Raw genomic sequence first — 72,089 nt, 5'->3', positions numbered from 1 at the left:
CTGGTTGGCAGTTCTTCAGCTGAGTGGCATAGATTCTGATAACTCCAATTTCGTGCTGCAGTGGGTGGTGAGAATCAAAATGAAAATAATGATCTGTGTGTGGGAGTTTTTTTGTAAACCTCAATATTAAGTCTCTGGTCTTCCTTAATGTGTCCCACACAGCCCAGGAAAGCTAGACTATTTTCCTTAATATCTTCCCAGATGAATTTGATGTATCTGTCAACAGAGTTGATATATTTGGTGAATGCTTCCAATTCCTGTGTTTTGATCTTGACCCAAGTATCATTCACATACCTATATGGATGGACTTTCTGTAAAGGAGCTTAGGGCTTTGGTTTCTATCTCTTCCATGAAGAGATTGGTCACAATGGGGGACACAGGTGAACCAATAGTGCAGCCGTGTTTTTGTCTTTAGAAACCTTCATTGTATTTAAAATAGTGGTCAGAGATCCAGCATGGGATTATGTGGTCTGGGCTGGCGTTGGTTCTGTCATCTAAGGTACTGTCTTGTAGCAGTCACTACCATGGCAGTCCCAGTTGTTAGAATGTATATGAAGAGGCAAGTCACATCATATAGGACAGGGATTGCCAATCTTTTGGACCTCAGGGAGCACCAAACTCATAATTTTAAATCCCGTGGACCACTAATATGAATTTTGACTGATGGTGGCTTGCTGACGTTGGTGGGAAAGTCGGTCCCATATTCCAGAGCTGTAGTAGTCATAGGACTGGCCCTTTGGTCATCCCGGAGCAGCTGCTCCTCCACAGGGTGCACCAGCCTGCCATGGACTGGAAGAGCTGATCCAGGATGACCAAAGGGCCAGTCCTGTGATTACTGCAGCTCTGGAATATGGGACCGACTTTCCCACCAATGTCAGCCAGCCACCCCGGGGCAGATTTCCCTCCCTTGCCATTGTTCTTACCTTCTAGTTCCAGCTCATGTGGCTCTACTCAAGGTAAGGTATGCACTTGGCTGAAGGGTGGGGGCAAACAGGTGGGCAGGCCATGTGGGTGGCGCAGCCTTGTGTTCCCATGCAGCCTGGATTAATTGCTTTGGGGGGAGTGTTTGGGGGAAAATGTATCTACGGACCACCAAAATTTTCTCAGGGACCACCAGTGGTCCCCGGCCCACTGGTTGGCGACCACTGATATAGGAAACCATGGTGTCATCCAAGTCCACTTTTAGTTTCCAAACCTTGTGAAATTCTGTGAATATTTTATATGATGGGTGGTGCTGCCAACTAGAAGAGCTAATAAGGCGGTTAGAGGTTTTGTAGGTGACAGAATTGATGCTGCTGACAATTGGTCTGAGTGGAGTTCCCTCACTCTGGATTTTAGGGATTCCATGCATGGCGTGGCTCCCCCAGAGTAAAGACTATTAAAGTAATATTGTGGCTTGTTGTTGGCATTGTCTTTCAGTAGTTGCTGTGAGTAATCAATGATCTTTTTCCTGTAACTGCTAATGGGATCTTTCTTCAGAGTCTCATATGTGGCAGTGCCTTCAGAAGACTGTTCACCTTGGCCTTGTAGTCATCTGTGTTCAAGGTGGCTGTATATCTTCCTTTATAAGCTGGCAGGATGTTGATGTTTGGGTCTCTTCCTAAGGATGTCACTGCTCTCATTTCTTGAATTGTGAGGTTGGAAAGTGGCAAGGGCTGCAAATACCTTCATCCTTATGTTCTGCCTCTGGTTCTACCAGTTTATTATCCCTGATGACTGATTCTGTGGCTGTGAGGAGAGCTACAATTGGTAGCTGTTTTGTATTATGCAAAATTTAGTCCTTTGGTTAAAATACTATTTTCTGTTTGGATAATTTCTCTGATTTCTCACCAGTGGTGGGATTCAAATAATTTAACAACTAGTTCTCTGCCCTAATGACCAGCTGGATAGGTGTGGCTGAGTAGTCATGTGACCGGGTGGGTGTGGCACAGTAGTGGGATTCAAATTATTTTTCTACTGGTTCTGTGGGCATGGTGTGGCTTGGTAGGCATGACGATGGGCATGGCAGAGGAAGGATACTGTAAAATCTCCATTCCACCCCACTCCAGGGGAAGGATACTTTTTTCATTCCCTCCCCACTCCTGGGGAAAGGTTTCTAAAAAATCCCATTCCTGCTTTCCAACTGTTCTATGTTCTCCTGTGCAGGGCAACAAAAGAAAAAGACCCAGCCAATCAGCTGAGAATAGATGGGGGCAGAGAATAGATGGGGGCCGGCCCAGTCAGAGGTGGTATTTGAACTACTACTATTCTCTGAACTACTCAAAATTTCTGCTACTTGTTCTCTAGAACTGGTCAGAACCTGCTGAATACCATGTCTGGCGTGGCCACTTCAACATCAGTCACATTGAAGGGCACTTTGCCTCATCCAGTCTCTTGTGACTATGGGGATGCTGCAATGGTCGTAACTGTGAAAAATGGTCATAAGTTACTTTTTTCAGTGCCATTATAACTGTGAATGGTCACTAAATGAACTGTTGTAAGTCAAGGATTACCTGTACAAAAATACAAAAAGTTTCTTTGCCTGCAAAAAGCTGCCCTAAATCCCAATTATTAGATTAGAAATGGGGAATACACACTGAAGATCAATGACAGTCACAGCCATCATGGAAATCTAAACCATTCTGTCTGAATATCTTCCTTTTTATCAGCAACTCAGAGTTACAAATCAGACAGGGTGCAAGAGCACTTTGAGGAATTAAAATAGTTAAAATGCAATGATAACTATCAGCAGCCACCTCTTCTCATAAAGTGAGACCCTTTAGCAAAGAGGTCATGTAAGCTCTCAAGAAAGTGGGTGGGCATACTTGAAAATACCAAGCTAAAGAGACAAATTAACAAAGTATATAGGGGTCCCAAGTTCAGCCCTCCCAAGCTTGTCAAAATCACAATAAAATTAGTATGTCACAAGTATCTAAATAAACTTCAAATCTGTGTTGGAAGAAATATCCATCTGGTTCAGTTCCAAGCTGGGAGAAAAACATTGGAAATATGGAGGCTGATTGGAAAGATGGTTTAATGATGAAGCAGAACCACATGGGCGGTTCTGCTGAAGCTGGCCACATAGAGTTGAGAGTGAGGGGTTTTTACATCTTCTCTTGGGCTTCTCTTGAGCTTCCTGTTCCTGTGTTTGAACATATATTCTATTGACTATCGTCAGACTCCCATGGGACCATGTAGCTGACTCTGTAGGTTGTCTGAGAAGTATCCTGAAAGGATGTTAGGCAATTCGTATTGTATTTTAATGTCATTCCTCCTGTTTTGGATCTTGAGTGAGGGCTAATCCTACTCTGCCTTTGTTTGGACCTTGCTGCAGGGAATTTTTGTCTATGAATAGCGCTATCTATTTCTTTGTCTCTTAAGTGCTGACATCTGCTGTGGGCTATTAGGGAAGGTGGAGGTTGCTTCCTCCATCTAATAAAACATGTTTCTCCATTTCTCATCCCGGGAAATATATTCTTCCTTTTAAATATTTTTCAAAATATTTCATTCTTCTAGGAGAGGGGTGGGTGCTAACTTTCTACAATTGGTGCCATGTTACTAAGCTTTATTATCATGAGAGAAAACTAAAACAAATTGGAAGGAGGATCCACTTACTATCAGTGATCAATCATGTGCCTTGCCCACTCTGAAACAATGCAAGAGATTCCTGTCCCAAAGGTCCTTTTTCAAGAGGCAACTGGACTTTCTGGAAACCAAGAAAGTTCAGTTGCCTCTTGAAAAAAGCACCTTTAGGACAACCATGACCTGGATGACTGAAGAATTTCCATAGAGAAGAGACTCTTGTGCCCAGGGAACTGACAAAGCTCCCTTTCCCACCCAGGACAAGCAATAGTTAGATCCACCTACACCACTTAAAGATACCAGCTGGTCTCACTCACCTTACAAGATATCCTAAGAAAATCATCCAGATTTAAGGAAAATAGAAAGGCAGTAAAAAAAAAAAAAATCAAGTGCCAAGCTTGCATCCTGCTTCTCAACCCTTATGTAAATAGATCTTAATCCAACCAGTCCCTCCTCCTAAGCCCCAAAATAAAAGTACCAGTAAAGGAAGGAAAAAAACCTCCAGAGAATTCAGGCAATAGAAAGTCTGGGCGTACTGCCAAGAATTAATGGCTGTTACAATGTAACAAGGCTTAACCACAGAGACAGTTTTGGAAAACACTTAAGCAGGGCTATAATAAAGATAAGGACTAGGCTAGAAACAACACACACAGGCATACCAGAATGCCTCCTTTCTGCCTTCCTGACAGGATTCCTATAAGGTAGGAAAAAGAAAAGGCTGTTGGAAGGAGATTTCTACCAACATCTGGTTCGTTGAACTGCTCAGAAAGTTAGCTACTGGTTCTCCTGAACCACCAAGAACTGTCTGAATCCCACCACTGTTTCTCACCCACCGGTCAGTTTTCTGAGATATATCAATGTCCATCTGGGTTAGTTGGTTAGAACCAACCAACTAAGCTAGCAAAAAACAATACCCTACTCAAAAAATTACCAAGGAAGAAGCCACACCCCCATCAACACTGGCCAGGCCAAGCTATTATGTAAAAACAGAAAACAAACACTACACTTGCTTGCACTGATATTATTTAGTTGGAAAATTAAACATCTGCAAGTAAATAACTAAACTCAAAGAGTAACAAGGAGTCCATACTATGGTATCTGTAAGTAGTGATTTTTCCCAGTCCATAGAAGTTGAATTGTAAATTCTTGTAGGTATAACTGTTTTGCTTTCAGTATATATGAAATAAAATTAGATTTTCCATGTTGCTTCAGATGATTTTACAGTATTATTCTTCTGTATAACAATCTCTACTAATGTAGTACTTCTCTTAAATCTTATATTTCATTTCCCATCAGCCCTGATCATTGTCTTTTAATTTCACAGCCCATCAAGGCAATTAAATTTGTATTACTGCAATTGAAACTCCAGTTTTCTTTCCCTAAAAACAATTATGGGTTAGCAGAATAACTAAACTGACTGACAAAACCTAAGCCTGCAAAGCCTTCTCAATATCAGCTTCATGCAGATATAACTCTCTTACAACTGAATTATATCCTATCCCATGTACATGCATTTCAGCAAGCCACAAAAGCTTCTTTTTTCATTGTCTACACTTGGTTCAGATTACAAATAGGCAGCTACACAAATGTTTGAAGTGGAATTCTCCTTTGTTAGAGTTGAGAGATACTTCCCTTAAAATATTTCTACAACAAAAAGCAGCATTCTTCACATAACCCACAGCCTTTTGCTTCACTCAGGCACAAAGGTTTTTACAAGCAGCAATTACTCAGAAGCCATTGTTTCCAAAGTGATTGGAGCAAACTAACCTTAACTTATTATATGTGTCTCTTAAGACTATACAGAAATTTGAAATATTTGATACAAATAAATAGCTTTCTATACTATGAGAAAGAAAGAACATATATAATTGCATATATATGCACTTTATTTTACCAAGCAGTAAATCTGAATGGAGAAATAAATAAGGAAACAACATTTCCAAGACTTATTTAAATTTCATCAAGCATCTTACTCTGTAGCAATTTACATGTTTTATTCACCTCAATCTGTAATTTTATTTATCTAATTCCATATCTGCACATGGTTTTTACCAGATCTTCTTTTAAAATGGGAAAAGCTGGGAACTGCTGCTTTTGTGACCTGAAATGCTATTTAACATTTGAATATTTGAGAACTGAATTACAAATCTGAATTGCTGATTGCCTAAGTAGAACTCACTGACATATAAATGAAGTGATAATTGCAACACCCTGAAAAGAAACTAAATATAATTTAACTCCTTTCCAGAATTTAACCTGTCTTTCCAATTGCCAGGATTTAGGCCTCCATCAAGGTCTAAGTCATCAGATCATGATTATGTTCTTCCTATTTCAAAGTGGGAAGTTATAGTATCACAGTTAAATGTCAACCAGTTGTGATAGCATTGCAAATCAAGTGAATCCTTAGCAAAAAAATCATTTTGAACATTCAGACAAGTAAATATCTAAATTAAGCCAGAGACTGCAAATTAAAGAAATTCATGGGTAGCTGCCAAAATACAACCCTAACCGCCCTACTAGCTGGGCTGCCAAGCCAAAAAGGTTGGGGGCCACTGTTTTAGAGAGTTATTCTGCTGACAGACAGAATCTTGCACTTCTTTATATAATTTCTTTCCAACTTTCTGTTAGGTTGGAAAGAAGCAAAACTCAATTAAGTTGGGATGTTGGTGGCCATTTGGAAAGTTGTTTAGAGATGTATTGTTATTTCTGTTCAGAGTAATTTGTTAATATTTATCTTGATTCCAGTCTCCCTCTCTCTCTTAAAGAAATAATGATTTGCCACTCAGGATTCAAATTTCCTACTTCTCCTTTACTGTAGTTTGCCATCTGTGATAGTCTGGTAATCAATTGAGGGTTTGTGGCTGTTCTTTTTATTATTAATAGGCAACAATATCAGAATTCTTAGGATCATTGTATGCAAGTTCTGATACTAGATAATGATGGTGAATTTTTTGGTTTCAGTATGTCAAAATATTTAGAAAATGTATTCCTTGATTCTGATACCATATCACATACCCACTGACCCCCTTGGACAAAAGAGAAACAATTAATAATAAATAATATTAATTTAAATATTAACTAACTAACTACTTACATAATTATAACTATTTTTCAAAACACGTTTCCAAGACAGTTTCAGATCACCCAAGGCCTGGAAACTTTGAAAAATGCTTTTGCATGGCCTTGCAGTCTCCCATGGAAAGAACATTTCTGTCAGATGGTCAGATATTTAGTACGAAATGCCTTGACAAGCTTAGGAGCTCTAACATCCTTCTCATTCACCCATTTGGATTGGGAAGGAGGAAAATGTTTCCAAACAACCAAATATTGGAGTCGACCCCTTTGTTTTTGAGAATCCAAAATTTCTTTAACTTCAAAATATTATTAGCAATGGCACAGGGGGATCAACCTGAGTCGGTCTCAAGTCGGAGGTATGTTCAGGTTTTAATAAACTAACATGGAATACAGGGTGGATCCATCTGAGGGTTTTAGGTACTTTCAGTTGGACTGCCACGGGGTTCACACTTCGTTAAATTGGGAAAGGTCCAACATACTTAGGTCCAAGCTTTTTTTACTTTTGTGTGGTCTGCAAATATCTGGTAGGTAAAAAGACCTTGTCACCAACTTGATCTGGTTTTTGTGGAGTCCTCTTTTTGTCTGCAAATTTTTTATGGGCTTGATGAGCATCATCTAATGCTTTATGGGTAACCGGCCAGGTAAGCTGGAGCTGTGTTATCCATTCATCTAATGACTGAATGTTAGGTTTCTCCTGTGGAAGCTCGGGTATGGGTACAAAGTCTTCGCCGGAAGCCACTTTAAATGGAGTAAACCCAGTACTACTATGTACCGAATTGTTATATGCCACTTCAGCAAATGGCAGTAGGTCAGCCCAATCATCTTGCTGATAATTTGTATAACATCTAAGATACTGTTCCAATACCGAGTTAGTCCTCTCACAAGCCCCATTGGTTTGTGGGTGGTGGGCGGAGCTTAAGCCCTGGGCAGAGCCCAATAACTTCAGGAACTCCTTCCAAATGTTTGAGGTAAACTGGACACCCCTGTCTGAGATTATGTGTTCAGGAACCCCATGTAACCTGTAGATATGTAAAATAAACAGTTTAGCCAACATTTTCGCAGATGGGATTTTCGCACAAGGTATGAAATGTACCTGTTTGGAAAACAAATCTGTTACTACCCAAATAACTGTGTTTCCCCCACTTTCAGGTAATTCCACTTTAAAATCCATAGAGATTTTTTTCCATGGAGCAGTTGGTCTAGCCACATTTTGTAGTAAATCTTGGATAAATCTAGTACATCTAGTGGATCTTCAAATCTGGGCCGCAGTACAGTCATGAACAGGTCATAATTCATCAGCTGGGAGGCACTATCATTATGCAAAGTCACCATCCACTTTGCAGTAGTTCCCTCCAGAGCCCTGGTTACACATCTAACTTTGGATGCTTCCGAGGAAAAATCCTCTCCATATTCCTCCATATGGCTTCAGACTTATGCCAGGAAGAATCCTAACTCCTTGGGATCCCCCCTGATATTTTACTTCCAATAGAGGTACCTTTGGAGTTCTATGCTTTCTGGCAATTACTCCCCCTGTCGGGGGGCCCTGGGCTGCTGCTGCCTGTTGCGCCAGCCCAGGTTGATTTATTTTTATTTTTTAAATTTTTATTGGTTTTTAAGACAAACATAGACAAACAAAACATAAAAACATCAAGCCATCTTCCATATATATACATACAGTGTGTCGGTTGGTTTACAAATTATTTTGTGCTTCCATTTCATAGTCTTCAATTACAATTACATTGTATATATTCTCATATTTTCAATCAAATATTAAATACATTAATATCATTGTTAATCAATCATTTGACTATACTTTTATTCATTCATGTTTTACGAAATAATCCATATTTTACTTAATTTGTTTTATGACAGTTCATATTATCATCTCAAAATCTATCCTACAATCATTTTGTAGATATAATAAGAAAAGAATACATCTTTATATATTTATTATTTTCTAAGAATCTACATATTTCATTACCATGTTTTATTGTCTAACCATTGATAGAATAGATCCCAAATTTTATAAAATTGTTTATCATCTTGTTCTCTGATTTCAAATGTCAATCTACCCATTTCAGCACATTCCAATATTTTCTCAATGATTTCCTCCTGTAATGGTATTTTCTCATTTTTCCAGTTTTTGGCAAATACAATCCTAGCCACTGTTAATACATTTACAATCAGGTATTTCAATTCCTTACTATATATTTCAGGTAAAATTCCCAATAAAAATATCTCTGTCTATATGCTTTTTTGTCATTTTTTCCAACCATGTGTGGATTTTAGTCCAATATTTTTTGGCATCTGCACAAGTCCACCACATATGGTAATATGAGCCAGGTATCTGATGACATTTCCAACATTTTTCAGATTTGTTCTTGAACATTCTTGCTATTCTTGTCAGGGGAAAATGCCACCTGTAAAACATCTTATACAAATTGTCTTTATATGCTGTTGACATTGTCATTTTATAATTTTGAGACCACAATTTTTGCCATTTCTCTAAATCAATCCCATATCCAAAATTCTTCCCCCAAGCAATCATAGTTTCTTTAACTTGTCCTTCTTCTAATTTAATTTCTAATAAATATCCATACAATTTTTTAATCACCTTTTCATCAGTACCTGTCAAAATCTTATCTAAGTCAGTCAGTTTATCATAGAAACCTTCTGTTTTAGAATCTTTGTCATACCTTGGATGTATTTGCGCATATGAAAACCAATTCATCTTTATACCTTGTTCCTCTAATTTTTGCATAGATTTAAGTTCACCCTTTTCATTCAATATTTCACCATATCTAACTGTTTGTTCCTTTTTATATATTATAGGATAAGAAAATGCTTCAATAGTCAATAGCCAGACTGGAATTTTCAAATAACATTGCCTTTTAGTCTTCTCCCAGTTTAACCACAGAGACTCCCATATATAATGTCTTCTAAATTAATACCCCTGTGTTTTAGTTCCTTTATACCATAGAAAAGCATGCCACCCCAACAACAGATCATGTCCTTGTAATGTCAACAATCTAGTATTTCTTAATGTTATCCATTCCTTAACCCACATCAAATTTGTAGCTTGGTAATACAACTCCCAATTAGGCAAACCAAATCCTCCTCTTATTCTGGCATCTTGCAAAAGTTTTAACTTTATTCTCGCTTTCTTACCTTGCCATATATATTTCAACACAATTTTATTTAAATCTTCAAAATAATCTTTTCTAAGCCTAACTGGAATTGTTTGGAACAAATATAAAATTCTGGGTAGTATATTCATCTTGATTGTTGATATTCTCCCTATTAATGACAGTTGTAAATTTTCCCATTTCACCAAATCTAGCGCTATCTGCTGCTTAAGTTTGATATAATTATTCTCTTTTAGTGTACTACATCTTGCTGTCAAATGTATCCTCAAGTACTTGATCTTATTTGTGACCTGAATTTTCAATACATCCGCCAGTTCTTCCTTTTGTCTTGATAGCATATTCTTTGTTAAGATCTTTGTTTTATCTTTATTTATTTTCAAGCCAGCCACCTTTCCATATACCTCTATCTTTTCTATCAATTTTGATGCTGTTTCTAGTGGGTCTTCTAAAATGAAAACCAGATCATCTGCGAATGCTTGCAACTTAAATTCTTCCTTTTTAATATCCCTTTTATATCCTTTTCTTCTGTAATATTTCTGTTTATCACTTCCAAGGTTAACACAAACAACAAAGGCGATAGTGGGCACCCTTGTCTTGTTCCTTTTCTTATATCAATAGAGTTTCTCAGTTCTCCCTCTATCATTACCTTTGCCATTTGGTTATGATATATAGCTTCTATTGCTTGAATAAATTTTTTAGCAAAGCCCATCTGTTCCAGCTGTAATAAAATGAATCACCAATTCACATTCTCAAATGCCTTCTGTGCATCTAAAATATCAAAGCCATTTGTTTTTCAGGGTGTGCCTCGTAGTATTCCAAAGTGTCCAAGATTACTCTCATATTGTCTTTAATTTGTCTCTTTGGCAGAAATCCATTTTGATCAGGATGGATAAAATTGTTTAAGTATTTTTTAAATCTTTCTGCCAATATTGAAGCAAAAATTTTATAATCTGCGTTTAGTAAGGAAATAGGTCTATAGTTCTTGATTTGTAATGGATTGGCCTCCTCTTTTGGGACAAGTGTAATATAAGCTTCTGACCATGATTTGGGTATCTTCTTTAACATAACTTCATTCATAACTTCTAGCAATGGAAGATTCAATGATTCTTGTAATGTTTTATAAAATTCTGCCAGAAGTCCATCTGGGCCTGGTGCCTTTCCATTGTTTTGCTTTTTAAGTGCTTCAGTTAACTCCATCATCATTATATTGCTTTCTAACATTGTTTCTGTTAAGGATATACACCCTAGCAGAACGTGCAACGGCAGTCTAGCAGACAGGCAGATATGTGAGACAAAACGTTGTAGTAGCTTACAATCAGTAAGACAGATACACTGTGCAAGTTAAATAGTTTTTATTCCAGCAAGAGTTATAGCATAGTCAAAAGTCCATATGTCATACACTAAGTTCAGTCAGTCCGGGGGTTAATCAGTTTGCAAAGTCCAGTGTCGAAAAAGAGTTCATTAAACTTACAATCAATCAGTCCAGTGATATATCTCTTTTGCAGTCAGAGATATGAAGAAAATCAAACCCCTTTTCTTCTTTCAGCAAACACGCAGTTTATCACCATCAATCCTTCATTGTCAGCATTCCAGTAAAAGCCGAGCAAACAGTGAGCTCTCTTGCTCCCTCTTATGGTGATTTTACAACCGCACCCAAAAACTTGGTTTACAGTTTAAAGTGATACATACACTTAAACTCACAACATAGTTTATATATTATTTTTATCCAAACTAAGTTAGGTAACCAATGTTATCCCTAACAGTTTCAATCTCTTTAGGTATCTGGGGTAGATTAGCATTCTGTAAGTACTGTTTAACTCTTTCCTCATCAATATTCTCTTGTGTGTATAGTTTCCCATAGAAGTCTCGAATGATTTCCTTCTTCTCTTTACTACCATAGCAAACTTGGCCTTGGTCATCTATTAATTGCAATATTTTCCTTGATTCTTTCTCCTTTCTCAATTTTTATGCTAACCATCTACCTGGTTTATTTGCATCTTCAAAATAGTTCTGTTTCGCACCTCTGATTTTCTGTGCTAGTTCTTCTTTTTCCATTAGTCCCATTTTATGTTTAATTATATCCATTTTTAACTTAATGTCCTTTTTCTGTGGCATTTTCTGTAGCTCTTTTTCAAGTCCTTTATGCTCATCCTCTAATGCCTTAGAGAGTAGTCTTTTCATGGTATTTCTTTTCCTTGTATAGTCTATTATCAAGCCTCTGGCATATGCCCTCATTGTATCCCATACTTTCTGAATTGATGTATCTTCTTTTTTGTTTTCTCTAAAGAAGAAAGCCAGTTCTTTCTCCATCCACTGTGTGAAGTCTTTTTCCTTTAATATAGTATTATTTAACGTCCATCTGGATCTTCTTCTTTGTCCTTTCCATTTAATTGTCATTGGATTGTGATCTGCCCAAGTACTTGTTTCAATATTTATTTCTTGAATATTAGCTAACAATTCTGTTGACATCCATATCATATCTATTCTGGACCATGATAAATGTCTGTTTGAATAGAAGGTGTATTGTTTAGTCTTAGCATTTCTTTCTCTCCATGTACCTTTTAAATTTATTTCATCTATCATTTTAAAAAAAGATTTACGGAGAGTCTTTCTGTTTTGCTTTGTTGTTTTCTGTGCTGTATAGTCCAATTTATTATCTGCAATTTCATTAAAGTCTCCCATCATAACTATATTAGCATAGTCCAGTTCAATTATTTTCATATGTAATTTTCTATAAAATTCTTCTTGATTGTCATTCGAGGCATAGATTGCAATCAGGAGTGTTTTCATATTATTGTCCATTATTTCCACCATTAGTAATCTTCCATCGTCATCGATATAGATCAATTTCACTGGGATAATATCTTTAATGTATAAAACCACTCCTCTTTTCTTGCATTGTGTCAAAGAAGTAAATATTTTCCCTAATTTTGGCTGTATCAGTTCATGTTGCTTTTTGATATGTACTTCTTGTAGGCAGATTATATCAAATTTTAATTTCTCTAATTTATGGAAAGTTTTCCTTCTTTTAACAGCTGAGTTAAGTCCATTTATGTTAATTGTAATCATTTTTTTCTCTTCCATGATTATATTTTGTAGTTAGGTTTAGCAGCCCTCATAGATCTTGGTTCACGTTGTTCTTTGACTTCCACCTTTCCGCCTACTGCACCTTCTTCTTTCTTTATTTGGCAGTCCTCTTGGAATTCAATTAGTGACATTTCTTTTTCTGCCTCCTCCTCTTTCCCTCCAAAATATACTGGATAAAATAATTCAGCTTTCTCAATTGAGTCAATTCTATGTCTCTGTTCTTGCCATGTGAACATTACACCTTCTGGAATCAGCCATCTATAATTCACCTCTTTTTTAAGTAGAATTTTAGTCAGAAATCGGTATTCTCTTCTCAACTCTCTCACTCTTCTGGGTACTTGTTTCAGGACCACAATCTCCTTGTCTTTATATTTCAATGTTTTCTCTCTTGCCACTTGCAATATTTGCGTTTTAATGGCTTTCTTTGTAAATCTGATGTGAACTTCTCTTGGTAAGCTATTTCTCATTGCATATCTTGTGAAGACTCGATAAACCTCATCTATTCCATCCATCATCTTCTCTTTAGTTATTTCCAGAGCTTCAGCCAAAATTTCTATAATTATCTCATCTAGGTTTTGTCCCTTTTCTTCCTCTATGTTTTGGAATCTGAGATAAAATTCTGATCTCCCATCTCCCATCTCAACATCCCACTTTTATCTTGTTCAACCACAGTTAATCTGCTATCAATATCTCCAATCTTCTTTTTCAATTTTTTGGAATCTCTCATCATACTTCATCATCATTTGTTGAATATTCTCCACCTTTTCATCAGGTTTTCCTGTTCAATGTTCTCTGTTCTTTTTTCAATATTCTCTGTTCTTATTTGTATATTTTGAATTCCTTGCATAATCATCTGCAGCATCACTTTTTCCTGTTCTTTTTCTTGCTGTAACATTATCTGTATTGAACGTTGTCCTCCAGGTGGTAAAGAGGAAGAAGTAGAAGTTAAGGGACCAGGGGCTGTTAGTTTTCTGCTCATTTCAGACAATTCAAAATCTTCAGGTTCTTCTAGACCTTAATCCACTTGTGAAATAACCAATTGTAATTCCAAGTAAAAATAGTGGGGAAAAAGAAGCCGAATAATAACAATAATAATTAAAAAAAAATTCCTCAGGTTCTTGTATACCTTAATCCAATCGATTGGTTAGATAGCAGTAAAAACTCAAAAATGGAAGAAAAGACCATAAACACAAAAAAGAAAAAGAAAAAATTGTTAAATCTTAGAAAAGGCGGAAAAATAGAAAATAAAAAACTAAAGAAAAGAAAAGAAAAGTTCTTCAGGTTTTTCAACACCTTAATCCAATTAAAAAGTCTCAGGTATAAAAGGATACATAACAAAAAAAAAAAAGAAAGCCACAAAAAAAAAAAAAACCCAATATGGAAGGTAAATAGAAAAACAAATACAAGGGAGGGAGAGAGAAAAAAGAAAAGAGACTACTTCCTTAAATAAAAAAAGAAAAAGGGAGGAAATCATTAATACTAAAGCTTTTCCTTTAAAATAAAATGCAAACATAAAAATTAGACTTCAAAATCAAAAAGAAAGACAAAAACAAGTTCCAAAAGGCCAAAGATCCAAATAGCTATTACAAAAAGTAAGCTAGTAAGGAGCGGGTTTGTTAAAGTAAGAAATAGCCCAGCTTAAAAAAAGTAAAAAGAGCACACTGCACCTTGCTTGGTTATCCAAGGCTTTTGTGAAAATTTATAACTCTCTTCTCCTGAGTCTTATCACCTTTTTTTTCTATAAACTTCAACACCAGACTTCAGCTATTGATAGAAACCCAGAAGAGCACCTGCAATAATACTCTCCCACGCTCTTCCCTCTATCTTATCAAACAGGCAATGTCCTTGAAAAGAAGACTCAGTTCTTTCTCAGCTTTGTCTGGTCAAGAAAAAAAAGAGATAGAATATTTCCAAGCCTCTAGTTGGCAGTTACAAAGTTTCTTCTGCTTTCACTTTCCCCCTCCTTTTCCAAACAAGATATAATAAAAATTAATTAAAAAGGGAAAAAGATATTTAAAAAGATGACTAAAAGGGAATCTCTAGCCTAAAATATTATAAAGTCAAAAAGGAGAGAAAGAATAGGTGGAAGAAAAAAACAAAAAACCAGTCCAGTTCCAAAATATGAAATCGTGTAAAAAATCCAGCAATGAGAAGAAAAAAAAAATACTTTGACTTCCTGTTTAAAATCGCCACTTAATCACTTCTGTCAAAACTTTTACTGATTCTTTCTTTTCCTTAGGGTGTCCTTTCAAATCTTAAAGTAAAGAAAAAATTCTCACCAAACCGGCACACTTTCTCTTTCCGTTCTCTCTCGTTTTGGAGCTGTCCCAACTTCAGCAGCTTTAATGGCTGCCTCTTTGCTGCTGGCAAAAAAAGAGCTTCTCCTGGATCTTCCAGGGACTTTGCAGTGTCCCTGGGATCGACAGGATGCACTCTTTACATTCACCGTCTGTTCAGGATGGTTTAGATCTTTTTGGACCGTCCAGGAGCAAAGATATCGGCAGCGATCTCAGACCTCCAAGATCGCATGCCGTATCATCATGACGCCAGCTCCACCCTCCCAGCCCAGGTTGATTTATGGGGGTGACTGCTCTGATTCTTCTGGCTGGGGCTGCCTCCCCCTCTTCCCTCTCATACCTTTGATCAGTCTGAATTTCTCTGACAGCTTCATTTAGAAGATGCAGGGTTTGAGTTAGTAAAAAATTCTTTCTTTCCTTCTCTTGCCATGGCTCTTCTCTTCCACGCCGACGGGTAGTGGTCACTCCTGGAGGCTTTTCCTCAGGATCTTTCCAGCTGACTCCCAGGGACCATTTGGGCTTTTCAGCTGTTTTTTCACCAAGACTTAATTCTGGTAACAAGTCAGCTTCCCCTGTCTCCTCTAACAGCAGGGAATCTTGTCCTCCAATCGCTCCCAGATCTTCTTGGTCGTTGGCTGGATTAGACATTGTGTTCAGACCCCCTCAGAAGAAAGTTTGTTAATTCTCCAGGTGGGCTGGTAAAGTCAGATTCAGAATAATGTCAGATGGTGCTCCATTCAAAATCCAAGAAAGAAATACTTAGACTGCATTAATTAGAGAAAAGATATCTTTTACTGGAAATCAAGTGGTAGCAACAAAAGAATTCTGAATCTGAGAAAATGAGCGCATATACAAAGTGATGGCAATGTTCCTACCCCCAATAGTTCAATTGCCTCATTCAATTAAAAGTTATATATAGCATCATGTGGGCATCTCCAGGTGGTGATGAGGCCTCTGTCCATTGACCTTGACATATTTTGATAAAGAGTTGTGGCTGCGCATAGCATAGGATAGAAGCCTAAGCAAGAAACTTCCCCCCACCAACTTATACAATTCTGTTTTGTAACACCTCCAGCTCACTTCCCATAACCATGTCCCCTCTCCTCTCCCCGTTACTTATGACAGCCGAAAGATGCAAAGCAAAGGAAGAAAATCTTGAAAGCTGACAATTTCTTTTTTTCTTGTGCTTTTAAGTAGCTTCAGAAGCCTTGCAAGAACAGGCCCTTTTGTGCAATTTCCAGGAGGTCTAGAGGCCTGGTGTGTCATCAAAATGGCATGGCAAGCCACCTTCGTTGTATCAGGCCATTCCCTGGTTCACTGCTTCCGCTGAAGAATTACTAATTTGATAAGAGTAGTTTTTCATGGAGTTACTCTTAACTGTAACACATTTATGAATTACAATTAATCAGAAATATATTATATTACCTTAGTTAGCCTTTCCCTTTTCCATTTCTTCTTTTGAATGCCTTATAACATGTAGTATAAGGTTGTTTTGGTTTTTATTTTAAAATGAGAATAATCTAATACAATTTTCCTCGATACATAGAATTAAAAGATCATAATGTCCCATTCTTGAATTTGAAACATAATGTATGCTAACAGAAAAAGACACAAAAACCATCTTTGGAGCTAATACAAAAATGGTCTTCATTCAATTGCATTCAGCAAGGAGACTTTTTTTTCTCTGTTTGAGCATTTCTCACATGCTATTTCTTATGCTTTGCTAGATGTCCCCAGTCATTGTGAACTGTTTTCTCTGCTTCACATGTGGTAGAATATATATGGTACCTCTAATATTTTTAAGTAGGACTAATAACTGTTTTTTTCTGGTATTATAATGTGGGAACTAATAAAACTGGCTGCCTTTCTTGTTGTTAATTCTAAGACTAGGGAAAGCAGCAGGGGGTTGGAGACTAAAGTTTAATGTAATATTTAGTGACTTACTTCTAGTGACTTACTTCTAGTGTAGTCATCTGTGAATCAGTCAAAAATTTCTCATGTGTATACATAAGATGACCAACTTTTTTACAATGAGAAGGAGGACACAAATAAATTGAAGAAAAAAACCAAAGCCACTTGCACGTGGCACACTCTTGTTCGCGGCACACTCTCTCAAAATAATTCTCCTGTGTGGAGCGCATGTGTCTCATAATTGCGTTTCGCTGCACTGTACTGAGCCTTGACGAATCATCATGTCAAATATAAATATTTCACACCACATACAACGGATCAGCTTGGCATAGATCAAATACAGAGATTTACAGATTAGTCTTCAAATATCAAAAAGGAGAACATGTAGGAGGACACTTTTCGAGAGAGGACAGAACTCACAAAAGAAGGACTGTCTTCCCTAAAGGAGGACAGTTGGTCACCTTATTTTCTTGTAGCGCCATAGAAATTCCATGAAATGTGTGAAAAAAATAAAAGCTTTGCAAATAATTAATACACCCAGTATACTTGTTGACTGAAAGTGTTCAAAGTAAAATTTTATTATTGTGCAAAACAAGTTATGAAAGATGTTATTTGTTTGCGTATCTCTCTACATGCATATACAACATATAGCTTGTTACTAAATATTCAACTTATTTGGAAAAAAACCTTTTCCAAACAAGAAGAGCATAAACTCTTTATTTTTAAAGACATTTGCAGCAGTCTTAGAGCTAAAGATATTCTCTTGCTTTTGTTTATCAAATGGATGTTGGAAATTTCAATTCCCAATAGGAACAGTTCACACCCTGTTTTAAGGAAAAGGAAATCTGAAAAAGTAAGTATAGAAATTGAGAATGTAGTAGAAGAAAAATTTAAAATAATCAGCTTTGACATTTAAAACCATGCTTTTTTCCCCAATTTTGTCCTACCTAAAAATACATGTCAGAAAAATCAGTTTTAAAAACAAAACACCAGGATTTTGATATTATTCATATTTTGAGTAAGTGTCCAATACAACACATAAAAGAACTTGACAATTTTTAATTTTTTAATGATTGTTTCTTTTATTTGTTTTACAACTAGAGTTGCTTAAGATGGCCAAAAAGATTGCTGAAATGGAAGTCAGATGATTTCAGGAGGAAGCAGAGAGAGTAGATGACCCACAAAATAATGCAAGATAGGAGATCACCTGCCCCAAGCTCTAGCATTCATACTTCAATATTATTTATATATATAAAATACTCTTGAAGGAATTTCTTTTGTGCTACAGTTTAGTTGAAAGTTATTGTCTCAACTAAAGAAGCTCAAAAACATCAAAAGAAGATTAGCATAGCACTGATTCCCAATTGGGAAAATGAAGGGCCTCTAAAAACATAGAAGCTGATCTTAAAGGTCACAATGTTGTCTATTTTGTTTTGTTTTCTAATAACTCCATAAATCCATGAGGCAGAACTATGCTTTTAAATTGTTTTTCAGTCTTCCTATGGAAATGGAAGTGCATTTTTCATCATCTTAGAATTTTATTATAGTTCAATGGCTTGATTAAAATCTGCAGAAAACTAGGCCAGGATAAAAAAAAATGTACAGAAAAAGATGAGTGCTTACAAACTCGGCTATGGTAGCAATCAGTGTTGTGTTTTATAAATCCTGATTATTTCCTACTCTTTTTCAGGAAGCAGACAGACAATTATCAACATGATAATTGTAATTTGATATCAGTGTGATATTGAGAGCAGCCATGTGTCATATCTGTCTCTACTTGCCATATATATGATGATATCATGTTTGCCACATTTCCTTCCCCCACACATACATTAGATTTTGATTTCCCATCTTGATTTTGGCACTTCCCTGTTTTGTTTTTGGAAATAATAGGAATCTCATTTTATTTGTCTTGTGCTTTGCTTGCATCCAGGAGTTTTTTTTTGATGATGTTTTTATTATTAAGGAAGAAAATAATAAGGAGGTTATAAATACAGCTTTGGTCTAGAATGAGTCACACATACTAAATAGTATTATGTTATTCAGAATTTCATTTTTTGGTTTAAAATAAGTTAGGATCATCAGATCCTTTAGCATTAAACCTTGTTGATGGACAGGATTTGAAATGTGTTATTGGTGTTATGAGATAGTTTGCTAAATGTTGAAGAAATTCTGATTCTCCATATGGAGTTCATTACAACTCTGGGTTTTGTCATTTGGACTTGATTTTTGGTTCTAAACAATATTAGTGGGCAGGAATAATAAAATACAGCTGAAAATATTAAGCTTTAATGAAGTTGGTTAGTCAGAGATTAAGCAGTTGAAATGTTTGTGTGTAACATTAGTTTTATAAGCACAGTAAAATATATATTTAAATTGAATTAGTTGGATGCATGGTATTCTCCATTTGGTTTCACTTTAGCAAACCCTTTTAGCTGGGACACAGGCATAAATATTGAAGAAAACAAATGCTAGCAATAGCTTTCACATCAAATCACCTTGGCGGAAAAACAAATCTGATCATGTTGCCAACTTCAAAAGCCGATACAAAAATTTATGCCACCAGATAAAAACTGAATGCACCAATTATCACATTAAACAAGAAGAAAATCTTCTACGCACCAATTCCACCAACGCTTTCTGCAATTTTGTAAACAACAAACTAAAAGACTCAAGGTCCATCCCACCCCTGAAAGGACCTAATGGTAAAGACTGCAACGACAACACTATTAAAACCAACCGCTTTAACACATACATTGGCTCAGTATTTGTAAACAGCAATGGATCATGCCCAGTATTTCCTAGTTGAACCACAGACAACTACAATGATCTAATACATATCAATTTTACAGAAGACAATGTTGAAAAAGCACTACGCAATCTAAAACCATCTCTATCTATTGGACCGGATGGAATATGTGCCTACTTCTTTAAAAAGCTATCCACTGCCATAGCCGAACCGCTAAGCATAATCTTTGAAAAATCTTTCAGGACCAGCTCCTTGCCAAAATGATGGTCACAAACCATGGTCATCCCCATCTTCAAAAAGGGAGACCCCAGCCTAGTTGAAAATTACAGACCAATCTCTTTATGCTGCGTCACCTATAAAGTCATGGAATCAATTATTAACCAATCCATCATCCTCCACTTAGAAACAAACAACCTACTCTCTAATAAACAATTTGATTTCAGGAAAAAACTATCATGTAATCTGCAACTCTTACACTGAAAAAACATATGGACTACACAACTCGATTAGGGCAAAGCAATAGACGCAATCTACATAGACTTCTGTAAAGCCTTTGATTCAGTGGTACATGACAAACTACTCCTAAAACTAAAACTAAACTAAATGAGATTATTAGAATAGAGGCCAAGTATGTTTAGTGCTAATTGTACCAATATCATTAAGAAAAGAGGCTAGTTAGATGGAAAGATGTGTGAAAATGGTAGTGGTAAGTTCAGATCTTGCTAGTTAACGAAGATTGAAGATGGATCCAATCAATCTTATTTCAACATGAGGTTTTCTTTATTCATGTCAGAAATTAAAATTATGGACATATAATGTTCAACACTGAGTAAAATAAGTATAAAATAGGTCACAGAGATATAGCACATGTTGTGTCTGGCGCAGGAAAGAAGCTCGGAGTCAGTGACTGGTTTCAGCTCTTTATTGTGCTCCGGTTACAGCTTAAGCTTGGAAAAGAGAAGCGGCAGCTTTTTATTTCCAAGCCGCGGCGGCCGCGGCCAATGGCACCGCTTCGAATCTCCCGTGCTTAGTTCCACCAATCACGGGAGATTCTTAACGGGCCAATCAGTGCGGCTCGCTCGACCAATCCGTTGAACCATCCGTTCTGCCCTACCATTGGCCGCTGGATGTGCCGTCGCTGTCAGTGCGTGTCGTATGCCCTGTTCTGCTAGGAATTTTTCGAATTCCAGCGAGGTGAATTGGGGCCCGTTGTCTGACACGATGACATCCGGGAGGCCGTGGGTTGCGAAAAGTTTGTTGAGTACCTTGGTGACAGCTTCTGTTGTGGTGGTTTTCATGTTGCTTACCTCCAGCCAATTGGAGTAAGCATCCACCGTGATGAGGAATGTGTTTCCTCTTGTGGGGCCGGCGAAGTCTATATGTATTCTGGACCATGGCCCCCTGGGGGTCTCCCATTCTAGTATTGGCGCGGCGGGGGGATTTGGTCTGGTTTCTTGGCAGCGTGAGCACCTGGCCACCCAAGCCTCAATCTCCTTGTCCATGCCTGGCCACCAAGCGTAACTTCTGGCCAAGGCTTTTGTCCGTACGATGCCCGGGTGCCCTTCGTGCAAAAGTTTTAATACTTTCCCTTGCAACTTTTCTGGTATGACCACCCTGTCCCCCCATAACAAACAACCTTTCTGTAAAGACAGTTCTGTTTGCCGGTTCTGGAATGTCCTGAACGATTCATCGTTGTCTTTTTCCGGCCACCCTTTTTCTACCCAATGTAATACCCGCACCAGACATTTGTCTTTATTAGTCTCTCGGGCAATGTCTGACACGGTTATGGGTAGGTCGGGCAGTGCCTCTATGCTGAGGGTGGTCATCGTGGGGGCTGGGTCGTCGTCTAGGTCGGGTAGTGGCGAACGGCTCAGTGCGTCTGTGTGCGTGATCGTCTTACCGGGACGGTGTGTGAGCCGGTAGTCGTAGGCGGCGAGGAACTCGGACCACCTTGTCATCCTGGGGGATAGGATGTTCGGGGTGGCCTTGTTCCCAGCCAGGATTCCCAGCAACAGCTTGTGGTCTGTGATAATGGTGAATCGGCGGCCGTAGAGGTACTCGTGGAATTTCTTTACTGCTGCAACGATGGCCAGGGCTTCCTTGTCCAATTGGCTGTAGTTTCTTTCTGGTTTGCTGAGTGTCCTAGAAAAGAACGCAATGGGTGCTTCGTTTCCGTCCGGGAGTGTATGGCTGAGGACGGCGCCGACGCCAAAGGGTGAAGCGTCGCATGTGACGGCAAGGGGTAGAGTCTCATTGTATTGTATGAGGACGGCATCTGAGGTGAGCAGGTCCTTGGTTTTCCTGAATGCGGTGTCCTCACGTTTCCCCCAGATCCATTTGGCCGTCTTATCCAGGAGCCTATGCAAAGGCTCCGCTGCGGTCGCCTTTTTGGGGCAAGAACACATTGTAAAAATTGAGCAGTCCCAGAAATGCCTGCAGCTCTGTTTTGTTCTTGGGGGTGGGGGCTTCCTTGATGGCTTTGATTTTGTTCCCGGTTGGGTGGATGCCATGTCAGTCTAGGAGGTACCCCAGGAACTCGACTTGCTCTGTACAAAGCTGGCATTTCTCTCTCTTCACTTTTAGCCCGGCCCCCTTGAATTTGTCAAGTACCTCCCTTAGGCGACCCTCTAATTCTTCCCGGTTGGCTGCCGACACTAGTACGTCGTCGAAGTAGGGGACCACCCCTTTATCCCTCGCAGTAGTCTCTCCATGAGGCTCTGGAAAATTCCCGGGGCCACGCTGACTCCAAACTGGAGTCGGTTACAGCAAACGCTCCCGGTGGGTGACTATTGTTTGCGCCTCGGCGGTTTCTTCGTCGACCGGCAGCTGCTGATAGGCTTGCGCCAGGTCGAGCTTTGCGAAACCTTGCCCCCAGCAAGTGAAGTAGGTGTTGCACTACTGGAGCAGGGTAGGCGCTTTGTTGCAGGCGCAATTGAGGGTGGCCTTATAGTCCCCGCAGATTCTTACTGACCCATCTGGCTTAACTGGGGTGACTATTGGGGTCTCCCATCGGGCGTGGTCGATTGGTTGCAAAACCCCATTTGACGAGCTTGTCAAGCTGCTCGTCTATTTTTTTCCGTAGTGCGAAAGGCACCCGCCTCGGTTTTAGGCATATGGGGGTGATGTTGGGGTCTAGACTGAAGGAGATAGGGGGCCCTCGGTACTTGCCTAGGGTGCCGTCGAATACTTCTTGGAAGTCCTTTGCCAGTTGTGTCTCCCAGTCGGCTTCCGCGATATGATTTATGCCCGTGACCTCGATGCCCAGTGGTGCGAACCATTGGAGTCCTAAGAGGCTGGGTCGGTTCTGGTCCACGATTGTCAGGGGAAGCTTTGCGGTGCGGCCCTTGAAGTTCACCTCGAACTGCCCGGTCCCGATGACGGGGATTCGGTTCCCCTGGTAGTCCTTGATCACCAATTTCTGGTTCTCCAGTCCTCCCTTCTGGATGGTTGGCACCAGCCGCTTGATTTCTTTCCAGGTGACCATGGAGAGGTAGGACCCGGAGTCCACCTCCATCCGGCAGGGCTCGCCCTCGATGTCCACTTCTACGTAGACCTTTCAGGCATCGGTGGTCTCGGCGTGGCCGATCGTGACTGTCTGGTGGGTGTCGTCCCTCTGGCGGTCTTCCCCGTTTCATCGCCCCCGGGTGTCTCAGCTCCAGCGATTTTCGGCTTGGCGCTCTCTGCGTCTGGGGGGGTGTCGTCTCGCCTCCGGTTGCTTGGGTCCCGGCGGCGGGGGCTGTATGTTTTCCTGAGTCGGCAGACTCGGGCGATGTGGCCCCTCTTATTGCAATGCCGGCAGGTCGCGTCGATGAAATGGCATTCTGATCGAGGGTGGTTGCCCCCACACCCGGCGCACTGGGGACCTGACTTATGACCTCGTTGATCTCGTCGGTCCCGTCCTGCCTGGAGCCGATGGACGTCTTCCTCTTCTTCCGGGGTGTCCGAGGCGGAGTCCAGGTCCCGTGGTGTGTGGTGGTCTCTCGTTGGCTTGCCTCGGGGTTGTCGGTGCGGTCCCCGTTCTCTGCCTTCCGAAGTCGGGCCGCTGATTTTTTGGTGGCTTCGGCTGCGGAAGCTTCCGCCATGGCGGTGGCGAGGTCGATGTCGCCCTTTGCCATCAGTCGGCTCTTTAGTGCCTGGTCCCGGAGGCCTAGGACCACGCGGTCTCGGAGGGCATCGTCCAAATCCCGGAACTCACACAGGCCCCGAGGTCCCGCAGGTCAGCTATGAAATCGCTGATGCTCTCGTCCTGCCGCTGGTTCCGCCGGTAGAACTCGTCCCGCCGGATGAGGATGGGCACGGCGGGGGCGTAGTGGTTTTGGAGTAATGGTTCGAGGTCGGCCCAGTCCATCGCCTTCACATCTGCGGGTTTTGCGAGGGCTTTGGCCATCTTGAACACCGCGGGCCCGCAGTGCGTCAGGAAGACGGCCCTTTTCTTCTGTCCGTTCGCGTCCTTCAAGTTGCTACTCTCGAGGAACATTAGGAATCGGTCTGTGTACGATTTCAGTCCTCAGTAGCCGGGTTGAACGGCGCGGGCGGGGTGATGCCGGCCATCTAGTCGGTCTTTGTCTTCCTCGGGACACGTGCTCGGTGGTTCTTCCTTGAATCCCATCCTCGTCGCCAGTGTCGTGTCCGGCGCAGGAAGGAAGCTCAGAGTCAGTGACTGGTTTCAGCTCTTTATTGTGCTCCGGTTACAGCTTAAGCTTGGAAAGGAGAAGCGGCGGCTTTTTATTTCCAAGCCGCGGCGGCCACAGCCAATGGCACCGCTTCGAATCTCCTGCGCTTAGTTCCACCAATCGCGGGAGATTCTTAACGGGCCAATCAGTGCGGCTCGCTCGACCAATCCGGTCGCCGCGCGCTTTAGCCAATCGCAGCGCGGGGTTTACGAGTATGTTAATTGACTGTACAGAACAGCACATATTAAAAGTATGTAGAACTAATAGGATTAAAACCAGAGTGGGATTCAAATAATTTAACAACCGGTTCTCTGCCCTAATGACTGGCTAGGTGGGTGTGGCTGAGTGGGCAAGGCCAGGGGCCGTGACAGCACTCAGTCTTCTGCAGCACTCTGCCAGTCAAAATGGGGTGCAGGGGTTAATTACAAAATTTGGGCTTTGCTTTGTGAAATCCAAATCCAGTGAGCAAGGGGTATAAATTGCACAGAAAAAAATACTTCTGTTTGCTTATGAAGAAATATCCCCAAAGTCAGATGTACTAAATGTAGACTGAATTTTAGCTACCCAGCAAACAGTAACTTTTGAAGCTCCAGGTCAAGAGGATTCATTTTAGGATGAGTAACCACAGTTTTCACGTTGGAGGTTCCTAAAGGAATGCTGGGAAACTCTGTATTTTAAAGAACATTTGAGGGAAGAGTACAGAATAGTCCTTCTCTGTCTGAGGCTCAAGAGACCTGGCACCAATCAAAATATTTTTTGTGAAGCAACTGATCAATACTGACAGGGTAAGCCACTAGTATATGAAAATAAGAGCAAACTCCACTCCCTTCTAGTACTGATGATATAACCCAGTTTGGTATGGGGCACCTATTATCATATCTGGCAGGAGTGCAAGAAAATACAAGAATTTTGACACAAAATATGGCAATGGTTAGAAGAAATGTTGGATTTAAAAATAAATTACACACCAGAAATGTTTTTATTGGGAATAATAAGTGAGAATTTCAAAAAAGCAGATATTCACCTGATCATTCATGTTATTACAGCTGCAGGATTATCAATTGCCCAAACATGGAAGTTAATGATGAAGCAATAATATATATTTTTTTTCAGTGCACTGAGTTAGATAGTATGACGTTAGAACTGAAGGAGCGAGATACTTCAGAATTCTATGCAATATGGGAAATTTTTTATAAATGGAAGATATGAAAGGAAGTCCAACAAATGTGAAATAGAATTTAAAAAGAGATTATATTGCAACATAATGTCTAAGATAGAAATTGATACAAAGATTACAATGTATGTGTGTGTGTGTGTGTGTGTGTGTGTGTGTATGTATGTATGTATGTATGTATGTATGTATGTATGTATGTATATTTGTTTTCTTAAGTATCTTAAGAAAACTCTTAACTCGGAGCCAAGCCGTACTAAAAGCCTCCGATACAGGAAACACAATGTTTGCCAGCCAATCAAGACAAAAAATGGCTACAAAACAGACAGAAGATAATAGAGACACCAATCAAGCAGAACACAGCAAACTCCAAGACCAATAAACACAGACCAAGACTCCCAACCAATCAGGATGAAGGAAAAAACATTCTGGCACAGCAGGAGGCTAGCACCAAATTTAAAACAGAAACGGCTGTGAAAGTCTGACTCACAGACGAACACAATACAGAAGCCTGATGATGGCAGATGAGATTCTGCTGAAACGTTGCTACAACTTTAAAAGCACAACTATAATGACATGGGAAAATACCCGAACAAAGCTGAATACCATACATAGCTGGATATATGTATATAAATGTTTATATTGTTTGATGATATTTTGCTCATATAACAATGCAAAGACTGAGATATATGTCAAAAAGATCACCACATTCAATGTTTTTAAAACCAAATTTTCAATAAAACTCATTAAAAATATTTTTTTACTACCAGTTCTGTGGGCATGACTTGGTGGGTATGACAGGGGAAGGTTACTGCAAAATCCCCATTCCCTCCTCACCCCACCCCACTAACCTGCTTTCCAGCTCTGTTCTCCTGTTCACGGCAACAAAAGAAGACCAATCTGATCAGCTGGGACTCAGAAGGCAGGAAATAGATGGGGGCGGGGTCAGTCACAGGTGGTATTTGCCGGTTCTCTGAACTATTCAAAATTTCCACTACTAGTTCTACAGAACTGGTCAGAACCTGCTGAATACCACCTCTGGTCCTGGGGTTTCCTGCCAGATTACCCAGGTCTTTTTAAAAAAATAAACTTTATTGAATTATTATTGCATTAAAAACATAAAAAAATATATCACTCAATAACAGCTATTTGTGGTGGTTATCATATAACAATCATTTGTGCAATATTTACAGGTATTAATTTGTGCATAATTTTATTCTATCTATATTCTATATATCCTTAATCTGTCTCCGATCTATCCAGCTATACCGTCGTTCCCATACCTTATAAAATATTGAAGCTTCCTTATCTTTTAAACTCGGTGTTAATTTATCCATTTCAGCACAATTCATAACTTCTTGTATAACCAGTTCCTCTACAGGTGTATATGGCTGTTTCCAATATTGGGCTTACCCAGGTCTTAAGGGACCTTTCAAAGCTTAAAAGCAATGTGGCCATCCTCACTTTGGGCAGGGGAGAATATTCCACAATGCAGGGGTTACAGCAAAAAAGACCTATTGCCTAGAGTCTGCCAAATGTAGCTTCCTAGTTGAGGGAACCAGTAACATGCTCCTTCTATTGGAGGGGTGAATCAAATCAGAGACAGGCAGTCCCTCAAATAACTTGATCCTGTGCTAGTTATGGCTTTAAAGATCAACACTAACACCTTGAATATGACCCGGAAACAAGCTGGCAACCAATGCAGTTTTCAAAGTAAAGGTGTAACACATTGTTAGGAATAACAAGGTTACCTAACGTAGTTTGGGTAAAATAATATATATAAACTATGATAGTAAGTTTAAGTGTGTGTCACTTTAAACTACAAAGCATGTAATTTTGGGTGCGGTTGTAAAACCGCCATAAGAGGGAGCAAGAGAACCTACTTGCTTGTTGGATTGCTGGATTGATGGTTTGCTAACTGCGTATTCTCTGCTGCTGAGTTTTTGAACGTCGAAGGAAGAAAGGAGGTTTGACTTCTTTATATCTCTACTGCGAGAAGATATATTACTGGACTGATATTTGTAAGTTTACTGACCTCTTTTTCGACACTGGACTTTGCAACTGAATAATCCCCGAACGGACTGAACTATTGAATGATATATGGACTGTTTGACTATGCTAAAACTCTTACTGGAATAAACTATTTAACTAGCACAGTGTATCTGTTTTACTGAGTGTAAGCTACAAAAACGTTTATCTCACATATTTGCCTGCCTGCCTGACTGCCGTGCACATTCTGCTAGGGTGTATCCCTAACACACATGCTCCTCCAGAGACATACATAACTGCTTGCATTGTTGCAGTTTGCACCAGCTGAAGCATCTGGATTCATAAATATTTCTTTGTAGATTTTTTGGAAATGGCATAAAAGCAATTTGCCATTACTTCCTCTGGGATGTCATTTCACTTTTCCAATCTTTTATCCAAGTGCTAGCCAAACCTAAATTTATTTAGATTCCAGTTCAGGAAAAAAAGTGTTTTTGAAGCCTATGTCGTAGGCAAAGATATCTGGGGTTTGAGCAAAAAGTTGGCCATGATAATAATCTGAACACTTTCTTAGAATCAAAGTTTAGGATTGTTATATGTTACATGTCATAGTACAATTCACATGATTGAATATAAGCCAGTAAACACCATTGGTATTTTCATGCAGTCTCCAAGTCGCAATGTCCCACTGCTCTAAAATATACATCATAACTCCTTTCTTTGTTTACATCAAATGTCTTCAAACTTGGCAAGTTTAAGACTTGTGAACTTCAACTCCCAGAATTCCTGAGCTAACATGATGAGAGGAATTCTGGGAGTTGAAGTCCACAAGTCTTAAAGCTATCAAGTGTGCAGACCCCTGGATTACATAGATATACATAAAGATGGATTTAGCCCTGATTAAGATCCTTAAAATGTTACTTGCTAATTGCTAATCCAGATGAAGCAAAACTACTCAAACTAATAATACTATTAAAGCAAGAATACATTTTACAAGAATGATTGAATATACTTCTTTGTTGACAAATAATGAATTATTTGTTCCAGCACCTTGTTTATTTAAACATCATTACAATATGCTAACATTCTCTGTCAATCACAAAAATGTATTGAAAAAGTTTAAGTTCCCACTTGAGTCAAGTCTGGCTTCCGAAAACTATGTGGATGCACCAGTATTGCTTTTCTTGGCCACAAAATAGAAATGATTTGCAATTACTTTTCAAACTAGCCCAAAGTCCTGAGTTTTCTAATGATTTTCCATCCAGGCAGTAATCAAATCTGATTCAGCATTTTAAAGATTCATCAATATAGCAATGTTTATAATGTTGTATTAAAAACCACTTCATTGCATGAGGTAGGATAGGTTATGATAAGCTCTCAAATTCTTGATTTTTATTTATCTAAATACTTTATATTTTCTTTATTTTGAGGATAATATAAACATATTTCTTTATCAAGAGCAATCACCCATTCAATTTGTGTTCTTATAAGTATTTTAACTATACTCATTTTAATAATTTTTCTTCCAAAATATCTAATTCAATGAAGGAGATATTGTGAAGCAGAATGATTTTTATTAGTGTCCAGCATGAAATTAACTTGGATTCTTTTACCTAGAGCATGCTTTAATCTTATATTGAGAGGGAGAATGAAAACTTATTTGCTAAATTCATCATACTTTATTGAATGTGAAACATTTGGTCAGATTCATATATACATTTGTACTATAGCTAAGAAAACTTAGCCAGTATTGAATTAAATTAGTCATGGTAACTTAAGTTGTTGAATATTAATGGATCTACTAATTAGTGTGGTAAAACTGCTGCTATTTAAATAAAGACCATCAATGTTATGGCTAAGATTGTGATGGAAACATAATCCATTGAAGAAAATACCTTCAGCTACTGCCCACAGGTTAATGTGTGATTTTAGTATAGCACATTAGGTTGTAAAAATATGGATGACCACTAGAAAACAACAGAGGGGTGCAGAAAACTGAAGTGAAATATGCAATAGTGGTGAATATCTGAAGTGAAATGTTTTGTCTACTAATTTGTACACTCCCAACTATTAGCTCTACAATAAGGGAAATGGCCTGAAATTTCATTAATGTTTAGGAACACAATTGGACTTTTGATTACAGAATTTCTGGATAATATCAAAGTTGGTCTTAACTTAAATTAGCATTTTCAGCTGATTAAGCATTGCTGATAAAGTATAACTGGTTTTATGAATTGGAAAATTGTTATTTGTTTAATGAGTTAGAGAATTATCCCCAATATTATGAATTAGAAAACTCAGTTCTTTTATGAGAATTGATGAGTGTACATTTCTGGGTTGTAGTTTTATGTCACTTATCAGTTGAATTCTTCCTAGGCACTATGCATCACTACTGAAGATTAGAATTATATCTTTGCCTTTTAACACTATTTGGAAAGGCAGAATGGAGAAACAACTTTACTTTTTGGCTGTTTATGCCAAGAAAAGGCAGGTAACCATGATAATGAAGAATCAAATGTAACTGTTGTAATTTTCTCTCATCTGACTTCTGATTAATTTCAACAATAGATCTATCTCTTGGCATCCTTAATAACAGTTGATATTAATGGACTAATTGAACCTCCCTCCCTGCCTTCCTCTTTTTTGTTCACTTTTTCTATATATTTCTGATGCCTGTAAAAGACAGACTTGGAATGTAGACTAAGCAAACTTCAAAGAAACACGTTTTTTAGTTTTAGACTTCTTTGAAAAACTGATGTACACTCAGCAATAGCATTAATCAAAGAGCATGTGGCAATAAGCCCTGGGGAAGAATTGTTAAAAGAAATCAATTTTTGAGCTCGATGTAACAACATAAGTGTTCCTTTCCTTTCCTCACTTTCTTGATTAGGAGACAACAGTTTGAAAAGATTACAAACTCAGTTTCATTGGTTTCCAAAGATTACAATTACAGTATATAAAGTGTGTAAGAAAGTCTACCTTTGTCAGATTAAAACATTTATAAGTTTGAACACTCCTTGTTTTGTTTTAACTCATATATGATTTTTGTTAGCAGTGTAGGAATGAAGTTAGATTTGAACATTTGATTACTAGGAATGTTTGGAACAAAGCAAGACTCATGGCAAATATGATCACATAGTAAACTGTTTCATACAGATGTAACTCAGCATACACTAAAAACAATTTTCTCCATACCAGTACCAAACAGCCTTTTTGACAGACTAAATCTTTATAATGAAATGATTCAGACAGGAAAATATGCAAACAGCCACAGCTGGAAACATTTACATGTGACTAGACTTAAATCTATTAGTCATGACCATAGGTACAATTAAAGATTTTGTTGCTAGAAGAAATCATATTATGTGCTACCAATAATTATTCTAATTTTATTAATATAGATTATAACATATGGAGTATGAACATTCTCAACTCTATCTCTGGTGTATAGTTATAATGGAGCAACTGCAATTTCTCGATCTCAATACTCAATCAAAATGATTATGAGTATTGTAAGTATCCCTGCACACAACCTACTATTTCAGATTTGTTTAAGATTGAAGATTAAAAGTGGAGAAGACACTTTTGTATGCACCCACAAGGAAACATGTGTCATAACCACTTCAGTAATGTTTGCACAGACCCTAACTGTACCTTTTTTAACCCGATGTTCTTCAGATATGTTGGACATTATTATTATGAATATGAACATCAGACAATGATGTTGTTGATGTAGTATTTCAATGCTTCTGGTGTGCACCAAGTAAAGGAAAGCTAAACTATGACCTTTCATTGCACAATACTCCCTTTTGTATTTCTTGTCTTTTCATCTTCCTTTCATGCACACATGAAAACATGCCTATACTATTTTGTTATTCATTGTATGAAACTTTTTTAGTGTAATGTAAAAGGATTCAGTCCATTTATTAGAGGATAAGCTTAATGGTGTTCATTCGAACAGTGAAGATATTATCTGCTCAGAATAAAAAAATTAAAAGTTTCCTTTCATGCAAATCTTTCTTTTTTAGAGTGTCTGTTGTAAACTGGCAGGCGTTGACCATAAAGACCACAATCAATATGTATTATTTTGACTAATTCTATCATTTTCTACCCTTTTCAAATGTGGAAGCGAGTATATGTATTCCTTTCTAAAGAAAGAGACATGGCATAATTTATGTTTTTCAGAGATAATGGTGCTTTCTACAGCAGTCACTCCTAATTTTTTAGTCCAATGAATATATATGGATTTGAACACCACTCAAAAAAATAACCAAAAGAGTGATTGTGTCTAGAGTGATTGAGTGAGAGAATAACCATTTACCATTCCCTGGCCTGAAGCCTTTTTACCATTGTGCTTTCAGAAGGTATGTCAGGACCCCAAAGCATTATTAGCAATAAATTTGAAACTGTGTTCCTTCTTCCTTTTTTAAAAGTAAACAATTTTTCGGTACAAAATAAAATGAAGTAGGGCAGATTAGGCATCTTTAACAATAGCAACAATGGACACTAAGCTGAGGACCAGATTATATTTATCTGTCATTTGTTCGTCCTTGTTGAGGATTATTTCAAGAATGACAATTTGTCTTCTGAAGGCAATTATAGTTCATATAATCATTTTATTCACTTCCTTTACAAGGCATTTCTTCATTAGTTTTACCCATTTGTTTCTACTGACAGAAAAAAGCAATATTTGTAGGGATGTAAAGAAATTTATTAATGTATTCCTAATATAAATTATTCAGATGGGAACATATTGAAATTGAATAAACATTTCTCTAAAAGGTCAAAGAGAAAATTAACTAGTAGATTTAATCAACAGTAAAGTAATTTTTAAGTTTAATCCTGTTTTAAATTGATTAAATCTTGTTATTTTAGCCATCATTTCCTCATTTACTTCATTTGAATCTAATTTTCTTTTTGGGAAATATATATACCATTTAAGGCTTTTACACTGAGATGGATTCAACTAGGACTATAAGATCCGCTCTAAGCTTCAGATATGTGAGTATTTGGCATACAGCTACTGTAGTCTGAAATAGGATAGGCAATCTTTTGGGTGGTCAAGGCCTATACTTGACATTTTTGGGAAGAGGAAATTTTAAAGTCAGTTGGGCCATATCATATATGTAAGCAAAAGTAGTTTGGGGAAGAATTTGGGAGGAAGTTAAAGTTTTGTAGGGGTCATTGGCTTTTTGTGTGTGTGTGTGATTGCCTTTTTTACTGGAAGGGTAAATGTTCTGTACAGTCATTTACATACTCGTAAACGCCGCGCGGTGATTGGACAAGACGCGCGGCGAGCTGATTGGCCGAGCGAGCCGCAGTGATTGGCCCGCCGCGAACCTCCCGCGATTGGTGGAAACTAATCGCGGGAGATTCAAAGCGGTGTCATTGGCCGCGGCCGCCACGGCCAAAGAATAAAAGCCGCCGCTTTTCCCCTTGGAGCCAAACTCGGAGCAAATAAAGAGCTGAAACTAAGTCACTGGCTCCGAGTCTTCTTCTACTACGGACACGACACTGGCGACGAGGATGGGATCCCAAGCCTAGATCCCGAAAGCACGTGTCCGGAGGAAACAAGACCGACGAGATGGCCAGCATTGCCCCACCAGCGCCTTTCAACCCCGCTACTGAGGATTGGGAATCATACACCGACCGATTCCTGATGTTCCTCAAAAGTAGCAACCTAAAGGACGCGAATGGGCAGAAGAAAAGAGCCGTCTTCCTTACACACTGCGGGCCCGCAGTGTTCAAGATGGCGAAAGCCCTCACGAAACCCGAAGACGTGAAAACGATGGACTGGGCCAATCTCGAACCCTTACTCCGAAACCACTATACCCCCGCCGTGCCCACCCTCATCAGGCGGCACGATTTCTACTGGAGGGACCAGAGAGCGGGCGAGAGCATCAGCGATTTCGTGGCTGACCTGCGGAACCTCGGGGGCATGTGTGGCTTTACGGACATGGATGAGGCACTCCGAGACCACGTTGTCCTAGGGCTCCGAGATCCGGTACTGCAAAGCCGATTGATGGCAAAAGGCGACATCGCCCTCACCGACGTCCTCGCAGACGCCACCGTGGCCGAAGCAACCCGGAAATCGGCAGCTCGAATGCGGAGACCCACCGCGGCCACCGAGGCAGGCACGACAACCGAGACACGCACCAAAGCAAGCCTCCGGGAAACCACCACCACACACCATGGCGACCTCGACTCCGGTTCTGACACCACGGACGAGGAAGAGGACATCCATCGACTCCAGACGGAACGAGACTGGCGTGATCGGCGGAGTCGTAAGTCGGGGCCCCAATGCGCTGGGTGCGGAGGCGACCACCCTCGATCGGAGTGCCAATTTTTTGATGCGATATGCCGGCACTGTGACAAAAGAGGCCACATCGCCCGAGTCTGCCGACTTAAGAAAAACCACAGCCCCCGGCGGAGAGAGAGCAGCAACCGGAGACGAGACGGCACCCCCCCAGGTCCAGAGACCGCCAATCCGAAAATCGCTGGAGCCGAGATGGACGGGGCCACAGAAATGGCGAGAATCAGCAGAGAGAGGAAACCCACCAGACGGTCGTCATCGGCCATTCGTCCAGCGAAGACGCCCGGAAGGTATATGTGGAAGTGAGCATCGAGGGCGAACCATGCAAAATGGAGGTGGACTCCAGGTCCTACCTCTCCATGGTTGCATGGTGGAAAATCAAGCACCTGGTGCCCAAAATCCAAAGAAGGGGACTGGAAAGCCAGAAACTAATCCTCAAGGACTACCAGGGAAATCGCATCCCGGTAGTCGGAACAGGCCAGTTCGAAATAAAATTCAAGGGACAAAAGGCAAGGCTCCCATTGACAATCGTGGACCAAGACCGACCCAGCCTTTTAGGACTGCAATGGTTCGCGCCACTCGGGATTGAAGTGACGGGCATCGATCACATCGGGGAAGCCGATTGGGAGGAACAACTCGCAAGGGACTTCCAGGAAGTGTTCGACGGCACCCTAGGCAAGTACCAAGGGCCCCCTATTTCTTTCAGCCTAGACCCCAGCGTTCCCCCAAGACGCCTAAAACCATGGTGGGTACCTTTCGCACTCTGGCCCAAGATCGACGAGCAAATAAACAAGCTCGTCAGTCAAGGGGTCCTCGAACCAATTGACCACGCCAAGGGGTCCTCGAACCAATTGATGGGTCAGTGAGAATCTGCGGGGACTATAAGGCCACCCTCAACTGTGCATTACAACAGAGCGCCTATCCCGTCCCAGTGGTTCAGCATCTCCTACACTCACTGGGGGGAGGAAAGGTTTTTGCAAAACTCGACCTGGCGCAAGCATACCAACTGCCGGTCGACGCAGAAACCGCCAAGGCGCAAACCATAGTAATCCACCGGGGGGCTTTCCGATGTAAGAGACTCCAGTTTGGAGTCAGTGTGGCACCAGGAATATTCCAGAGCCTCATGGAGAGACTCCTGCAAGGAATCAAGGGGGTGGTGCCCTACTTCGACGACGTACTGGTGTCTGCAGCCAACCAAAAAGCACTGGAGGGTCGCCTGAGGGAGGTCCTAATGAAATTCAAAAATGCGGGGCTGAAGGTTAAAAAGGAAAAATGCCAATTACATACCGAGAGGGTCGAATTCCTAGCATACCTTTTAGATCGGCACGGAATTCACCCAACCGAAAAAAAAATCAGAGCAATCAAGGAAGCCCCCAGGCCAAAGAATAAAATGGAACTACAGGCATTTCTAGGGCTGCTTAATTTCTATAATGTTTTCCTGCCACAGAAGACGACCGCAGCGGAGCCTTTGCATAGGCTCTTGGACAAGGCGGCCCCTTGGACTTGGGGGAAACACGAGGAAGCCGCCTTCAACAAAACCAAGGACCTACTCACCTCGGATGCTGTCCTCATCCAATACAACAAGACCCTACCACTAGCTGTCACATGCGACGCATCACCCTTCAGCGTCGGCGCCGTCCTCAGCCACACTCTCGCCGATGGAAAAGAAGCACCCATCGCCTTTTTCTCAAGGACCCTCACCAAACCGGAAAGAAACTACAGCCAGCTGGACAAGGAGGCCCTGGCTATCGTTGCCGCTGTCAAAAGGTTCCATGAATACATCTACGGTCGGACGTTCACCATCGTCACCGACCACAAGCCGCTGCTGGGAATCCTGGCAGGAAACAGGGCCACCCCAAACATTCTATCTCCAAGAATGACAAGGTGGTCCGAATTCCTTGCCGCCTACAGTTACCGGCTCACACACTGACCCGGTAAGACAATCACCCACGCAGACGCCCTGAGCCGCACGCCGCTACCTGACCTGGACACCGACCCAGCACCCACGACGACCACCCTTAGCATAGAGACTCTGCCCGATCTACCCGTAACCGCGTCAGACATTGCCCACGAAACTAATAAAGACAAACGTCTGGCGCGAGTGTTACATTGGGTAGAGAAGGGGTGGCCCGAAAAAGACGTCGATGAAACATTCAGGACATTTCAGAACCGGCAAACAGAACTGTCATTACAAAAATGTTGTTTACTTAGGGGGATAGGGTTGTCATTCCGGAAAAATTACAGGGAAAGGTATTGGAACTGCTACATGAGGGACACCCAGGCATCGTGCGGACTAAAGCCTTGGCCAGAAGCTACGCATGGTGGCCAGGGATAGACAAACAGATCGAGGCTTGGGTGGCAGCATGCAACCGATGTCAGGAAACCAGGCCTAGCCCCCCTGCCGCCCCAATCCTGGAATGGGAAACCCCCAGGGGACCATGGGCCAGGATTCACATAGACTTTGCTGGACCCACAAAAGGACACACCTTCCTCATTACGGTAGATGCTTACTCCAACTGGTTGGAGGTAAGCAACATGAAAACTACCACCATGGAGGCCGTTACCAAAGAACTCAGCAGGCTGTTCGCAACCCATGGCCTCCCAGACGTCGTCGTATCTGACAACGGGCTCCAATTTACCTTGCTAGAATTCGAAAAATTCCTAGCAGAGCGGGGGATACGACACGCATTAACAGCGCCGGCACATCCGGTGGCGAACGGGAGGGCGGAACGGATGGTTCAAGTTACAAAAAAAAACTATCCAAAAGATAGAAAACGGGGAAATCCAAGAGAAAATAAACAAAATGCTTTTGATACAACACATAACCCCGAACACAACAACTAACAAAAGCCCGGCAGAACTATTAATGGGGAGGAAATTAAGGTCCCCATTAGACAGACTGCACCCCACATACAACCCAGAAAAACCCCCAAACTCCTCAAGCAAAGACCGAACATTTAAACCAGGCGACACAGTATACGCAAAGAATCTTACCGGGGACCCACTGTGAATACCAGCAACCATAACCCAAGTGACAAGTCCCCGCTCGTACCGTTTACAGACAACCGACGGACGAGCATGGAAACGACACATCGACCAATTAAGGTCAAGAACTACCACGGGAAACACAACCGACACGCACACGGACACAGACACATACCCAGAAAAAGAAGGGGACCCCCCCAACACAAACCAAGAGGGGAGGGAAGACCCAAATAACCAACCCACACCAGAAAGAAACTGGGAATACTCACTAACAAACAGCCAGCTCGAAGCCTCACCAGGAAGAAGCAGCCAGGCCAGCTCAACCAGCCCAGAAAGACCAGGCGGGAGCGGCAACAACCGCAGCTCAACCAGCCCAGGTAGACCGGGAGGGAGCTGCGACGAAAGGCCCGGCTCACCCTTCCAGGCGGTTCCATCGACAAGGCAGAGAGCAACACGGAACCCGACCGAACCGGCCGGGAGCCAAGCACCAACTAACCTGCGCAGGTCAAGTAGGAAAGTATGAAGCCCCGCCTACTTACGGGACTACATTACGCAGGACCATACCAAGAGGGGAGGGGTGTTCTGTACAGTCATTTACATACTCGTAAACGCCACGCGGTGATTGGACAAGACGCGCGGCGAGCTGATTGGCCGAGCGAGCCGCAGTGATTGGCCCGCCGCGAACCTCCCACGATTGGTGGAAACTAATCACGGAAGATTCAAAGCGGTGTCATTGGCCGCGGCCGCCACGGCCAAAGAATAAAAGCCGCCGCTTTTCCCCTTGGAGCCAAACTCGGAGCAAATAAAGAGCTGAAACTAAGTCACTGGCTCCGAGTCTTCTTTCACGACGGACACGACAGTAAATAAAAAGCAATTGAAACAATTCAACGGAAGGCAAGGTGGCTGCACACTATCACTGATATCAAAGCACAAGTTTACAATAATCTAAAGAAGCAGTTATAGATAGACAACCTTGGCAAAATTATGTGCATCATATTGTGAAGAGCTGGGAGTAATAAACACATAAATGCATTTCAACATTTCCTTTAAAATATAATAGGAAATATATAGTTCAGGTAAGCAAACATAGCAACTTAAAACTCACGCATATTTCTTTCAGGTTTCAAAGCAGTAACCCGCTGCATATCAAACAAATGTTACAAGTACTATACTACTATAAGACTCCTAGGAAGCCAACCTTTGAAAAATACAAGGACCATTTTTCATAATAGGTCCATAAGGTAACAACCATTGATTCAGACAGCAGAGTATTCCACTCATTATGCAGTACATGCATTTGCTTATAACATCAAGCAAAGCAGCTGTGCTTGTACCGGTAGAAGCTAGACAATATTATTTTACATTTTGGAACAGAAATGCATAGATAGGATAAGCTTTAAGGATGGGCTGAAGGCAATTGTTCATTCCTATGCTCCAGAAATGACTGTTTTTTGCAGTCAGATTAGGCTGCAGAATAATCTCACAAAGAGGAAACAAATATGGCCCAATTACAGCATTTAAGGAAACTTCAACTTTCAATATAATAATCTAAAATTTCAGAAGTAAATATCCTTTCTCAACCAGCTGTAATGGGGAGCAGGTATAACTATCAGGAACAGGAGGGAGAGCTACCAGCAAGACAATAGACAGGTAAAAGAAATATGGGGCAGAACTGTAATCCAAGTAAGTGTCTTATCAAAATTTTACTTATAAAAATAAAGGGAGAAAGTGGGAAAATACATTTAGACTTGCAAGATCTGTTACTGTCACCTTATAATAAAAGTAGTACGGTATTAACATTGATAATAGTAACATCCTAGTTTGGTCTACCTCAAAGAGTTGATACCAGCATTATTCCTGCTGTAGTTATTTTTCACCTCATGACATAAACCTTGAATATTACTATAGCAAAAAAATATCTTAAATAGATTTCCAAAAGCAGAGACAACCTGTTTGGTACACTGGTTAAGGTATATAAGAAAGTGAAAGACCATGAATTCTAGTCTTACCTTAGGTACACATCCAGCTGGGTGATTTTGGGTTTGGCTAGTAACACTCATCCCTTGGAAGAAGAAAGCAGTGGCAAACCATTTTCAAATATTTTTCCAAGAAAACTGCCTTCTGAGAAGACTGAAGACATCTCTATAAAAAAATTGGAGCTGACATTTAAAAGACATTTATAAGGAGTCAATCAGAATGCCAATTCCTACAATCCTCACAGTAAAAAAAAAGCAATGTAAGATCATCCAAGCTGTTTCTCCTTAAAGTTGTTCCTTATGAAGAAACTGTAAATACTGTTTTCTGTTTTCTGTTTTCTGAATTGGGAAATGGGGGAATTTACTATTAGCATTCTAGCCACAGAGCCTTTTCAAAGGACATTTTACATAATTCCATTTTAATCATCTTTGGAAATTTCTCATTAACTATATCAAAGAAAGTAGATAGCTTCAAAGTGACAAGGGTAGTAATACCAATGAATGACTTCAATCTTTGAAGATTTTTAAAAATCTAATTTAATAAAGAAAATAAAGATTTTTAAATATAATTGTTAAGATTTTAAAGTAAACAGCAAAAAATAATTCAAAAATTTAAATGGATTAAGAACTTAAAGTACATAGAAATATTGAATTTTGAATATTAAAACTTTGAAATTATTATATTATTAATAATAATTATATTAATAAGCACATATTATAATATATACAATATATTATTTTGCCAGTGGTTTCTATTAGTTTTTGTGAACAGTGAACGATATACTGTCACAAAACAAAACAATAAAATATGAAATGAAATTACATTTTTTAGCAAATGCAAGTAGCTGTAAACAAAAATATGAGTATGATGTATTACATTTAAAAGCATGTAGTTCTATATAATATCTGTATTAATCTGTGTAATGTCTGTCAGCAATTTTAATATTCATAATATTTACAAAACAGAAAATGATATAACTAATCAAAATATGATTTTCATTTCTGTAAACAAAGTGGTGGTTATATCTCTTCCTTTAGGTAAGTCATTTCTCAGATTGATGGCATCCAGAGATGAAAGCATAATCTATTCAAAGTGTGCATCTCTTAAAAATTTAGCAATAAATTGAGAAGAATATTTTAATGTTTTGTTCCTTTTTCCTCAAAATAACAAGAAAAACATCTGCATTAAGCATGTGCTAAATTTAACATTTATCTGATTTCTTATCTGCACAATGAGGAAAGTGCTCCAACATTTGCCTCCACTCCCTCCAGAAGTAGAACTATTTCCATTTTCTTCTTTGTTTGAAGGCCTCTTAGATGGAAGCATTAAGAAATATTAGATAAGAAGATTGAAGATTTGGATTGTCTCCAAACTCTTAGTGCTCAGTGCTGCCTTCCACAACCTAGGTAGATTCCAGATATTGATTCCCAGAATTTTCATCCATAGCTATTCCCGTTGGACAATTGTGGGAATTGAAGTCCATATATCCAGACAATACTAAGATAGTCCTTCATTAATTCAGCTATGGTTTAAGATCATTGGAAGGCATGAAAATTCTTTCCACCATGAGAAAATTGTCATATTTCACTAAATTGTATTACATATTATTCTCCCAAGTCATTTTGACATTTCACTAAATTGTATTACATATCATTCTCCCAAGTCATTTTGAGTTCATTCTTGCCATACAGAGGTATTTAGTCACCTGGTCAAATCATAGCCAATGAGGGATGGCTAAAATTTTCCTGAAATGTCATTTTATACACTTCTTATCAGAATTTATAGTTTAAATTTTATATATTTTTTAAAAAAAATTTAAAAACATAAGAAACTGGAAAGCTACATGAAGCAACCATTGCATTCCATTTTCTTAATGAAAAACTCTTCTCTACTATTCACTGTGAGAGTACTCATAGCATGTTCCCCATTGTATGGCCTAAATTGAATACATAAACCTGGGCTCTTTTTTCCTGATAAATTTCTTAGTAGCCACTAACAAGTGGTATTATGTTTATACAGTATTATGCAAAAAGATGATTGATATTAAGACAAAAAAAGGAAAGGAAAAACAATGTTTAGACAGGAAAAGAAATTGTTATGGTCAAGAGATAGGGTGATATAAGGAGTGAACATTTCTGACATTATTTCGTAATGGATAAATTAGTGTTTTCAGACAAGTATTGTTGCCTGTTTGCTAGACTTAAATTACAAAGACTATTTCTCTTCAGACTAAATGGGAATGTCAACTTTGAGATCAGAAGATTTCTTCTCAATTAAATTTCAATACTAAAATGAAAGAGAGGAAGATAAATTAATATAAACGTCACTCTGGTGCATAACATCCTGCAAATCCAATAATTTCATTTTAATCAGGTGCTCATATTGGTAACAGTGAACCATAATTTTACTTCATGTTCAAGGATGCTGTGACCTTGTCGAGCTATAGGAAGTACATTTTATTGTTTTTTTCACTTTTCATGATACATTTTTAAAGATAATTTCCCCTAACATGATTTTGTAGTCAAAAGCAATAAAATAATAATAAAAATCTAGGGAAATTCTGTTTAGACTATATATTTTCTATAAGAGTATGCAAATGATGTTTTATCAAAAGTTGGCTTCTTTATATTCTCACTCCAATTTAATATTTCAAACAACGCATTTTTCTTCTTGATAATTTAATGAGAAAATTTAATTTGGTCTGGACACTTTAAAAACATAGAGCAACAAAATATTTGACAAATACCGTGTTTCCCCCAAAATAAAACTTATCCCCAAAATAAGCCCCATTTTTCCATGTGTGCCCAATATAAGCCCTACCCCCTGCACCCAAAATAAGCCATAGTTAAGACCCGGCTCACTCCATTGCACCTGGTTGCATGAGGTGGGGCGAGGCACATGGGTAAATATCAAGCTAGGGTGGGGATGGGCTGGTAGAGCTGCCCCATGTGCCCCACACTCACTTAGTTTAGGACAGTTACAGGCAGACCTTCCATGGCCCGACAGCTACCTTGCCTTGCCGGCTCACTTCTGCAGCCACTTGCCACCATTTGTATGCATTGTCCCCACCCTCCTCTTTGCTGTCAGATGCCTTCAGAAAGGCCTCTGCAGCTGAGAAACAAGATCTGGATTGATTCGCGCAGCACCCCTGGCCTCTGTTTCACTGTGAAATGGCGGCTGAGGATGCTGTGTGCGTCAATCTGAAGCTCATTTCTCGGCTGCAGATGCTTTTTCTGAAGCCACACAAGCTCCTGCTGGGTGGGGTTATTAGTGCTGCCACTGCAAGCTGAGACAATGAAAGACATCCCCCCAAAATAAGATGCAATGCCTCTTTTAGAAGCAAAGTAAAAAAATAAAAAATAAGACCAGCTCTTATTTTGGGGAAAATGCAGTATTTGCAAACAGATAATTTACATGGCAAGATTAATTTTGCACAATTTTATTTCTATAATTGGTGAAAACATATTTACTAAGATTTCTGTAACATCACAGACTGCCTGGATTATGCATATATGATTTGAATGCCTCAAAACTATTACAGCTCATAGATTTTTAAAAGAAAGACTAGGCAAGCAATCTTTTTGTTTTGAAAGTCAATTTGTTAGATATTTACATATATGCCCTGATTGGTTGGCCCATGGCAGCGGGAAATTGAAGAGCTGTCACTGGTTGCAGCCACGGCAGCCTGGGGGTAGAAAAAGAGCTGCCGGGGCTGCTGTTCTTTGTTCTGAACAATGTAATAAAGAAACTTAATTAGACGGAGCCTCCCACATCTTCCTTTGCCCACGATTTAACACTGGCGATGAAGGTGGGATCCTGAGAGAAGAGGGAGTGAGACAACGTGGCTAGCTAACCGGACAAAGTACTCAACATGACTGGGAACAATACACCACCTGCACCGTTCGACCCGACAACTGAAGACTGGGAGTCCTACGTTGATTGTTTCCAGATGTTCCTAGAGACCAGCGACCTGGTAAATATTACGGAACAGAGGAAAAGAGCAGTTTTCCTCATGCATTGTGGTCCCACCGTGTTCAAGATGGCTAAAGCCCTTGCAGCCCCAAGCGATGTAAAGACGATGGTATGGCCAGATCTACAATGAATTCTGAGGGCACATTACACTCCCATGTCCAGCCTGGTCAAAAGACACGAGTTCTACCGGAAAGACCAGAAGGAAGGAGAGAGCATAAATGATTTCATCACTAATCTGAGGGACATTGCTGGGCATATGAATTCCTGAATGTGGATGAGGCAGTGAGGGATCATGTAGTCCTGGGACTTAGTGACCTGACCTTACAGAGCTGGCTCCTAATAAAACCAAAAATAACACTAAAAGAGGCCATCGAGGAAGCAGCCACAGTAGAAGTGTCGCAGAAGTCTGCCGCAGCTATGAGAAAAATGAATAAGAATCCACAACCCCCCCCCAAAAAAAGACACTGCCACCATTCACCACGAGGACCTCGAATCTGGGTCGGGGCCAGCAGATGATGAAGAAGTGAATCAACTCCACTCTGAGAGGCACCAGAAAAGCAGAGAAAGGAAGCAGAAGGAATTTTGGTGTATGGGTTGTGAAGGAAATCATCCTAGATCAGAATGCCGGTTCCGAGATGCTATATGCCAACGCTGCCAGCAGAAGGGGCACATCACAAGAGCATGCCAAGCATTCAAACCAAACAACTGAAGACCAAGACAAAGTACACCCCCAAGAACTAGGGAAAATCAAACTGAAATCCATGGGGATCAAAATAGCAAGAATAGATGGAACCATGAGCCGAGCACAAAGAGAAGTGAAACACACCAGATGGTAACCGTGGGGCACTCCAGCATACCAAATGCTAAGAAAGTACATGTTCACGTCACAATAGAAGGTAAACCATGTAAAATGGAAGTGGATTCTGGATCTCTTCTATCAATGGTATCATGGGATACAATCAAAAGAATAGTTCCCCTACTGACAAAAATACAACTAAAGAAACAAATAATAATCCTAAAAGACTATCAAGGGAACAAGATTCCAGCATTGTCATTGGAGAGTTCAGAGTATCCTTCCGAAATTACTCTGGAATCCTGCCTTTAACTGTGGTCAACCGGGACCGGCCAAGTCTGCTGGGGCTCGAGTGGTTCAAGCCATTGGGAATTGAATTCACTAGCATACACAGCATCACGGACAGTGAGTGGGAGGACCAACTGATAGAGGAATTCTGGGACGTCTTTGATGGAAAATTAGGCAAGTACTTGGGGTCCCCTATTTCTTTTAATCTAGACCTAAATATTGCCCCGATCAGACTAAAAGCAAGGTGAGTTCTCTTTGCACTTAAACCAAAAATAGATGAGCAGTTAGACAGGCTCATTTCCCAAGGGATTCTAGAACCATAGATCATGCGAAGTGGGAAACCCCAATAGTCACCCCTATAAAGCCAGAAGGATCTCTGCACATATGTGCGGACTACCACACAACCCTGAACCGGGCTTTACAGCAGAGCGCGTACCCTGTTCCAGTGGTGCAATACCTTTTGCACTCCTTGTGGTGGGGAAAAATATTCGCAAAGTTAGATCTTGCACAAGCCCAGCAGCAATTACTAGTAGACACTGAAACGGCAGAAGCACAGACAATTGTAACTCACAGAGGGGCTTTTAAATGTAACCGTTTGCAATTTGGGGTGAGTGTTGCAATTTGGGGTGAGTGTTGACTATTCCAGAGTCTCATGGAACACTTACTGCATGGACTAAAGGGGGTTGTGCCTTATTTTGATGATGTCCTCATCTCAGCCGAGAACAAAGAGCAACTACAGGATTGTTTAAGGAAAATTCTCAACTGTTTCAAGGAGGTGGGACTTAAAGTAAAAAAAGAAAAATGCCAGCTAGCAGCAGACAGGGAGGAATTCTTGGAGTTTTCAATAGACAAGGGCGGCATCCACCCCATGGACAGTGAAACCAAAGCAATCAAGGATGCCCCCAGACCAAAGAGTAAAACTGAATTACAAGCTTTCCTGGGACTAATTAACTTTTACCATATATTCGTACCGCAGAAGGCAACTGAAGCAGAACTGCTCCACAGACTTCTTGACAAGAAAGCAGCCTGGGTTTGGGGAAATAGAGAAGAGGCAGCATTCAAAGAAATAAAGAACTTAATTACATCAGAACACATACTGATTCAATATAATGAATCTTTATTGATAAGAGTAACCTGTGATGCATCACCGTTTGGGGTGGGCATGGTACTCAGCCACCTTTTGCCAAATGGAAAGGAAGCCCCAATAGCATTTTATTCAAAGACATTATCCAAACCTGAACAAAATTATAGCCAACTAGACAAGGAAGTGTTATCTGCTGTCACCGGAATCAAGCAATTCTACGAATACATATATGGATGGAACGTCACATTGATCACAGACCACAAACCCCTTTTGGGCATCATCGCAGGGGATAGAGCCACCCCAAAAATGTGTCCCCCAGAATGTCTCGTTGAATAGAATTCTTATCTGTATACAATTACAACTGGATCCATAGACCAGGAAAAGAAATTGATCATGCAGATGCCCATCGAGGACGAAGATCCAGCACCAGCCACCACTACACTACTGATAGAGACAGTGCAATGAACACCAGTTACAGCATCCAATATCGCAAGAGCAACTGTGAAAGACAGAACTCTGGCGCACATTTTGAATTGGGTACGAACTGGTGGCCTGAACAGGAACAAACCAAAGAAACTAAACCTTTCAAAAACAGACAAACTGAACTATCCATACTGAAGGGTTGTATATTGTGGGGTGATCAAGTTATAATTCCAGCAATATTAAGGGATGAAATAATGGAGATGTTGCATGCAGGGCATCCGGGGATGGTTAAAATGAAATCATTAGCAAGGAGCTATGTTGGCCAGGGATGGATAAAGAAATAGAGGCCTGGGTCTTCGCCTGCCAGGATTGTCAGGAAAACCGACCAGCACCACCCATAGCACCCAAACACGAGTGGGAATTACCCAGGGAACTCTGGTCTAGAATACATATCAATTTTGCGGGGCCAGTAAGGGAATACACATTTCTTATCGTAGTGGATGCATATTCTAAATGGCTGGAAGTCAGCATCATGCAATCCACAATGACAGAGTCAGTAATAAGAACCCCAAGGAAACTATTTGCGACACACGGCCTCATAGTATCCGACAATGGACCTCAATTCACAGCTACACAGTTTGAGGGATTCCTAGCACAAAATGGGTACGATATGCCCTCTCAGCACATGGACATGCATCCACTAATGGTTTGGCAGAATGCATGGTCCGCCACACGAAAGAGACACTTCAGAAACTAGGGCCAGGGGATTTGCAAGCAAAAGTAGACAAGTTATTAAGTATACAGCACATAACACCTAGCGCAGCAACAAATAAAAGCTCTGCGGAACTTCTGATGGGAAGGAAATTGAGATCACAATTAGACAGAGTACACCCCAATTACACACCGGAAAGACCACTAGATTCATCCAGCAAATGCCGAAATTTCGGGATTTGGAAAAACGGGGGACTCAGTATACACTAAAAATCTTACAGGGGAACCATTATGTACATTATGTCAACAATAGTACAGGTAATGAGGCCTCATTCATACAGAGTTGAGACAATAGAAGGCAGAATCTGGAGAAGACACATTGATCAACTACGGAGCCAGTGGACAAAGGGAACAAACAGGGAGGAAGGAGGAGACCCTTCACACATATACATTACACACAGAGAGGAAGGGGAAGACTCCAACCACCCAGACCACATAAGGAATAACATAGAGCAGGCCCTAACAACTACACAATCTCAACAATTAAGAATATCTCCGGAAGAACCAAATGGAAGTAGCAGACACTCACCAGACACACACAGGCAGCGACAAACCGGGGAAGGAAGCAAAAGGACAGCATCTAGTGGAAGTAGAATGGCTGTCATGATGAGTAAATTCCAGTAGGTTCCACGGAGGGGAGCAGGAGAGGCGATAACTCCAACCGAGCAGATTGGAGACCAATCCATGACTGAGCTGCGCAGGTCTGGCCGCACCCACAAGAGTCCCACCTATTTGCGTGATTACATACAGTAGGCAGAACAGGATTGGGTGAGCTGGACCAGGTGGGGAGGGGTGTTCAATATTTACATATATGCCCTGATTGGTTAGCCTGTGGTGGCAGGAAATTGAAGAGCTGTCACTGGTTGCAGCCACAGCAGCCTGGGGGTGGGGGTGGGGGGTAAGAAAGGAGCTGCCAGGGCTGCTGTTCTTTGTTCTGAATGATGTAATAAAGAAACTTAATTAGTCGGAGCTTTAACACAATACATGTAACAAATTAGCGATATAAAAGCTATGAGCAACTGTTAGTTTAATTTAGTTATGAGCTGTGGTGGTGCAGTGTTTAGAATGCAGTATTGCAAGCTAATTCTGCTGATTCCTGACTACCAGCAGTTTGGCAATTTGATTCTGAGCAGCTCAAGGTTGACTCAGCTTTCCATCTTTCCAAAGTTGGTAAAATGAAGATCCAGATTGTTTGGAGCAATATGCTGATTCTGTAAACTGCTTAGACAGGGCTGTAGCTTTAGTTTTCAGCAGAGAAGAAAATTAGAAGGACAAACAATGAATCACACCAGAGGAACTTTTTCTTTTGTCAAATGAGCACAAGGAGTGTGATTCTTTCATATTTTGGGTTGCTTTGAACTGTTCATCACTGGATGTCTCTCCTTGCCTGCTGCGAATATTCCCATAGTGACTGTGGATTTTTGCACAGAATCATTGTAAAACTGTCCAGAAAATTTCCAGATTCCTGTAATTTCCAGTCTGCACTCTATTCCCCTCACTCTTTCAACCCATTTGTTTGCCTTCCCTATTCTCAGTCCTCTTCTAGAAATACCCAGTCTCTTTACTGAACTCCAGTCCCATTTATGCAGAATTTTAAAAAATCTTTAAAAAATCTTTAATCTCTCTCTTTCTAAGTGGATGTCCACAATATATTAGGCTTTTATCCAAGGTATACTGCAGGCTAGCAATGGAATTTGCTGTCCCTTGAAGTTTCAGAACCTAAATAATACAGGTGAAACTCAAAAAATTCAAATATCGTGCAAAAGTTCATTTATTTCAGTAATGCAACTTAAAAGATGAAACTAATATATGAGATAGATTCATTACATGCAAAGCAAGATAGTTCAAGCAGTGATGTGTCATAATTGAGATGATTATGGCTTACAGCTCATGAAACCCCCAAATCCACAATCTCAGAAAATTAGAATATTGTGAAAAGGTTCAATATTCTAGGCTCAAAGTGTCCCACTCCAATCACTAATTAAGCCATAACACCTGCAAAGGGTTCCTGAGCCTTTAAATGGTCTCTCAGTCTGGTTCAGTAGGAATCACAATCATGGGAAAGACTGCTGACCTGACAGTTGTGCAGAAAACCATCATTGACACCCTCTATAACTAGGGAAAGCCTCAAAAGGTAATTGCAAAAGAAGTTGGATGTTCCCAAAGTGCTGTATCAAAGCACATTAATAGAAAGTTATGTGGAAGGGAAAAGTGTGGAAGAAAAAGATGCACAAGCAGCAGGGATGACTGCAGCCTGGAGAGAAAGGCCATTCAAAAATGTTGGGGACTTTCACAAGAAGTGGACTGAGGCTGGAGTCAGTGCATCAAGAGCCCACCACACACAGATGGATCCTGGACATGGGCTTCAAATGTCATATTCCTCTCGTCAAGCCGCTCCTGAACAACAAACAATGTCAGAAGCATCTTACCTGGGCTAAAGAAAAAAAGAACTGGTCTGTTGCTCAGTGGAGCAAAGTCCTCTTTTCTGAGGAGAGCAACTATTGCATCTCATTTGGAAACCAAGGACCCAGAATCTGGACGAAGAATGGAGAGGCACACACTGCAAGATGCTTGAAGTCCAGTGTGAAGTTTCCACAGTCTGTGTTGATTTGGGGAGCCATGTCATCTGCTGGTGTTGGTCCACTGTGCTTCATGAAGTCCAGGGTCAATGCTGCCATCTACCAGGAGATTTTGGAGCACTTCATGATTCTTTCTGCAGACGAGCTTTATGAGGATGCTGACTTCATTTTCCAGCAGGACATGGCACCTGCCCACACTACCAAAAGCACCAAAATCTGGTTCAGTGACCATGGGATTACTGTGCTTGATTGGCCAGCAAACTCACCTGACCTGAACCCCATAGAGAAACTATGGGACATTGCCAAGAGAAAGATGAGAGACATGAGACCGAACAATGCAGAAGAGCTGAAGGCCGCTATTGAAGCATCCTGGTCTTCCATAACACCTCAGCAGTGCCACAGGCTGATAGCTTCCATGCCATGCCGCATTGAGGCAGTAATTGCTGCAAAAGGGGCCCAAACCAAGTACTGAGTACATATGCATGCTTCTACTTTTCAGAGGTCCGATATTGTTCTATGTACAATCCTTATTTTATTGATTGCATGTAATATTCTAATTTTCTGAGATTGTGGATTTGGGGTTTTCATGAGCTGTAAGCCATAATCATCACAATTATGACACATCACGGCTTGAACTATCTTGCTTTGCATGTAATGAGTCTATCTCATAGATTAGGTTCACCTTTTAAGTTACATTACTGAAATAAATTAACTTTTGCATGATATTCTAATTTTTTGAGTTTCACTTGTACATAACCAAATCTCTGTTGCTTCATTTGCAGCTGCAATTTCAATTGTATTTGGATCAAGAAAAGCAGAAGGAAATCTTTGTAGCTTATGTACCAAGCTAGCATGGAATTATTATTGTCTTCTTTTGGTAATTGCTGTTACATGGCTAATCCATTTGATTTCAAATTGTTTAACTGGGAAGTGAGTTTTAATTTCATTTTTTAACCCAATTTCATGCAGCCCTGAGCCTAACATCAGAAAAGAGAGAAGCAGCATGGCAGAACATATAGGACAGGGAGACAAATCTCTTTCTATCCATTCTTGGTTTCTTTGCTGTGGATTTCTTTTTTCTTGAGAAAAAAGCACCATTTTCATGACTAGTAGATCATCTTGACCATTAAACTGGAGCAACTGAATGCAAAATCTTCTCCATAAAGTTTGCACTGAGCTGTTTACTTAATGACAATTTTACATATGTATGATATTTCATGTTCCATATATAATACATGATGTTAACATATATTAGCAAAAAAGTACATACAAGTATTTTCATCCCAAGGATTTTATTGTCTAGGTACTAACTGAATTTACTCTGTTTTAATTTATTGCTTATTATCATTTTCTTCTGTCACAAGAATGTTTCAATACATTCGTACGTTTTATTCTAACTGGGCTGTGAGGCTGAACATATATTGACTTCTAAAATCCAAATTTGTTGTATAGACAGAGTTGTAGAAGTTTATAAATTGTGGATCTGTTTCTCAAGGGAGCGGGGGGAGCTCCCTTTTTAAAATATATATATCAGCATTCAACAGGGATGGGAGATTATGTATATGGTTTTTTTGTTTTTGTTTTTTATGCAATTTGTTTTTCTGTTTAGTTTTGCTTTGTTTTTTGTTTCTTTTAGTTTAATTTTTAACTTTGGAAATAAAATAAAAAATATGTTAAGTAGGCGATGAATGGAAGCAGAGCCAGAATCAGCAACACTTTCCTTTATTCTACAATACAGCTACATAGTATCCAACTGCATAACTTGCAAGCTGGCAGTGCTTTTTATAGAGAACTGTCAGCCATTAGCCAATGGATTTAAAGTATTTTCCCGTGCGTCTCGCAGATCGGAATGAAACTTGCCGACCACACATGTGCATATACAAAAAAATATACAAAAAATAAAATAAAATTCTGTGAAGACAGATAGACTTCAAACAGATTCTTGCAAGTTAAAAAAAACGGATTACATCAGGGACTGAAGATATTTGTAAAATATTAAAGAGGGACAAAGGCAATTCTTAGTACTGGTAAATATAGATAAGAAAGATTCTTACATAACTGCTGTGCCCTATACTTTACTGAAACTGAAACATACATGTTTTCCCCACCTTTACTAAATGCAATGTTTGCTGACATTATTGACCTTTTCTTATATTTTTGTTGGCAGGCATGTCTGCTGATATATCTCTTTGGCCTCAGGGGATGAAATCATAGGGCAGATCATTGAATTGCTTTATACTGACTGCTAGAGAAGCATGTACTTAAGTTATTATCTATTTCTTAACCTTTCAAAATGGCCATTACAGTTAAAACAGTCTTTTTATTTAAACAAACCTGGCAGACTTTCCTCATTAAATTTCAGAACACATTTTCCCCATCCCCATGCAGGTGAAAATCTATTTCATTCTTCCGCTTCTTTTTTTCAAAGCAGTCTTCTCCCCCTACTCCCTGTGTATTTAAAATAAAATTTCCTAGGATTTTATTTTATTTTCCATTTTTGTTGTTATTTAAAGATCAATATATCAATATATTAACTGAAATATTTCCTGGAAAAGACATTTAATTTCCTTTCTATAGGGATATGGATGACAGGGAAGAACCCCACTTAGAATGATTGATTAGAATGTTTCTGATGTTCTGTTTTGTTTTGTTTTAAATGACTATGATTTTTTCAAATTTTCTTGAGTGTTTTTTCATTTCTAAGATTTGTAAATAGTAACTTCAGACTGCAGGCAGCTTACAACCAGTACAATAAATGAACCATAATAGAACAAACAATTAATACTTATTAAACCACCCAGTTATAAATATCAAAGGAAGTAACAGTACAAACCTTCTTATATATCAGTGGGTAACACATCATAACTTGAAAAAAAATATTTCTCAAAGACTCTGCAAAGAAATGCAGTTGAAATAATGTCACAGTCTTCCAGAGGATGGGGAGCTTCATGGAAGGAGTTTGTTTCTATGTCCCCCATTTCACCCATTTCCTAAAGGGTATGGTGATCCTTCAGGGTTTTTTGTTAAGCTGTGAAATGTTAGCCTCTCAACTAGTTTTGTTTCTTTGTAGTTTTGCATAGTTTTATCTTTTTTCCCTTTCCCATCCCCTTTCCCTTTTCTACTTTCCTTATTTTGTGTTAAATGTTTAAAGTAATTTCCTTGGGTTAGTCATTTGGATTTAAGTATTCTTTTAAAAAAAATCAAAGGTCTTGATTTTGGGTATTGTAAAACATTATCTGATTCATTGGATGCATCATATGACTCCATTTTCACCATTTGTTGAGCTAATTTAATAAGAGTGAATGAAATTTTGTACAATTTGTTAGAATATTTTGATTAAGGGAAATCTAACATTTCATACCTAATTTATCAATAAAGTGCTGCCTAAAATTGAATGGAAATTCTACCAAGCTAGAAACTGGGCCACTGTGAATTCTGGTCCCACCTTGGGCACAAAGACAGCTTGGTGACCTTGTATCAGTCACTCTTTCTAGGAAGAAGATAATGACAAACCGCTTCCAAATTCTTGTCAAGAAAAATGCAGCTACTAGGCCAGGCAATTGCCAGAATCAACATTGATTCAAAGATACTAAAATAAAACTTACAACAACTGAAAATAATCACTAAAAATTAGGCTATAATATATTTCACTTGTTACCAAGAGGACTTTTCACCAGCTATTTCCAAATTCTATTCAGGAGCATCCCTATGAAGATTGAAGCAGTCTAACTATGAGATTAAAAGGGCGTGACTGACTACTGATAGTGCTTCCCCTTTTAAGAAGGCCCCAATTGGCACACTAGTTAAACTTGAATAAGGCTTTCTTGGCAAAATTCAATATCAATATGAAATTCAATAAAAAATTCAATAAGCATTATTAAAAATCTGCTGTAAATTAAATATCTTGTAAAATAGAAACACTCTATGCGTAGAGAAACTGAAATTTTGGAAGTGGTACAAATCTATTTATTAGATTGTAGTTGATGAATAAAACTGATTGACCTGAATTTTCCAATCAATTTATAATCAAATTTTTAAGATATAAAATTTTCTAATCATTCCCATAACTAACTTGTTAGTCTTCCATAAGGGAATCAAGGTATCTTTCCAGTAAAATGAATATAATACCTGGTATAATTTAAAAAATATATGGTTCAGAAAAAGTAATAGAATTCAACTTTTAAGATTTGTTTCATTTTAACATGAATTATTTTCCAAAATCACTGGGCTTTACAACTTCTTGTAACCCTCTTTTATTTCCATTAAAATTAATTGGTTCTGAATTGTTTTTAAATCCAAAACTTGGTTTTTGATGAGTTTATGCCTTGATTTTAATTGTTTCAGATCATCCAATAACATATTCTTCTGTTTCTACGTTCTATTTGATAGAAGGGAGATCCTGTAAATAAGGCTCTTATTAAATACTTTGCTAGCATCCTACACAATAGAAAAAGAGAAATCAGAGGTTATATTGATTTGAAGAAGCTCCTTAGATCATGGTACCACTTTAGTTTAATATTCTCTTGTAATAATGACAGTTCATGGAGCCTCCATAATTCAGACTGAAATTTCCTCTATTTAGCCTTAACAATTATTAGCTGATGGACTGACTGCCTAAGCAACAGCTGTCACCCTCACATCTGTAACGTGGGTTAACAATGAACTAGAGATACAGCACACACTTTGCATAAGTTTTATGGACTAAAGAACAATAAATATACTTTATGATCTCCGCAGGAGTTTGTTGGTATTTGCTTTAGATTAAATAGTTTTATTCATAAATGAGGGAAATACCATCTATATCTTTGAGGAGTAAGCTATTTCCCTCTTAAATTTCAAGAAGACATTGAAGAAAAATCCTTCATCAAACTATTTTATTATTGTGTGGAACACAATTTGAGATAAGTATTATTTTTTCCATATTCAGTCCCAAAACTTAGTATTATGAATATTTTTTTTCTTCAGCTTCCCTGAGGTCACAGGTTTTAACCAAGTTGTTTACTTTCCAAGAGATTTATATTATTATCCCTAATGTAAAAACAAATATGTACTTTTTTCCTTTTTGAACTTATTTTTCTTTTAAATTCATTCCATTAATATTAGTTTATATATTTTAATTTGATGCCTGATACCAATTCTTAAATTAATTTATGAAGAAAAGGTGGTCGTGTGGCCCACCTTTTTGTCTTCTGTCTTGACATTTATGTTCCTGTTCTGTCTCAGATAAAGACGGGCATTCTATTAGCATCATCAATAGGAAGTCAGTCATCACTTCTTGAAGATTGCATCCGCTCTCAGGATGGAGATGAGTGCTTCTTATTTCACTATTCCTGCTCCATTAAAATTCCTCTTCCTTGAAATATTAGTGAGGAAGGGTGTCACTACATTGCTTCCATCCTTTTAAGATCATCTCTAGCAAATGAAGTTGTTGGAATTCAGTCTCAGCATGGTGTATCCTCTCTTTAGAGATCTTTCCAAATAATAATGGCTTCTCTCTGGAAGAAGTTTCTCTTCAAGCCATGGAGCATGTTTGGAATATCCAATAACTCTTTAGAGGAAAAGCGGATCATCTATAAAGCTGCAGTAGAAAAGAATGCATAAATAAACTAGAAATTATTTCAATTTTCTGAACCAGACAGCTCCAAGTACTCTAATCCCCGATGACAGGGCTTGATTTTTTAAAATTCTGTATACAAATTCTGAACAATATAGTCCCCAAAAATGCAGATGGTACAGATTAGACTATATCAACAATTTGGCAGAAGCTACATCAACCTATTGGTAAGAGTTTTAATTATTTAATGTGATAAAGTTGTATTTTATTCCTTTTTTTCCTCCTGGGGAAGAAAATTTAAACACTTGAGCAACATTGATATGCAGAAGAGTTTTTTCTAAAATCTTTTACAAAGACCTGTCTTTACTAAAAGCAATGAAGCTTCTTATAGAAAAGGCAAAGGAATAGCTGTAAACAGTATTTTTAAAAACACTACCCAAAGGGAGTTGAACTGCAGTGTATAAACTTTCAAACTTATCAAAATCTCTTTAAATAAATCCTCAGTTCTAGCATGATTAATCAGAAAGTCTCTGCATTTTTATGAGTATTTTTAAATAAAATATCCATTATCTGATTATTATATTTTCATTTTTTCTAATGGTAAATCTACCTAGCAGGTTTCTGTATACATTCATATTGAACCTCGAGTCACGTTCCTTGTTAAAAATATGTGGAGAAGAATCTGGAATGATACTGTCACAAGAGATTTGAAGTGACATGCATAATATTGGTAAGGAAGAATTCAGCATTATCACCTTCCCAAGAGCTGCTATACTATTCACTGAGTATGCTATGGCTGCTGAGTGTGGCTTTGCATGCTTAATCTGTGAAGATTTAGTTTGGAAAAGAATTCAGAGTGACTTTCTCAGACTAAGTTTTAATTATTTTTTTAAAGCTCAAAAATGATGGCTAATATCTAATCTAAGTTATCTGGCAATGAATATAGCAATTTTGTCCACCAAAAATCCAAAAAGCCTTTCACTGTCAATGATTCAGTTCTAACTCCTAGAACTGAACTATAAAACCTAGATTGTGATAGAGGATAACAAGTGTTTTGTTTGTAAAATTGTTTTTTTGATTTATACTATCTTATTCTAGATGGCTGATGCCTTTTGGCATCATGTGGAATTTTTCAATAAACCAAGGAAAACTATAGATTCAGAATTATCTCAGTCGCTATGGTATAGGAAGCATTCCAATTACTGCAATATGACTAGCTTGAGATTCACATATGATAAAGAACTCATTTCAACCGTGGATCACCATAACTAGGTGAAGGACAAGGTTCAGAACATGAAAAGTTGGCACTGACATTATTTGAGAGAGATCCAAAGAATTCAAAGTGAGCATAAACTCCTAAACTGATCCAGAAAGATTAGATTCAAAATGAATGTTAGCATTTATAATGCTGTAGTAACGTTAAGTCATTAGAAAGAAGAAAATATATCAAATTTCATAAAGGTTTGCAGGAGCTTTTTGAGCTATATACATTTTAAATCTATCTTTAAATTATCCATAACTTTTTAGACTTATAAGGCATTTAGGAGCAGAAAGGAATCTTATTAAAAGTAGTTTCTGAGGAACATCCGTGGCAGATAGGTTGAGGGCATACGTGCAAAATGAAAGAGTGGTGGTAAGAAATAATCATCATTCTTCACTTGAAACTGTCACCAAGGAGAATAGGGAGAAATAGAACAGATTAGCTCATTCATCTTTTCCCTAAATATATATAGATACATCCCTTAATTCAGTCTGTCAATTTACTCAGCTATAAACTTTCTCTTAGAACTTAAAAGGACTGAGGGAAACAAGGAAGTGACCCAATGGTTATATTAAGAAATTGATCTCAAGTTCTCTCTGTGGTGCTCCTAAGATATTGTGACTGGTAGTAGCCTGATTATAAGGGTCATTCTGATTTGATATATCAGTCACTGGATATTTCCTCCCTGCCAAGATATTTTAGTACTCAAGCAAGAACTCAAAGATAGACTTTAATTTTTTCTCGCTCTTATTGCTATACTGCATACTGGAGGTAAACTTTCATGAAGGATTTCCAGTTGGGAATTGGATGTCTTAAATGTTTTATCTTGATCAACTTGGGATGATGCCTTTCATTCTAGGTTTAGGTTTCATAATGAATCAGTTGATTATTCTATAATCAAATCTTTTCTATTTACCTAAAGATAAAAGTGTACCAAAGATGAGAAATGTAAGAGGGTTTTTATATGTTAACTTTTTGGTATGAAGTAAAAGAAATGGAGTTTCAATTTTATTTCCTTTCCCACTTCCAGGTTTAAAAAAATCAGTTCTGTCAATTAATATTCTTCATCAGTGAAAAAAAATCACAATTAGGATCAATTGGCATTGGGTAGCAAAGGAGAGGATGAGGAGTGGTATCTAGGCTGGTTCTAGGATCCAAGTATTCTCTTAAATTCATCCCTTAGAGGACCAGGCTTTCCAGAAATTGTTGTGTTGGGCTGACCCTAACCCTAACCATCTATGTCAGAGAAATAGCAGATTTTATAGTTACAAAGTGATGATTAATATTAATATATTCCTTATTACTAAATCTTCTAAATATCTCTCCCAATAGGTTTTCAGTTTTGGACCATTAAAACAGTGGTTAAAAATGATTGAAAAGCATTTATGATGTAGCGCTCTATAATTAGTGTCATTGCACTAAGCCTGATAAAATATATCAGTGCTTGCAAACATTTTGAATAGTTAGGGGAGGGGGGGGTTGTCTCATTTTCTCCCCATTGTTTTTTGTGGCTGTAGAAATGGACAGTGAATGGACCCAGATTTACAGCAGTTTTCCTCATTGGATGCACCTCTAGTAATCATTGCCTATTACTCTGTATCAAAAAGGCCAAGAAAAGAACTTTTTATCGAACTAAGAAAGAAAGATGGGAACTTTCTATCTGTGTGCTCCCCCACACTCTCCAATCTATTTATTATCTGTCTACCATGTAAGCATCTATGCAGTTTTAAAAGGTTTCTATCTGTAGTTTGGAAGTTCTCTGTAGGATAAAGCCCAGTTCAACCATAGAAGGAACACAGACAAGTCACTAATCTTTAAATAATGGCTTTGTTTATATTTTGACTATAAATCTCCTTTTTTGCTAACTCTCTCTCTCTCACACACACAGTTGCCATGTTTATATGCTAAGACCTTTTGTCAAAGAAGTAATAAACAGAATGTTTTAAATATAGCAGTCTTCCAAGTTTCAAATAAATTAAACCATTTTCTCCTTCAAAAAGTTTGTGGGCTTCTTATCCCCCTCCTTTTCTCTTCTTCTCTTTCTTGTACAAAGAGCAATCTGGGCAGCCTTTTTCACATATGGACGATTCAGATAACTAAACTCAGCAGTTGGTTGGGAGCATTTGGCTGGGATTATAATCTGTGAAGTACAAAGCATAATGTTAAATCCAACTACAGTATATCTAGAAAGGAGCCATATAATTATTTAGTCAGTTATGAGGGATTCAGTAAAATGATTTCGATAGACTAAAGAGGAGAGAGTGCTTGTAGAAAACACTGAATGAAATGTTTTTTAAATATAACTTCTTCCTATAATGAAGTTAAATTTGTATTATTACATTGCAATGCATCTCTATCTTATCAATTTTCCAGAATCCTTGAACTTCTTTAGGAGAGATAGGTTTGCATGGATACAGTTCTAGGCAGTTGCATGGCATGTTACTTCACATGATTACAAATTAAGATTTTATAAATTAGCAATGATTATAAATTAAATAACTAGAAATCTGATGTGCTGTTAAGCAAAACACCAGCTTTTAGCATTATCTTTACTTCCAAAAATGTATTTGGGATCTGCATAGGAATCTTAAATAAGAAAATAAAATTGGCAATCTAATATTTTGCTTCCATTCTCAGCTATTTTTAAGGGTGACAACAATTTTCAGAACTTTAAAAACACTTATAAGTCTAAATGGTTGATACACTAATAATACGGTATTAAAGTAACTTGATAAATTAAAAAAGAAATAGGCTATTGATGGCTTCAAAATTCCTGCATCTATTTCAGTAAAATTTAGCAGGCTTCACACCTTTGGATAGGTTCTTTTGAGCCTGCAGATATAATTCAATTATTTTTTTAAGTAAAATAGCATGGTTATTTTGTATTTTCCTACTAAGCAAACTAAGGCATGAAACTTTTATTTCCTTTTTTTTTTTCATTTTTGAGGCAAACTGAATAATCTCTATGCGCAAATTAAACTGAAATCCTAATTATTGAATCAAGATTTGAGATCAATAAAATATTTCATTTTATATTTATCATTCATTCATTTATTCATTCATTTTATTTATATAGTTACCAATCTCACTTTTATGTGATTCTAAGGATTGTACAATAAAATAAATAAATAATATAAAATGCATAATCTGAAAAATAAAAATAAAATATATAGTAATTGGACAATGTCCAACCAATAATATAAGCATTCCTATATTGTAGAACTCAATAATTGTTTTAGAATAGTTGCTGTATTTAAATAACCACAATAATATGCATTGTGATATGTGTTAACTGTTAACAAAAACAGATAAATCAGAGTGATAGCATCCATTCTCAAATGTTTATTATTTACTAATTTCTAGACACAGGAAGAAATACTGAAAGGGCTTTTGCTCATTCTGTACAACTCTTTAACTTGGAGGGAATATATTTTATGTATAGTCTGGAACCACATTTCTTGGCGATAACTTTAATGTACTTGAATGGTTGTTGGGTTTCTTTAGACATATGTTTCTGCTTACATGTTCAGCAGATCAGATTACCCATTTCAAGAAAACCCTTTAGCACAGAGGTTAATGCTTTTTTTCCCAAAACAATAGCATGGATTAGGAAGGAACAAGAAAAGAATAAGTAAAGAGAATACCATAAGAGCATTAATTAAATCTGAAATTAGGCATATAACTCTATCTAGATATCTCCACACCAGAAATATTGGAAATGCTCATAAGAATTACTAGGTCATTCAGTGAAATAATAGTCAAAAGATTGCTTCAAAAGGTTGTTTTTATAGCATTTTATGATCATGCCTTGTGCTGATATATAGATTATATCTATATATCACTATAACTATAGATTATATTTTTGTTTTGTTTTCTTGAAGGCGTCTCTCACTTTGTGGTATTTTTAACAATAACTGATAATTATTTCACTGAATATTAAAATCTTATCTATAATTGGATTTATGTTTACATTTAAGAAATTTCAAAAATGACTGTGACCTCATTAAAGTGACAAGTGTATACATGAAAAACCTGAATTAATGGACCAAGAAGGAGATTTGGCAATTACAATGGATACATCAGCGAAAATTATGGCCATTAATCCAGATATAAAAAGGGTAAATTCCTAGTTGGATATTGGTTGGATGAGAGGGAAAAATACAATTCTCATAAAGTAATATCTTTATAATAATGTATGGGGGAAAGTCATGAAATATTAGATATGATACTATCAATGTATTTTAAATGAATATTGCATAGATAGAGAAGTTATATATGCATACACCCACTTGTACACGCACTCCCTTACTAAGGTTCAAATTGATTAAAATGGTGAAATACACTATATCCTTTAAAAAGGCAGATTGCAATTTATGAGGCTTTCTAATTAAACAAATGGGGGTTCAAAAGAAATGGTCAGTGATATATAATATTATATACAGTATAGAACTGTGTATTTTGCAGTTCAGTTTCATTCTGCTAAAATTCAGATTGGAAAAAGTTTGCATAGATCTTAATTCCATTTTTTTTTTTTTTGCTATTTGAAAGTAGCCTAAAATGATCGAAGAAGTCCAACAGTTAAAAAGAAATTGAAAACATTCTATAATAGAGTGTGAAAAAAGACACTATGAGATATTATAATAAGGATATGGATACATTAAAAATGCCTTATTACACTTAAAACACTTAAAAAAATTACGTTCTCCTGAAGCAAACTCCAGAAGTATTTATCTGCATTCTAACTCAACAGAAAATTTGGCCATGAAAAATTCTATAATGAAAACTATGTAAGATATACTGTATAAAATGTTGTACACAACCGAGGAAGATTTCATAAGCATTAATCTTAACTATGAACTGATATATTTTTCTGTTAACTCCTGTTTCTTAAAGGAGAATTGCATCTTAGCTTGCTCTGTTATTAGCAACTTGCCACAGATTCCTGGTTAAAACATTTTAAAATATTTCTTTTACTTCTTTAGTCCATTACTATGAGGAACCTCCAGCAGGTTCATTTATTCATTATCATCCATAACAACAATAATATTTTTCACAGCTGTTTTGCACAGTAGGAAAAGAGTAAGAAATAATGCACATGATCATGCATATATGCTGAATAAGGTGATGTACATAAATAACTTTCATGATGAATCACTCGAGGTTTACTGCTGAACACCAAATTAGCCTTTTCACTCTGAGGGCTTTCACAGTGCTATTTTATGAGTTGTTACTGTCACTCTGTAAACTTATAAAATTACCAAATTTATAATTTGGTAGAATGATATACTAGATTTCAATGGGCTGGTATATATGAAGTTCTTATAAAAGAGACATCTGCAGCACTAAAGTGAATCAATAATTCATAAATAAAAGACATCATAAAAGTCTGTAATGAAGTAAAGCTGCTGCAGAAGAGATCCAGCAAAACTTGTGTCATGGCCATTTTAAAACTGAGAAATCAGTTTTAAACCAAACATCACTGGATTAAACAATATATGGTTCTTTTATCCACCAGTTAAAGTTCTTATAGATGTGAGATATTATTTCATTCTTCTAGAATTATTCCTGTTCCCTAGTAGTAACAACAGAGAACCTGGAGGGTTGGGATTCACCTTCTCCAAACAGGTAGCCAGATGGAGAATTATGGGAGTTGAACTCTGACACTTCTCAAAATACCAAGGTGAGAAAGTTGTTACTAAATAACTGTCAATATCTTCCAACCATATACTGTCATGAAATTTAGAAGCAGAAAGTATAAGCTTTAGTTTTCTTGCCTTATTAAATATGTTGAGCAGTCTTAAAATAGTGGAGGATATTTCATTGCCTTTGAATTCCCTTGGAAAAGCAGGATAATAATATGTTTAAGTTGTCTACTACATTATTCAGACAGGTATTGAAAAAGCTGTACCATAACTTTATTAGCTGGGTATCATATTCAGGAAAAGCAATTTGATATAGTCTAGTGGTTAAATGCTGGACCAGGATTAGGGAAAACCAATTTCTGTCATAACAAACCACTTCTGAAATGTCACCAAGAAAACTGCATAGATTTGTCCATTTAGTCTTTAGAAATCAAGACCAATGTGGTGGCAATAAAAAATGTCCATATTTAGACAAATATGTAGACCTGCTCTCAAAACTGGTATGTGCTTGGCACTTGTCTCTGGCGATTAGATTCAGTTGCCTTTTTAATTTTTCTAACATTTAGTATTATGGGAATTACCCCATGAAGGAATCTGGATCTAAACCAAGCATGCACACAGCCAGATAGACACATCATGGTGAAATGAATCCTATTATTTTTAAAATCAAAGCTATCAAATTCACATGTGCCCATTTACAATCCATCTTCCATCAGCAACTTCTGATTAAACCACAGAAATCTATGCCTTTTCTAATTTAAGAAAGAAATTTAAGAACCATGGGGATGCAGTGGTTAAAATGCAGTATTGCAGGTTAACTCTACTCTCATTGCCAGAAGTTCTGTCATAAGAAACCACTTCTGAAATGTCACCAAGAAAACTGCATAGATTTGTCCATTTAGTCTTTAGAAATCAAGACCAATTTGGTGGCAATAAAAATGTCCAGCTATCAAATTCACATGTGCCATTTACAATCCATCTTCCATCAGAAACTTTTGATTAAACCACAGAAATTCATGCTTTTTCTAATTTAAGAAAGAAATTTAAGAACCATGGTGATGCAGTAGTTAAAATGCAGTATTGCATGTTAACTCTATTCTCATTGCCAAAAGTTCGATTCCTTCAATTCTTACTGGCTTAAGGTTTGACTCAGCCTTCCATTTTTCTGAGGTAATAAAATGAGGACCCAGATTGTTGGGGGCAATATGTTGAATCTGTAAACTGCTTAGAGAGGGCTGTAAAGCATTGTGAAGTGATATATAAGTCTCAGTGCCATTTCTATTGCTATTAGTCTCCATTACAACAGTCCTAAATAGAATCTTTGGCTGCTCCATCTCTCACTCCTTTACTGTTATGTTTTACACTCACTCCCTATTTGGGGGAGGGGTATGTTGCATTTCCATTTTGTTGATAATGTGTTCACTGTTACAATTTCTGGAAGGCTCATTGCATCCTCAAGATTTCCTCAGCCTTCAGTTAATCCTGGCCTTTCTATCAGCTGATTTTATTGCTGTGAACTGCTTTGGTTGTTATTGTGGCTTTCTAACAATATTCCGGAACTTTTCATATTTAACAACTTTTTTACCACATTTAATAGTCGCTGAAGATTTACAAAAGCAAAATCCGCATGAGAATATTGTTACTCTTTCTTATAAAAGGTGATACTTTCATTTTCAATGTTAATAGATAATATGCTTACATAGGGAGATACATATAGAACAATACATAGAAGAATAAAAAAAGGATACACTGTTTTGTATAGATTAAAGCCCTAGGCAATGTTTACATACATTTTACTTGTATTATTGCCCATGTGCAATTAGAGACTTTTCTGCCTGATTATGATTTTTAAAAATTGAAGAAAGAAATTCCTTTTTCGGTCTTTTAAGATAGATATCAAACACTAGAAACATATGACATTTCCGGCTCTAGGGGGTGGTGCTCATCTCCATTACAAAGCTAAAGAGCCAACGTTGTCTGAAGATGTCTCTGTGGTCATGTGGCCGGCATGATTAAACGTTGAAGGTGCATGGAATGCTTCTCACCAAAGTGGTCCCTATTTTTCTACTTGCATTTTTATATGCTTTCGAACTGCTAGGTTGGCAAAAGCTGGGACAAGTAATGGGAGGTTCACTTCGTTACGCGGCACTAGGGATTTGAAACACCGAACTGCTGACCTTTCTGATTGACAAGCTCAGCATCTCAGCCACTGAGCCACCATATGACTAAACATTTGTTTAATTAATTTCATGTTAATATTTGTATATGTACAACAGCATGGTTTTAATTCAGTTACATTTTTCTTCCTTCTCCATTAAGGTTTTTTTTTTTAAACAAATTTTATTAATTTTTAAAAACAATACACAGACAAACAAAACGTAGAATATAAAAACATAAGACATCTTTTCTGAAAAACAAATAAAACATCTTATTTAAAGACAGCATAATTCCAAATTATCACATTTCCATACAAGCACAATTTAATATGCATATTTATCTTATATATTCAACTTCATATCTTTTCCCAACTTTTCTCTATTTCTCCCTTTCCTTCTATTCAATTATATTTATTTTGCCTTAATTTGTATATATTCATTGTATCCATCTGTCTTATTTGCAATTTTGTTATTCTCTTCCAACATTCTTCTAGAGTTTTATTAATTCAAACATAGACAAACAAAACACAAAACATAAATACATAAAACTTCTTTTTGGAAAGCGGTTTAATCCCGGGTTACATCTTTTTGTAACATAAATCAAATTCATGCTCACTTGATATACTATTTCATATCTTATTTAACATTCTATATTTTCTATATATTTTCTCTCTTCTACTCACTCTCTTAATTCTATTTTATTTATTTCATCTCAATTTAGATAATTATACTTGCATCTTTTGTCCGTTCTCTTTTAATTATCTATTTATCTTTTCTTTCTAATACAATATTTCTCCTGTAATCATTGGTTGAAGTATGACAACTTTTTATCTTTCCCCTAAATTTAACACTTAAAATAATACATACTTTCCATACTGATTCTGCTTAGTACATTCTAAGTACTACATTTTAGAATAGTAAAACAAAAGAAGAAAAATAAGTTTATAATATAGTAAAGACAATGTTCCATAGGAAATTAAACTATTGTTAAATCTTAAACATTTTATACATTCCCTTTAATGTATTATTAACTCATATAATATTTCAGTTTTCTAACTTGATTTCAACTACTAATATCTACAATACAGTCTTATGTACTTTTGCAGAATCTTTTTTTTTTCAAATTATACTTTACCCTTTGTCTCTAAAAAAAAAACCTGTTTTTTAACATTTTGTTTTAAACCTTTATGACTTCTCTTTTCTTTTTCCCTTCCTTTCTTATCAATTCTAGCCTTTTTGCCCCCCCATCTCTCAAACTCCACTCTCTTAGTCTCCCCTCTCTGTTGTATTTCTCTTTTCTGTTGCTTTCTGACATTGTATCGATTTTTCACCTTATTTTTCCCTTTCTTGGTTGCTTTTTTAAGTTCTGAATTCTCCATTTTCTTTCCCCTCTTTCTCTTTTCTTCCTCAACTAAGATTATTTGTCCATTAAAGATGGCTTCTTCTTCTTCATCCCAGCTTTCTTGTTGTTGTATTTCCTGGTAGGTAGAAATCGCCATTTCTAAAAAATGAAAAATAGATCCAGAAGAGCCCTTGCCTTCTTGTTCCTCTTCTTTTAACTTTTGAAATTCCATTTGCAATTCTTCGACAGATAATGCCATTTTTTAAAAAAACAACCCAAATGTTTTTAATCTTTCAAAAAATAGTTCCCAAAAGTCCCAAAGTCACAAAGCAGTCCAAATCAAGACAAACTATTTCATTAGCACTTTCTTCTTTTTATATTTTCTCTTCCTGGGGTAGAATTCAATTACACAGTTCCAAAATAATTTTTTAGAAGTCTTATTGCCATTTATTTCTGGTCTTATAAACTCCAAGCAGTCTCCTCCAGTACAATCTTAAAATAAGTTCTTTACCTCTTCCTTCCCACTTATAGCAAAAAGATTTAATTTTTAATTCCAATGTTCAAAAAATCTTTTATCCCCTTGGCTTTAATTTTCAAGTTTAGTTACCTTCTGTGTCCAAGCAGGTTTTTCAGATTTCCATCTGCTATTTCTGTAGGGAAGGAGAGTGAGAGAAAATAACTTTCCCTTTCAACTTTCTTCTGCCGCTTTTACAGTCTTCTTGGAAAACAATGTATCGTTCAAGAGATTCAATTTCCAGGGTATTTAGAGGTTCCTTGTTGTCCCGGTTCAGCCAAAACTTTCACTTTCTCCGACTTCCTCCTGCACAATCTTGTCCGGCTGCAGGCTTCTTTGTGGCGGCCATTGCTGACCGCCCGCGCCACTGCCTTGGGAAAAGGGAGTTAGCCGGCTGAGGAGGGGGTTTGCGATACCTCCAAGCCCCTACCTGGATCTCCCCTGTCTTCGGTTGCCTCTACGGGGTAACCATATCCTCCAAATCCAGCTGGATCGGAAGCACTTCGGTGGCGAGCGCAGCGGGAACCGCGCACGATCGCAGAATCCTGCCGCCGCCAAAGCCTTGCAAACCGGAAGTCCATTAAGGTTTTTTTTTGGGGGGGGGATGAATGTAGTTTTGTACCACTGTCCTTCTCCAGCTAAACAAATCCCCAAATGTCTTGGTACAGGATATTGTGCAAATGTATTGAAGAATCAGAAGAATAGAAGAATAACCAGAAGAAGAGCACAACCCTGCAATTGTCTCTTAGAAAAAAGTATGCTTGTTGCTTCCAGATTCGTGTTCTACATTTTTAAGAGTAGTCTATGCCAAGCCACCCAAATTATGAAAAAAATACATCATCAAATCAGGATTAAGCAAATTGCTAAAAATAGAGGATAAAAGCAAATGAGTCCATTTAAAGTGAGGATATGTTTCCTTGGCCTTTTACAGTTTTTGATTTTGATTATTTGATCAGTCAGTCTTTTCAATGAGAAGATTCAATGGATTTTGGTGCCTAATATTTAGGCATTATGTCTTCAAATGAATTTCTGCAATTGCCTGTGAAGTTTAACATTGTACCTGCTGAGTCTCAAATGCAATTTTGTGCAATCTGCATGGGTAATCAACTAAATAAGTATATTGATCAGTTTTGCAACACCTGGACTGTAAATAATCTGTCAGCAAATTGCATTTTTCATTGCAGACTATATGCAACACATTCTCATTTTATCAATAGAGTGGGTATTATAGAAATGCTTTAAAATATTTTAAGGAAGGAAATGATAGTAATATATATTATGCAGTACAGGTAGTCCTCATTTAGTAACTGCCTTATTTAATGACTGTATGCAATTACAACAATGATGGAAAACTAACTTTATAACCAATCTTTGCATTTATGACCTTCACAGTTCTATAAAGAAAAACTGAAGTAGATCATAAGCACATATGTGCTGTTACTTAGCAACCACTTTGCTTAATAACCAAATTGCAAGTCTCAATTATCTGAGGCATGTTCAAAATCTATTTTTAAAAAAACAACACCTCAGTTGTGTGATCTCACAATCTAATACCATTGTAAAGCATATAAACAGAGTTGGCATTCCTTTAATGGAGATGAAATCAACATTTATTATTTTGGGATTGGGATTGATGACTCTTAGTGAGTGAAACAAGAATGAAAAGTAGTAGGAGCTATGAAATATGTAATAGTAGATTTGGAATTTGTGGATTTGACTTGTTTGTTTTAAATATTATTGTGGATTGCAGGATACGAGTTACCACCATTATGAGTTTGCTCCTCCAGAATGGAAACCAGGGTGAAAGCTTTTAATGGTAATGGCCACAGATGTTACAATGGCCACAGGAGTTACAAAATGGAAATGGAAGAAAGGGACTTACAGATCATTCATCTGTGACTTAATAGCATAGATGTAAGGATATTTGGCCTAGGGCTTCTTAAGAAAACTTCACCAAAACAATTTGGTGCTTCAGAAATAAGATGCTGCTCCTTTTTATTCCATGTATTAAATAATAATATATCATCAGTTATTTCCTTCCATTCTACCTGAAGACAGCAGGGTGGTTATAACAAGTGGGAGTGAGTTCAACATTTATTTATCCCCCACCTGTGCTGCCTCCAAGCATCTGCTGCCTGAGTCCATAGCCTCACTTCATGTAATAAAAAGGCTATCTTTGGATATGGGGATCCAGATAGAAATTCAGAAATAAAGGATGTTTATTAGTTAAGGAACAGTGGTGAGACAAAAGCTTTCATAAATAACAAATCCCTACTTATGTTTATTATACAATAATTTAAGGGCAGAAGAAATCCTTAAACAACGCTCCAAATATTGAGTTCTTGCAAGCAGGCCTGAAATTTAAACCAAATAATAGTTCCCAGATGATCCAAAAACCTGGCAAATTTTAATGCCCACCCAACAGCTGTTTTCAAGGGTTACCCTTGGGGCATTATATTTAAACATGCTTAAAAAGTTTCTGATAAGCCAATCCATCTTTTATTTCTTTAGAGTAATTTTATTAAACATTACAATTAAAAAATAAAAGATTATAAGCTAAAAATAAAATAGAATAAAAAGAAAATAGAAATTGCAGAAAAGAAAGAAAAATAGAAAAGAAAAAAAGTAAGAATACAGTAAAGGCAAAGAAATATATCAACAAATGACTTCCTACTAGAAGCTAAAACAGAACAGTTGCAGGAACTAGTGAAAAGAAGATAAGGATGACATGATAACCATCTTTCAAAACTTGAGAAACTGCCAGAGAGAAGAGGAAGTTAACCTACAATCATGTGGGGAAAAAAGTACACTTTCTTTGAGTTCTGTGGTTTTACATATCAGGACATAATAAAAAAAAAATCTTTTTGTAAAATGATGACATGGTGTAACATGTCATGTGTTGCTGTTCATTTGAGATTGTATTTACCTACTTTACGAACTGCTAAAAACTAAATGATTTTTGCTATGTCATGATACGTAAAATTGTGGAGCTCAGGGGAAATATTCTCACTTTTTCACATGACTATATTCTCCAGAGTACCTGAAGGAAGGACAAGAAGCAATGAATGGAAGCTAATCAGGGAAAGACCCAATCTAGATCTGGGAAGAGGTTTCCAGGTACTGGGAGCAATTGACTAGTAGGGCAGCTTTCTTCCAGAAATTGTAGGTGTTCCATCACTGGAAGTTTTTAAAAAGAGATTGGACAACCTTTTGTTCAGAATGGTATAGGATTTTCTGCTTCAGCAGGAGGTTGTGTTCCTTCTCTTAAAATACAACAAATGATTTCTTTTTCATATATCTCATCTTGTATCAGTAAACAATCCATAAAACTCATCATTCAGTCCTTATCAGCAAAAGTCCATTGAAGGTTACTAGACAGAACAACATATCTATTTTAATTTTGATCAGATAAACTAATTTTATATTCCTTTTTTTACTTTTAACAATATTGATATTTAATCCATTCAAATAATGATGTACAACTTGTTTTCTCTTCATTTTTTAATCACTTCTAACAAAATTAATCAAAACTTTATTAATGTCTCTTTTGTAAATTCAATATAAATCAAGTTATCTGGATTTATTTGGTTTATTATTTGTCTATACCTTTTAATTATTAAAAAAGCAGCCAGTTTCATTTGTATGTGTAGCATCTTTTTTCCATATCATTTTTATAATTTACCTTTTAAATTTCAGATCGTTCTCAGTGTTGTCCAGTAAAATTTTATTTCTCTGCAATAGCATCTTTTAAACACAGTCTTTCAACAATAACAGACATTCTTAAATTAACTTCTTGATCCATTATTCACAAATATTCTTCAATGTGTCCAGTATTAAAGTATATACTGTAGATGCTACATCCATAAAGGTATTGATTGCAGTTTGGGCAAAATGATGTTTTTCATCTCCCAGAACTCTGAACCTGCCAGAGAGCATCTTTGGAGCACTTTAGGCAATTCCTGGTCCACCTACTGGATCTTCATTCTACCAAGTTGTCTGTTCTGCTTTTGGTGGAGCCATTTTCAGTTTGCAAATTCTTCCCGATATTCTTTTACATTGTTCTATTTAAAAGTTGTCCAGTGATAATTAATATTTCATTTACTCAGATCCCCAGGCCACCCCGATTTATTTTATTTACAGTTGTTGTTCATCAGCTAGATTGTGTCCAACTCTTCATGATCCCATGTGATTTTTTTTGTCTTAAATTTTGTTTTGCTCTTTGCAAAACATGTTACACCGTGCCCACTCAAAATCTTTAACTTTTTGGTCATTTTTATATGCTGCACAGGCAGTCCTCAACTTACAACAGCTCATTTAGTGACCATTCAAAGTTACAATGGCACTCAAAAAAGGGGACTTATGACTGGTTTTTTTGCACTTACAACTGTTGCAGCATCCCCATGGTCACATAATTAAAATTCAGATGCTTTCAAGTGGTTCATATTTATAATGACCTGGGGTCATGTGATTCCCTTTTGTGACCTTTTGACTAGCAGAGTCAATGGAGAATCTAGATTCACTTAACAATCATGTTACTAACTTAGTAAATTCTGGGAACCCCCTTTTTTGAACTATTACCATCTGGCAGATGGTACAGAACAATAAAAACAAGGAAAAATAGGCTAAAAAAGAGTTTCTATCCCAAGGCAGTAGTGTTGGTGTGGTGTTGGGGTTTCTGGTTCAATGTGTGAAGGGTGAAGGATGTGTGTTTGTGTTTATTTTCATGGTCATGGTGTGATGTCATGATGTGCACTGAAGATGGTGTTTGATTTCGTTGTACAAGGTGCAATGACAATAAAGTAAAGTAAACTAAACTAAATGCAATGATTCATTTAACAACTGTGGCAAGAAAAGTCATAAAATGAGACAAACTCACTTAACAAATATTGCACTTAGCAACAAAATTTTGGCTCAATTGTGGTCATAACTCAAGGACTATCTCTACCACTCTTTGTTTACTTTCTGTTTTGGACAAAGCCTATTACTGTAAAAAATATATTTTTAGTAAGAGACAAAGTACACTGCAAATGAAATGCTGAAAGTACTTTGAAATCATTAGCTATGATTAGACTTACCTTGGTTCCTCCATCTGTCTCATCTTTCCTTGGCTAAGATGTCAGGGCATTATAGGTTCTTCTTACTACTGAAACTGCATAGGGATTCCCTGTACTATAGGCATTATTTTTAGGAATAATCTTAATTTTAGAGAAGTCTTATGGCTGTTTATATGTGAGTATACAGTAGTGGTTCATTGCCCAGTCAGCCAAATGTTCAGATGAGAGTGAGTGAATGAGTGAGATAGATTAAGATACACATACATTTGCTGTAAGTTATTTTGAGCAAGGTTACCATACAAACAGATTTAGAAATAAAGTGGTGATGAAGATAAGGCAGTAATGGTGCAACAATCCAGATTATGGTTGCAGGCACAGAGATGTATGCAGCAAACTAAGACTGAATCAAAATGATGATATATGCACAGTGTCGTAATGACTTGAAGTTGCAATATGTATCTTAATTTAATCCTTGCAATATGTATCTTAATATTGTAACAAAAGTATGTAAGTCACATTTTTAATCATCATGTGACAATGCATGTTTTATGACTTGATTACAAACTATTAAAAAAACCAAACCCCATAAAAGAGCAGGTGGAGTTGCACTGTACGTAAAGGACCACTATATTGCTACAGAAATGCACAAAACCAAATATGAAAACCTCCTAGAATGCATATGGGTCAATATAAAAGAAAAAAAGAATGACATTGCCATAGGTGTATATTATAAGCCACCCAATCAAGCAGAAAATATAGATGTCCTTTTTGCCAGCCAACTAACAAACATATGCAGGAAACACACAATAGTAATGGGAGACTTCAATTATCCTGATATCAATTGGAAAAGTAATTCTGCACCAAGTGAGAAATCAAATAAGTTCCTAACCAACCTAGCTAACAACTTTGTTGTCCAAAAGGTAGAGGGTGAAACTAGAGAGACAGCCATACTGGACTTAATTCTTACAAACAGAGAAGAAGTGATAGAGGGAGTTGCAATTGCAGGAACCTTCGGTGAGAGTGACCATGTCATACTAGAATTCAACATAACACAAACACAAGCAACAGAACATAATGACACCAGAGTCTTGGATTTTAAAAGAGCTGATTTCAATAAACTCAGAGAGAACTTGGGAAATATTCCATGGATGAAAATCTTAAAGGGGAAAACAACTCAAGAATCTTGGGAAACTCTAAAAAGTATGATCATAGAAGCCCAGACCAGCATAATACCACTGAGAAAGAAAAAGAAGAAATCCAAGAAGAAACCAACATGGCTGCGTAAAGATCTCTCTGGCAAATTGAAAGAAAAAAAAGAACAAGTACAAAAAAATGGAAAGAAGGACATACAACTAAGGCAGAATATCAGCAGATAGAATCAGCAAAGACGAAGTCAGGATAGCAAAGGCTCAGAACGAACAAAGACTTGCAACAAAAGTCAAAGATAATAAAAAAAAGTTTCTTCCAAAGAAAAAATAACAAGAAAATAAATAACAAGAAAAAAATCAAGGAAACAGTCAGTCTACTAAAGAGAGAAGATGGCAAGGAAGTAACAGACAACAGAGAGAAAGCAGAACTGCTTAACTCATTCTTTGCATCCGTCTTCACACAAAAAGAAACTATAACTCAACCCACCAAAAACGTAACTGTAAAAGACAGACCAGAAATAAAAGTTAAAATAAGTAAAAAAATAGTAAGAGAACACCTGTCTGATCTTGATGAAAA

The sequence above is a fragment of the Notechis scutatus genome, chromosome Z (genome assembly GCF_049901735.1).
Source record: "Notechis scutatus isolate UNSWTSFEM ecotype Mainland chromosome Z, rNotScu1.2, whole genome shotgun sequence".
Taxonomy (NCBI): Eukaryota; Metazoa; Chordata; class Lepidosauria; order Squamata; family Elapidae; genus Notechis; species Notechis scutatus.
The sequence above is the reverse complement of the archived record's forward strand: the minus strand, read 5'-3'. Positions refer to the sequence as shown.